At 49.8% G+C, this 72089-nt stretch overlaps 2 protein-coding genes across 5 annotated transcripts in view; both read left to right on the plus strand.

The window, feature by feature from the left end:
* Positions 1–18801: 18801 nt before the first annotated feature.
* Positions 18802–35957, plus strand: LOC119974258 (sialic acid-binding Ig-like lectin 13). Its single transcript, XM_038813028.1, has 4 exons — positions 18802–18841; positions 30060–30425; positions 33452–33745; positions 35839–35957. Exons 1-4 carry the CDS (start codon positions 18802–18804, stop codon positions 35955–35957), a joined length of 819 nt encoding a protein of 272 aa, XP_038668956.1.
* Positions 35958–50653: 14696 nt separating this feature from the next.
* Positions 50654–72089, plus strand: part of LOC119974810 (myelin-associated glycoprotein-like) — a 30602-nt gene continuing 9166 nt past the window's right edge. For 2 of the 4 annotated variants that reach the window (XM_038814075.1, XM_038814078.1), the window contains exons 1-6: positions 50654–50754; positions 51503–51584; positions 61679–62047; positions 63688–63981; positions 65120–65413; positions 67263–67359. In XM_038814075.1, coding sequence (XP_038670003.1) covers positions 51545–51584; positions 61679–62047; positions 63688–63981; positions 65120–65413; positions 67263–67359 — 1094 coding nt within the window. In that variant the 5' untranslated portion in view covers positions 50654–50754; positions 51503–51544. Of the gene's footprint in view, positions 50764–51502; positions 51585–61678; positions 62048–63687; positions 63982–65119; positions 65414–67262; positions 67360–72089 lie in introns of all 4 variants that reach the window. The other 2 variants (XM_038814079.1, XM_038814077.1) reach the window with 2 other exon arrangements.

Raw genomic sequence — 72089 nt, forward strand, 5'->3', positions numbered from 1 at the left:
GTAGCAGGTCTTGCCGTGGGTCTGTGGCCTACGGATAGGAGTCATCAGCCATGACTGCAGTGGATAACCTGTCACACAGGAGCCAAACACCCCAACCGGGGGGTACATCTTAAACATATCAGGACTGGTTGAGTGTGCCAGGATGAAGGCATCGGGCACACTTCCTGGGTATCGTGCGCAGACGTTTATGATGCGCAGCTGATGGTCACACACCAGCTGCACGTTCATCGAGTGGAACCCTTATCGGTTTATGTTGAGTGGTCTGTCATCTGCTGGTGCTTGTCGGGCGACATGCATCCCATCGATCACCCCATGGATCTGGGGCATGATAGCAATGGCGATGAACCCTGTTGCCCGGGCACCCTAGTGGGCTCGGTCCACATTGAAGTGGATGTATTGTGCCGAATGGGAAAATAGGGCCTCCGTGACGGCACGGACACACCTGTGCACCGAGATCTGTGAGATCCCGGACAGCTGCCCACTCGGCGCCTGGAAGGACCCAGTGCCGTAAATGTTCTGGGCCACTGGCACCTTGATGGCCACCGGGAGTGGGTGTCCTCCACCATACCCCCACAGTTCCAGGTGTGCCATGATCGTGCAGATATGTCGCACTGTCTCCCGGCTCAGCCAGAATCTTTAACGGCATGCCCGGTCCGGCAGGTCCTCAAATGACAGGCGCTGCCTGTACGCACGAGGTCTCATGCGGTGCCTCTGTGGCACCTGCTCCTACTCGGCCTGTTGGGCGACCAACACTACATCCTGGTTGGCTGCCTCTTGTTCCTCTGGGTCATGCTCCACTGCTGCCTGGTCCGCTGCTGCAGATTCCTCCTCCTCCCCGAGCAGCTCCATCTCGTACAGCCGCAGGACATCCCCCAGGGCTGCGGTTACCAGCAGGAAGGCCACCATTGTTGGTTGAATTCCAATATCCATTGGCTGCAGAGGGTGAAAGGCCGAAATGTTAGCATGGTCCTACCCTGTGCTCAACCAGGTCCGATGGGCTACATGGTGGTCCCGGCTGGCACCGTGGGCTCTGCTCCCGTGTTTTCCCTCCATCTTCGCACTTCCGGTCTCGTCATTGCCCGGCAACATGAGGACTCTAGCCCTGGCACCTGTCCCTGATGCCAGGGGTTGGATTGGTTTATTGTCACGTGTACACTGAAAAGTAGTATTCTGCGTACAGTCCAGATTGTTCAGACATGAAAAAAAACATAGAGCGTACATAAATACACAATGTAAATACACAGACACAGGCATCGGGTGAAGCGTACAGGAGTGCAGTACTACTCAGTAGAGAAGACGTGTGAAGAGATCAAATCAGTCCATAAGAGGATTATTTAGGAGTCTGGTAGCAGGGGAGAATAAGCTGTTTTTGAATTTGTCAGTGCGTGTTCTCAGACTTTTGTATCTCCTGCCCGATGGAGGAAATTGAAAGAGTGAATAACCTGGGTGAGAGGGGTCTTTGATTATGCTGCCCACTTTCCCAAGGCAGCGGGAGGTGTAGACAGTGTCAATGGATGGGAGACGGATTCACGTGATGGACTGGGCTGTGTTCACGACTCTGTAGTTTCTCACAGTGTTGGGCCGAGCAGTTGTCATACCAGGCTGTGATGCAGCAAGATGGGATGCTTTCTATGGTGCATCTGTAAAAGTCGGTGAGAGTCAATGTGGACATGCTGAATTTCCTTAGTTTCCTAAGAATGTATAGCTGCTGTTGTTCCTTGGTCACAGTGTCGACGTGGGTGGACCAGGACAGATTGTTGGTGATGTGCACCCCTAGGAATTTGAAGCTATTAACCATCTCCATCTCGGCACTATTGATGCAGACAGAGGTGTGTACGATACTTAGCTTCCTGAAGTCAATGACCAGCTCTTTAGTTTGGCTGACATTGAGGGAGAGATTGTTGTCGTCACACCACTCCACTAGGTTCTCTATCTCCCTCTTGTATTCTGAGTCATCGATGTTCGAGATCCAACTCACTACGGTCGTGTCATCAACAAACCTGTAGATGCAGTTGGAAACAAAATTCACCACACAATTGTGTTTGTATAGGGAGTATAGTAGTGGCTAAGTACGCAGCCTTGTGGGGCCGCAGTATTGTGGAGGAGGTGTTGTTGTTTTTCCTTAATGATTGTGGTCTATGGGTCAGAAATTCAAGGATCCAGTTGCAGAGGGAGGAGCTCGGTCCTAAGTTTTGGAGCTTTGATATGAGGTTGCCTGGGATTATGGTGTTGAAGACGAAGCTGTAGTCAATGAATAGGATTCTGAGACAGGAGTCCTTATTGTTGAGGTGCTCCAGGGATGAGTGTAGGGCCATGGAGATGGTATCTGCTGTGGACCGGTTGCGGCCGTATGCAAATTGAAGTGGATCCAGGCATTCTGGGAGTATGGAGTTGATGCATCTCAAGACCAACCCCTTGAAGCACTTCATAACGATCGATGTCAAGACCACCGGACAATAGTTAGAGTCAGCATGGATTAATGAAGGGAAAATCATGCTTGACAAATCTGTTGGAATTCTTTGAAGATGTAACCAGTACAGTTGACAAGGGGGAGCCAGTCAATGTGGTATATTTGGTCTCTCAGAAGGTGTTTGGCAAAGCCCCACTTCTCAGTGTCACCGCAGATGATTGTCACATGAGAGTTTCCAATCCTCACTCCCAAAAAAACACGCTTTCAAATCTTCCTGCAAAAAACCCTTTCCATCAGCCGTTTGCATTTAAGAATCCACTCCAGGTTTTCCAACTGGCCTTTCAAACAAAGCATCTTTTAACAAGGAGGCCAGCATCTGGCTTTCCATCTCTCCATTCAGGCTTCCTCTCTCGAGTTGCAACATGCATCCAAAATTCTACACAAACTCAGATACTCAGGGCGCGAATCTCCCAGAAAGGGAGAAATCGTAAGGCTGGCGTCAAATCCGGGCGGGTTTGACGCCAGCCTCCCCCTCCCCGACCGGGAACCGATTCTGGTCCCCGGTCGGGGCTAGTATGCCGCGGCCGTGAACTCCGGCATCGCGGGCTTAACGAATTTCGTTAAGCCCGCTTGCCAGAGTTTGCGACGGCTGACGCGTCACATGACGTCAGCCGCGCATGCGTGGATTGAAAGACTCCAACCCGCGCATGCGTGGATGACATCATCGCGCATTTGCGCGAAACCCGCGCATGCGCGGGCTGGGATGCCCCTCAGCCGCCCCGCAAAGTGATACAGCGGGGCGGCGGAAGGACAAAGAGTGCGCGGGAATCGGACCCGCTGCGATCGCGGGCCCATGGCACCCTTGGCACGGCCGTGGTACTGCCGTGCCAATCAGTGCCATGGTTGCCAAGATCGGGACTTTACGGCCGTTTTTATGAACGGCCAGACCAGGTGTGTTTGCCGTTCGTAAAAATGGCCGTAAAGGGCTTGGAATTCGGCCCATCGGCCAGCTGTGAATCGCTGCTCGCCGTAAAAAAACGGCGGCAGCGATTCGTGTCGGGAGTTGGGCGTGGGGGGGGGAGAATAGCGGGAGGGCGTCGGACTAGCGTGGCCGTAAAAATTTACGACCCCCGCTATTCTCCGCACCGTCGTGAGTGCGGAGAATTTCGCCCTCAGTCTCCAACAGAATACTATTGCTTCAAACACTGGGAATAAGGATACAACGTCTGATTTGGAGCGACCCTACCTCTGGACCAGAAACTCCGGGTTCAAGTCCAACGCCAGGACTTGTTGGCCACAGAAGGAGCGTTCATAACACGGCTCAACAGGCTGATGACCAGCTGAGAAATCCTTCCACCACTATTCCCCAAAGCAGGAAAAAAAGTGCGTGTGTGAAGATATACTTGAAGAACCACGGCCTCAGTCCTGATCCAGAAGATAATCTTTACACAAACTGATTTTGATGAGGGTCCAGTTACGCAAATGTAAAACTGAGAAAGAGTGAGACACACACAGTGTGGGGAGAACACAGAACATGAGAATCATTCAAAGTCCAATTTACCCTCCAAAAAACCACAGGAACTCATTCCCAAGAAATAGCTTGAAACCTCTTGATATAATCTGTTGAGACACCTTTGAAATGATCTTTCTGAGATGATTCTCTGTTATTTTCAATTTGTACAGCCTCTTTCAGGATTATCCCTTACTGTCGGAAACACCCTTCTCCCCATTCTGATCAGAAATGTCTTTAGATATTCTTCGATGATCCACCAGGACTGAACAGACAAATTCTATCGCTGCATATGAGTGAATTCTTATTTTGTCATTCACTTTCTTGTCAGTCAGTGTTTAGAGAAGTGTCGACTTCAGGATCAGTGGATAACTGGCCAGAGTAGATCGGTATAATTTACTCACAATTTGACCGTCAAACATATTTTCAGATATTTGAATTTTATAATTAATTCTTAAATATTAAAACTAACAGCAATTTAGGAAGCAAATAAACAGAGTTGGTTCGAGAATTGGGAGAATCTCTGCAGAGGAAAACAGGAGAAAACAGTGCCACCACTGGTAGGAAGGCATCATTACAATGTGACATATTTACGTTGACATTAGCAATGTAATTGTGAACAGAGGAAATTATAACATGTGAGGTGGTTGCAGATGTACCTTTTTCATTATGTCATGGATGAGTGAGACAGCTTTGAGTACAGAATGAGCTAAAGCTGCAATAAACAATCATTTTATCTTTCACTCTCAGGAAGTACAATGAGCAAATGGCTGAGTGGATGGGTTGAACTATGTGGTGTATTGCAGAGCACAGAGACCAACCTTCTGCTTCTGCTCTGCGTTTCAAGACCAGATTTCAACTGTACGTTTGTCTCAATGATAGTCACTAATTCACCTGCATTAATCTATAACATGTCATTCACTCTGTTAATCACAAGGTGATATAATGGAGTTTGAGTGAACTCCCCTCTAACTGTCCATTTACAGTGGAGGTCATTGAGCCCTCTCATGCCTGCTACACTGGAACAGGAGGAGGTCCATTCAGAACTTTGAGGCGGTTGCACAGGAATAAAGAGGTCCAATTCAGCTCCCACAAGCATGTTACACTGGATTGGAGGAGACCATTCAACCCACTCGAGCACTGGGGGAGCCCATTCAACCCCTCAGGTTTGCTACAGAGGAACTGGGGGAACCCATTGAGCCCCCTTGAGTTTGTTACACAGAATCACAGGATCGGTGTAATGCCATTCATTGAACACTTCCTTGTCACATTACTCTTTCCAAAGTGGATCACCTCACACTTTTCGTGGTAAAGGTCCATCAGCCATTTTTCTGCCCATTTGACCATCCCGGCCATATCTTTCTGTAACCCAAGACACTCAACTTCACTTTTAACCTCCCGACCAATCTTGGTGTCATCCGCAAACTTTCTGATCTTACATCCCGCATAGACATCTATGGCGTTTTTATGAATGACAAACAATAGGCGACCCAGAACAGATCCCAGTGGTAAGCCGCTGGGCACTGGCTCCAGCCACTAAAGCAGGCATCTGTCATCACCCTCTGTCTCCTACAGCTAAGCCAATTTTGAATCCACTCCGGCGTCGGGCCGCCCCAAAGGTGCGGAACCCTCCGCACCTTCAGGGGCTAGGACGATGCCGGAGGAGTTTACACCCCGCCGGCCAGCGTGGAAGGCCTTTGGCGCCGTGCCAGCTGGGGCCGAAGGGACTCCTCCAGCCGGCGCGGGTCCGCGCAAGCGCAGGAGCATCAGTGGCTGCTGACGTCATCCCCGCGCATGCGCAGGGGGGTTCACCTTCGTGCGCATTGCAGAGGCCTACATGGCCGGCGCGTAGGAATAGAGTGCCCCCACGGCACAGGCCAGCCCGCGGATTGGTGGGCCCCGACCCCAAGCCAGGCCACCATGAGGGCACCTCCCGGGGCCAGATTCCCCCGCGACCCCAAGAACCTCGGAGCCCGTCCGTGCCACCAAGTTCCGCCGGTAAGGGACTAACTCCAATTTACGCCGACGGGACCGGCATAGAACGGGCGGGAGTTCATCCCATCGTGAACCGGAGAATCACCGGGGGGGGGGCACTGCCAGTGGCCGCCGACTGGCGCGGCGCGATTCCCGCCCCGCCAAATCCCCGGTGCCGGAGAATTCGGCAGCCGGCGGGGGCGGGATTCACACCGGCCCTCCGGCGATTCTCTGGCCCAGCCGGGGGGGGGGTCAGAGAATCCCGCCACCTGTGTTCATAGCTGTGAACACCGAGACACTGGTCGAGGCGGATGTGGCACTCCTGAACCGGCAGCACCTCCTGAACTGGCAGCGCCTCAGGGCTCAGCTCTGCTCGCACCCCCATCTCATGGAGTAGCCCACAGGCCATTTGGCACCCCGAGGGAGGAGGAGGTGATGGGGCCCCTGCTGGTCACTGTCACAGGGGAGGTGGCGGGACACCACAGTGCCTCGGACTCCCTCCTCCTGTTCTGTCCCTGGCGCATCAGGTGGGCAGCGGGAGAACAGGGCGGCACCACTGACGTCACAGGAAAGCTGTGACCTAATTGGCTGATAGTGAACCTGTGCTAAATTTAAGAAATAAATACAGCAAAAGTAATTAATTAACTAAGTAGAGATGGTTGGGCAGGTGATGTGCTGTAGCTGCATGACGTGGGAACTGGCAATGACCACATCAGCAGCAAGTGTTTGTTGCTCAAGGAATTTCGGCTCAGAACTGATGAGCTGGAGTCTGAGCTTCAGGCACTGGCATATCTGGGAGGGGCAGAGTTACCTGGACGCTTTGTTTCAGGAGGCGGCAGATTAAGTACCTCAAATTTTGCAAGTTGCCAGGGACAGCAGGGTGTGAGGCAGGTAAAGGAATCCTGAATTTACTAATGGAGGAGCCTCAGCTCTTGACATTGTCCAACAGGTACGTGGTATGTGCTCCCTGTTTGGATGAGGAAAAGGACTGTCGGGAGGATGAGTTAGCCGACAACTGCCACAGGAGGCCATTCAAGTGGGGGGAACAAAAAGACAAGTGGTTGCTGTAGGGGATTCTATAATTAGGCGGATTGATAGCATCCTTTGCAAACAGGACCAAGAGTCCCGCGTGGTATGTTGCCTGCCTGATGCCAGGGTGAGGGACACCTCTTACTGGCTTTTAAAAAAAAATTTAGAGTACCCAATTATTTTTTCCAATTAAGGGGCAATTTAGCGTGGCCAATCCACCTATCCTGCGCATCTTTTGGGTTATGGGGGTGAAACCCACGCAGACACGGGGAGAATGTGCAACTCCTCACGGACAGTGACTCAGAGCCATGATTTAAACCCGGGTCCTCAGCGCCATAGGCAGCAATGCTAACCACTGTGCCACCGTGCTGCCCTCTCTTACTGGCTTTAAAGAATATTGGAGAGGGAGGGAGAGGATGCAGTTGTTGTGGTCCATGTTGGGACAAACAACATAGGCAAGACTAGGAAAGAGGGTCTGTTTGGGGGTTATCAGGAACTAGGAACAAGATTAAAGAACAGTTCCTCAAGCGTTATAATCTCTGGATTACTACCCGAGACATGTGCAAATTGGCAAAGGGATGAGAAAATTAGGGAAGTAAACACGTGGCTAAAGGAATGGTGAGAGAGGAAGGGGTTCCATTTCATAGAGCATTCGGATCAATATTGGAACAGGAGGGAGCTGTACCATTAGGACGGTCTCCACCTGGACTGATCTGGGACCAGTGTTCCAGCAGAAAGGATAAATAGGACTTTAAACTAGCAAGTGGGATGGAAGGGAAGGGTAAAGCTACAAGAGGTATAATGGTTAAAGGGAACCAAAACAGCAGGTTGGTATGTGAGGAGAAGGTAGAGGTTAATAGGATAAACAGGCAAGGCCAGTCCAACGACTACAGAGGGGAAACAAAACCTAAAAAATCAAAATGTAAGGAGACTGTGAGAGTGGAATTTGGGGATGAGGCTGAGTGTTGTCAGAGATTAATAAAGGAGGTCAGAATGTGTGAAAAGCAGAGTGCACAAGAAAATCCTGCAAGGGGAAGGCAAATCAGTAGGACATATTTAAAAACATTGGCCCGAAATGCACGCAGTATTCAGAATGAGGTCAATGAGCTAAGGACACAAATAGAGGCAAATGGGTATGATTTGGTGGGGATTACTGAAACACGGTTGCAGGAGGACCAGGACTGGGAGTAGATTGCCCAACGGTACTCAGCATTCCGAAAGGATAGACAGGCTGGAACAGGAGGTGGAGTTGCATTATTTGTTAAAGATAATATCAAAGCTGTGTTAAGAAATTATATCGGCACTAAGGGCCAAAATGTTGAATCGATCTGGGTGGAAATTTTTAAAAACGGGAAAACTCCTTTGCAAGACTAATTTACAGGCCCCCGAACAATACTTCAAAAAATGGGGCATAGTATAAATCAAGAAATAATGAGGGCTTGCGAGACGGGCACACCGGTAATCATGGGTGATTTTAATACTGACTGGATTAATTAAATTGGCAAGGGTAGCCTCAGGGAGATTTCATAGATGTCTGAGGGATTTCTCGGAGCAAAACATAATGGAACCAAATAGGGAGAAGGCCATTTTAGATTTAGTATTTTGTAACAAAGAAGGTTTGATAAATCATCTTGTTATTAAGTATCCTTTTGGAAGGAGTGATCACAACATGCTAGAATTTCAAATTCAGATTGAACGAGAGGGGACAGAGTGTCACACTGGAGTTTTAGCATTGGGCATAGGTAATTATACAGGCCTGAGGAAAGAGTTGGCCCAAGTAGGCTGGGCATAAATAATTGAGGGTAGGGCAGTTGAGGAACAACTGCGGATGTCCAGGGAGATATTAAATACTACTCAATCAAAGTACATTCCTGAGAGGAAGTGGAATTCTAAAAGGGGAGAAAAACGTTCCATGGATAAAGATGGAAGTCAAGGAAGACATAAAGGCAAAAACTAGGGCATATCATACTGCAAAAGCTAGTGGTAAGCTGGAGGACTGAGAGAACTTTAAGGTTCAGCAGAAGGTTATTAAAAATAAAATCAAAAGAGCCAAGATGAACACTGAAAATAAATCAGCAGAAAACATAAACACTGGTATGAAGAGTTTCTATAAGTGTATAAAGAGGAAGAGAACAGCGAAAGTAAATGTTGGCCCTTTAGAGGATGATACTGGTGAGGTAATAATGGGGAACACAGAGATGACGGAGGCAATGAACCAACATTTTGTCTGTCTTCACGGTAGAAGATAATAAAAATTTTCCAAAATCTACAGTTAATGCAGAGGAACTTGGCACAATAACCATCACTGGCATTGAAGAAACTGATGGGATGAAGTGCTGATAAGTTTCTGGGAGATGATGGCTTGCACAGTTGCCATACTAAGGGAGGTGGCAGTGGACATAGTGGATGCATTGGTTATGATATTTCAGAATTCCTGGATTCTGGAAGGGTCCCACTGGATTGGAAACCTTCTAATGTGACGCCCCTCTTCAAAAAGGGAGAGAGGTAAAAGGTAGGAAATTATAGACCAGTCAGCCTGACCTCTGTGGTGGGGAAGTTGCTGAAATTAATCACTCTGGCGACCAGGGGATTTTCACAGTAACTTCACTGCAGTTTTAATGTAAGCCTACTTGTGACACTAATAAAGATTGTTACTGTTATCATCATCATGAAGGAGGTGATGATTGAACATTTGGGAAGACAAAGCTCAATCCACCATTATTAGCATGGTTTTATGAAGGGTAAGTCATGCTTGACAAACTTGCTTAAGTTCTTTGAGGATGTAACCAGCAAGATGGATAATGGGGAACCTGTGGATGTGAAATATAGAATATATTAAGACTTCCAGAAGGCATTTGACAAGGTGCCACATAAAAGACTGAGCAAGAAGGTGAGATCGCAGGAGATTGGAGGAGAGTACTAGACGGATGAGGATTGGATGACTGACAGAAAGCAGGGGGTCAGGATAAATGGGCCCTTCTCTGGCTGATGAACTGTAACTAGCGGGGTGCCGCTGGGGTCAGTCCTCGGATCTCAACTGTTTACAATCTATATAAATGATCTGCAAGCAGGGACAGGGGGTAACATAGCAAACTGTAAGGATGATACTGTGGTAGTCGCTACTGATGTATTATACTGTATATATGGGTTTTACGGTAAGCCCCTGTACTACAGGCATGGGGGTAGATCCCTGCCTGTTGGCTCCGCCCAGTAGGTGGAGTATAAATGTGTGTGCTCTCCGAACAGCAGCCATTTCGTCAGCTGCTGTAGGAGGCCGCACATCTCCATGTAATAAAGCCTTGATAACATTCTACTCTCGTCTCGTCATAATTGACAGTGCATCAGATACTAAAATAGGTGAGAAAGCAGGCAGTGAAGAGGAGATAAAAACTTTTACAGACGGATATAGATAGGCTAGGAGATTGGGACAAACTTTGACAGATGAAGTTTAATGTGGATAAGTGTGAAGTTGTCCATTTTGGCAAAAAAAATAGAAAGGCAAGTTATTATCTCAATGGAAAGCAGATTCAAAATGCATCTGGGCAGAGGGATCTGGGTGTCTTTGTTCATGAATCACAGAAAGCCGGTATGCAGGTACAGCATGTAATTAAAAAGGCAAATGGAATGTACGCATTTATTGCAAAAGTACTGGAGTATAAAAGTAGAGAAGTGTTGTAATTGTACAGGGTGTTGGTGAGACCACATCTGGAGGATTGTGTCCAGTTTTGGTTTCCTTATTTGATAAAGGATGTGGTACCATTTTAGTCAGTTCAGAGGAGGTTCACCAGACTGGTTCCGGGATGAGGAGAGATTAAACATTTTGGGCTTATACCTGCTGGAGTTTAGGAGGATAAGAGGGGATCTGACTGAGATGTATCAAATCAGATCAACAGGCAAATTTGGGGCCTCACGGTAGCATGGTGGTTAGCATCAATGCTTCACAGCTCCAGGGTCCCAGGTTCGATTCCCGGCTGGGTCACTGTCTGTGTGGAGTCTGCACGTCCTCCCTGTGTGTGCGTGGGTTTCCTCCGGGTGCTCCGGTTTCCTCCCACAGTCCAAAGATGTGCGGGTTAGGTGGATTGGCCATGCTAAATTGCCCGTAGTGTAAGGTTAATGGGGGTTGGGTTACGGGTATACGGGTTACGTGGGTTTAAAGTAGGGTGATCATTGCTCGGCACAACATCGAGGGCCGAAGGGCCTGTTCTGTGCTGTACTGTTCTAAATGCTTAATGGGATTGATGAAGTAAACATAGACCAAATGTTCCCCCTTTGTGGGGAAATCTAGAAAGAGAGTTCACGGATATAGGCTGAGGAGCAGTAGATTTTGAACTGAGATGAGGAGAAAGTACTTCTTGCAGAGGATGGTGAAATTGTGGAACTCCCTGCCCATAGTGTGATTGAATCTGAGTCATTTAATGTTTTCAGGAAAGAGATCAGTCATGATCTGATTAAATGGCAGAGCAGGCTTGAAGGCCTGAATTGCCTACTTCTGCTCCTAATTCCTGTGCTGCTATGTGCCATGCCACCTGGGACACCCAAGCAGCTGCCGGGCCCATCCAGGCGTGGTCATCTTAGAAGATGACCGCCAAAGGGGATCCAGGTAGCAGGGCAGGAATTGCAGCAGATCACCTCCACTCCCTGATGTAACGCCTGGGGATCTACCTATGTGTAGCATTAAGGCCCATAAGGCCAGAAAGGTACACACTAGTTAAGATGGCATGGGTGCAGCACATAGGACAGTGTTCAGTGCTAGGGCACAACGCTCTGTATATAAGTTCACTTCTTCGCATTAAACACCTGCTCACAACATTGCAATCTTCCTCGGTGCTCTGTCAGAGGATGTGAGGGATGGGATGTGCTGGCGGCAGAAGGGGCGGAGGAGGGGGATGGGCTTGGCGCAGGGTCCCCAGTTGAGCCAGCGCTCACTGCTCTGGTGTTCAGCCCCAATTCCCCCCCCCCCCCCCGCGCAAAAATTAAATGGGAGCTTGCGATCAAATGGCTAGTTCGCATTCTAGGATCACCTAGGTGGACGGTGAAACATGCTACCATGAACAGGTATTAGACATTGTCGAAAGGTGCAGAGCATTGCAGACCGGGATGCCATCATCCTCCATCCCATGGACCATTACTGCCAACCCAGGGTCCACACCCAGTAGTACGGCAGGTACATATCACAGAGGGGGTTTGGAGGGGTTGGTCAGCAGGGGGTGAGGATTGGGATGGGATGCCCATGCCCCCCTGATCAGGCCCGCTAGTCAGTGAACCTGGAGGCAACTGGAGCATCCCATGCACGCAGCCCAGTTGCACACGTTGTGCTGCCTCCAGTGCTGCCTGGACCTGCCATTCCTCCTCCTATAGCATGTCACCCCTCTGATGCGATGTTGTGGAGGATGTAGCAGATCACCACAATGTGGGAGACCCTCCTAGTGCTCTATGGAGGGCCCCTCCACAGCAGTCCAGACACCTGAACCACATCTTCAGGATGCTGAAGCGCCGCTCATCCATGCATGGGCGTCGTTGTAGCGGGATCTCCATGTCTGTCTGTGGTCTCCGGATGCATGTCATCAGCCACAGCCACAGTGGATAACTCCTGTCGCCCAGGAGTCAACCTCCCCAGCTGGTGGTGCACCTTGATGAGGCCAGGAACCATTGAGTGTGCCATGGTGAAGGCGTGGTGCACACTGCCAGGGTATCGGGCACAGACGTGCATGATGCGCAGCTCATGGTCACACACCAGCTGTACATTCATCAAATGGAACCCCTTTGGGTTTGTGAACACTGGTCTGTCATGGACGGTGCTTTTAGGCCCATCAATCACTCCCTTGATCTTGGGCATCTCGGCGATGACAGCAAACAAGGGCATCGTGGTGGGCTGGGTCCACATTGAATTTCATGTATTGTGCGACTGGGCCTCCTGTGCACCGAGCTCTGTAAGATCCCTGACAGGTCCCCACTCAGCACTTGGAAAGACCCCGTGCCGTAAAGATTCAGGGCGAACGTCACCTTGATGGCCAATGTGAGAGCGTGTCCTCCCCATACCCCTGCGGTGCCAGGTGTGCCATGATCTGGCAGATATGTCGCACCATCTCCCTGCTCAGCCGAAGTCTTCAACAGCATGCCCCGTCCAGCAGGTCCACGAATGACAGCCACTGCTGGTAGACATGAGGCCTCATGCGGTGCCTCCTTCCAACCTCCTCCTCTCAGGCCTGTCAAGCGCCGGGTCTCCATCCTCACTGGCTGGCTCCTGTTCCTCTGGGGCTGGCTCCGCCGTTGCACGGTCTTCCCAGAGGAGCTTGCACAGCCTCAGTGCATCCCCCAGGGCTGTGGCGACTAGGATGAAGGGCACCGATCCTGTTGAATTCCAAATTCCATTGTCTGCAGTTGGTGTCTGCAGCTGTGGCTGATGGAGACTGACATGGAGACCCACTGCAACGACGCCCATGTACCCCAACGTACGCCAGTGCCCGGTCAAATCCACCAGGCTACACAGTGGCCCCAGTCTGCACGACAGACCCTGCCCCACATGTGTGTCCTCCACCCATCCACACCCGGCCATTCCCCGGCACACTGCCCTAGCCACATCAGTGCTCAGCACCATGGGGGCCACTAGCCCTTGCGCCAGCTTCTGTTGCCAGGAGTGCCGTTGGCTGCTCCGCTGGTAGGTAGTAGCCAGTCCGGGGGGAGGACAAAGTTGGAGGAGTAGGGGGTGCTGGCTGGAGTGCAAGGGATGGTGGGTGGGGGCACCCATACGGCCGGAGTCACTCTGCACAACCAGTCACCACGGTGGGCGGTCAGCGGGGTGCACAGCAAGATGGCTGCTTTGCCATCCCAGGCCTGTGGGGTGTCACCCTGACCCACAACCCATCCCCTGGTCACACCCTGTCACCCCCTGCTGCCCCCCAGGCCTGGCAGAGGCCCCCCCCCACAGGCTTCTTAGAGAACCACCTCCCAGCCAGCCCTGTCAGTGGCAGGACCGGCAGCCCACGGCCGCACCTCTCCATGTCCTAACTCCTCTCTCTCCCTCATCAGCCACGGCACCTCTTTCCCGATTTGTAAAACCACAAGGGAACCCCCCATTGGTAATTCCAGCAGGTGGAGCCAGCGAATCGCCGAGGCCACGGAGAATACCGGGTCAGACCCGCTCATGACATGCGAACAGCATTTACTGTACGTACGGAGTAGAACGTATCAATGCTGCTGTCGAGGTACTGGAGCATGGCACTCTGACCTGTGCCTGGCACCCGCCATGATTTTGGCGTCATGACCAATTCTCCGCCCAATCGCATTTAACGATTTTAGCAACGTCCAGCCGGAAACCCCGCCTTTGATTTCTCTCTTTGACATCAACCAACAGTGTTCACAAAGGAGAGGGGTAATGTTGTTGAGGAGGATAGTGCGATACAGGCTGGTAGGCTGGAGGAGGTAGATATTTTGAAGGAAGATGTGTTAGAAATTTTGAGAAGCCTGAGGATAGATAAGTCCCCTGGGCCTGATGGGATATATCCTCGGATTCTTTGGGAGGTGAGTGATGAGATTGCAGAGCCTTTGGCTTTGATCTTTATGTCCTCACAGTCTACAGAAATAGTGCGAAAAGACTGGAGAGAAGCGAATGTTGTCCCCTTGTTCAAGAAAGGGAATAGGTATAACCCTGGGAATTATAGGTCGGTTAGTCTCACTTCGGTCGTAGGTAAATTATTGGAAAGGGTCCTGAGGGATAGGATTTATGATCATTTGGAAAGATACAGCTTAATCCAGGATAGTCAGCATGGATTTGTGAGGGGTAAGTCTTGCCTCACAAGTATGATGGTATTCTTTGAGGAGGTAACTAAGTACATAGATGAAGGTAGAGAAGTTGATGTTGTATATATGGATTTTAGTAAGGCGTTTGATAAGGTGCCCCATGGTCGGCTCATACATAAAGTAAGGAGGCATGGCATAGAGGGAAATTTGGCTGATTGGATCAGTTACTGGCTGTCACATAGAAGACAGAGGGTGATGGTAGATGGTAAATTTTCATCCTGGAGCCCAGTCACCAGTGGTGTACCACAGGGATCAATGCTGGGTCCTCTGCTATTTGTGATTTTTATCAATGACTTGGATGATGGAGTTGAAGGTCGGGTTAGTAAATTTGCTGATGACACCAAGATTGGTGGAGTAGTGGATAATGTGGAGGGCTGTTGTAGGCTGCAAAGAGACATTGATAGGATGCAGAGCTGGACTGAAAAGTGGCAGATAGAGTTTAACCCTGATAAGTGTGAGATGATTCATTTTGGTAGGACAAATTTGAATGCGGATTACAGGGTTAACGGCAGGGTTCTGAAGAATGTGGAGGAGCAGAGAGATCTCGGAGTTCATGTCCATAGATCGCTGAAGGTTGCCACCCAAGTGGACAGAGCCATGAAGAAAGCCTATCGTGTGTTCGTGTTTATTAACAGGGAGATTGAGTTTAAGAGCCGTGAGGTTATGCTGCAACTGTACAAGACCTTGGTTAGACCACATTTGGAGTATTGTGTGCATTTCTGATCACCTCATTATAGGAAGGATGTGGAAGCATTGGAAAGGATGCAAAGGAGATTTACCAGGATGCTGCCTGAATTGGAGGGTAGGTCTTATGAGGAAAGGTTGTGGGAGCTATGGCTTTTCTCATTGGAGTGAAGGAGGATGAGAGGTGACTTACTTGAGGTGGATAAGATGATGACAGGGATAGATAGAGAGGACGTTCAGCGACTTTTTCCTTGGGTGGATATAGCTGTTACAAGGGGGCATAACTATAAGGTTCATGGTGGAAGATATAGGATGGCTGTCAGAGGTAGGTTCTTTACTCAGGGAGTGGTTGGGGCGTGGAACGCACTCCCAGCTATGGTAGTGGAGTCGGACACTTTAGGAACTTTCAAGCGGTTATTGGATAGGCACATGGAGTGCACTAGAATGATTGGGAGTACGTTGATTTGATCTTAGTTTCAGGCTAGTTCGGCACAACATTGTGGGCCGAAGGGCCTTCCTGTGCTGTATATGTTCTATATGTTAACTCTCATTTTGACTCAGACTGACACATTAGCCCTTTCAAGTTTAAATACACTTCCATTTCTGTGGCATCTTTCACCTGCCCAGGATGTACCAAAGTTGTAAATGGGATTCTCCGCCCCGCCATGCCACAGTTCTGCCTCACCCAGCCAGCGGCATTCTCCGTTACGCTGGCCGGTCAATGGGGTTTCCCATTGTAGTGCAGCCCCACGCCGTCGGGAACCCCCCGGCCTGTCTGCAAAACGGAGCATTCTGCCCTTCATCTCTATATCTCACTTGTCCCTTGAACTGGAAAGATGTTCAGTATGACCGTTTTGAGCCTCACTCCCAGATCTCAATAATAAGTAGAAATCTTTCAATGACGTATATTATTGGAATCGGTTTTCTCAAGTCACAACATCAACAAAGGACAACATTGGTCGTGGAAATTAATTTCGGTTGTTACCTTACTTACAAAGAGTAAGGACCTGTACAACTGCTCACATGAGACTGAAACCGCGGAAACACTCTGTTTAGGGTGAATTGTATCTTCCTGTATTGTTAATTCTGTGTATTTAGGTAAAAGGGTTGATATGTCACTGTGAATCAAAATGAGGAAGTTGGGTCAAGTGAAAAACAATACTTTGCTCTGCCCCATTAGCATACTCTGTGGCAATGTAAGAATATAACAATATGAAAAAAATGTCTGCGAGTCTGTAGGTTGGTTTAAGGCCTTCACTGTAAAGAAGGATTTATGACCCCTGAAGCAAACACAGGGTTAGCAACAAGGGACCCTGACAGAAAAGTGGAAGCTGTTAATGCTGTTGAAAGGATCTTTCCCAGAAACTGCTAGAATACGCAGGACAATAAAGAGGGACACAAAACAGGTCACTGAAACTAAAAGTTCCAGAAACCAGGCAATAGGACACAAGAGAGTTCCAGGAAGACTGAAGTCAAAGCAAGAAATTACAGGAGTTGGAACAACGTCCTCCTCACTGAAGTTGAAGCAAGACCAGCGCGAGGCTACCCGTTAAAGACAGACTGGTGACATTGTTCAATGAGAAGCCAGACATCCAAAGTGATGAAAGAGTTGGTGACACCTCAATAAAACCTGTGAAACAGTTGTATTCTTTTGGCATCACTGGGTATCTGAGAGATTGTGTGGAAGCTGGAATGTACGTGGTGCCTCAGTGCAGTGCAATACCAAAAGGAGAAGTTGAAACCCTGGATCCGGCTCCTTGGTGGAGGTATCCAGGAGAGATTATTGTTTGGGAGAAGATTCCAAGGAACATTCTCCCAGGGTGGAGAGTGGAAACCCTCGTGTGGAGGTCAGAGTTCCAGTGAAATCAGTTGGCTCATAGTGTAACAAGCATCTAGGGGGAATCCACAAAAGTTGCATTGGGTTGCATCTGTCACTTGGTTTCAGTGTGTGAGAGGTTTGACCACAATTCATTGATTAGTTTACAGCCAACTGTGCATTTATTGCGAACATTAGAGTATCAGATCAATTTTGTAACGTCTATTATCCTTATAAGTCTGTATATATTTGTAAAATTCTAGCCGCGGTGAAGAGTAGTGTGATATAGATCATCAGATCATACAATTTACAGTGCAGAAGGAGGCCATTCAGCCCATCGAGTCTACACCAGCCCCTGAAAGAGCATCCTACCCAAACCCCCGCCTTCATCCTATCCCTGTAACCCAGAAACCCCAGCAATGCCTTTTGGACTCGAAGGGGCAATTTAGCATGGCCAATCCACCTAACAGTTAATCACTTCTTGTTTAAGAAACGTTTATTTTTCTGTTACAAGTTCATCAGTAATCCTGTGACTCTATTCATCCAGGTATCTAAATACCCTAGGAATTGACTTGTCCAGATGTAACATCATCTGGGATTGTAACAAAAGTGGGGTTTCAAATTCTTTCTCCTGACTTCAGATACTTTCCCGCAAGAAGCACATTGCATATTGTTCTGCTGGCATATTCCAAGTTTGCCTTTGGGATTTGGACAGCCTGGCACTGACCACCTACCATAACAGAACATACCCCATTTCATAAGCTCGAATATCATCATAGAGTCAGGCCAAAAGGTTACAAAATTTCTTAGAATGCAGAACATTGTTTACCACTGTTTTGCAATTTCCTCATTTTGAGGCACAGTGACACCTCAACACTTTATCATTTAATACATAAAGGGAGAAGCATAGGAAGAGATTGTTCAGCCCGTTTGGAACGTGTCAGCAGTTACCACCCTGGGGAGCAGTTGGGACAGTTTGTGGGTAAGTAACGTCAATGATTGGAATTCACTTTCATGAGCACCATCATCTTTTGTCAATATTGTGAATTTATAACGACACCTACCAATGATTGATGCCTTTGAAAGAATACTACTTGGCGTTGAGGTATAGGTGTGAGGCACAAGTCTGTTTTACAGAACGTTTTTCTAGGTCAAGGCATGTGGGGAGTGCAGAGACATGGGCCGGGATTCTCCACCCGCCGCCCCGGTTTTCAGGTGCAGTGCGTCCCCGCCGGCGGCAGGATTCTCCGTCCCGCCAGCTGGCCCATGGGGTTTCCCATTGTAGGCAACCCCATGCCGTGGGGAAATCCCCAGGCATGGGCGCGTTGCCGACGCAATGGAGAAACCCGCCAGCAAAGAATCCAGCCCCATGGGCTTTCAGATGTCCCAAGGTGGTGTAAGACTTTCTTTCTTAAAGCCATTAATTCTCTGCAAAGCACCTATCATCTTACCTGCTCAAATTATTCTGTGAAGACATTGATCACTCGAGAGCTGTCGGACAAGAGGCGAGGTCTCATTAACTCCTTTCTCTTTCAGAGCCTGAGAGTGAGAAGCTGCTGAAATATCAGAGATTGGACAATGATCGGGAAATCTTACTTCCTCCTGTCACTTCTCCAAGGTAATATTGTCAGCTCAGACAGATTTGTGGTTAATTGTCTTTGTAAAATATCATTCATAATGAGCTCTGATTGGGAACCAATTCAGCAGTGACCCAGTAAATAAACTCACACCAAGTCCCATTGGCTCATTGGCAATGCCGAATATTTAACATTCAGGTCATGGTGTCGAAATCTCTCCCTGACCTCACATTTATTTGTTGGCGCAATTTAACCAAAACGTTTCTAAGTGTGCTAGAGAGCAGGAACTGCAGCAAGCTTCCCGATGCTCGGACTGGCGAGGCCGTCATTGCTATAAAACATTATTGATCCACTTAAAGAGGCCCCATGGGCTTCACGCCGCAAATGATGGTCCCGCCGGTTGATTTGCCGGGACCGCGCTCTCCAGCCCCCTGCTAACAAGGGACAGCAGCAGTTAAACCGCCCCTGCACAGCCAACCTCACTCAGCTCACAGCCATACCATCGAGGAGACCAACTCTATGATTCAGGGATGCCGATGTGGGCAGATTGTTGGACGTGGTAAAGGCCAGACTGAATTCCCGGTTCCCCTGAGGGTCTCAGAGGGTCAGCCACTGGGCAGCCAGTGCTGCCTGGGAAGTGGTAGCAGCTGTCAGCTCGAGGAGTGTGACCAGGAGGACCAGGGCCCAGTGCCATAAGAAGATCAACGACCTGCACTGGGCCACACGGGTGGGTTGGCATCGGACCTCAAAACCACTCCCTCCTGAGAATCTGCCTGGCACTGTCCATGCCCAAAGTTCCATGCCCCAGCCCACCCATCTACAGCAGTGCCCTCCACGCCGCCCACCCCCATACACCCAATCCCCATACTGTCCACTCCCCTTCTCCCCCTTCCCCATATAACCCTATCCATCCCACTCCCCATCTCCCCCCCACCCAAAACCCCCACCCACATCTGCGCTGAACAACACGTGCAGTCTGTGTCCCCGCAAGAGAAGTTGGAATATAACAGATGGGAGAGGGCCCAGATGTGCGGCGGGGTGCCAGACATCAGTGTCCTCACCCCCGACGAGGAACAGGCCCTGGAGGTCACCGGGTGGCCAAGGACAGATCTGTCACTGACGTAGAGGTTGACGTGTGGTGCAGAAGTGAGGCTTCACCAGCCCCTACCGAGATGACCTGTTACACATGAGTTGTTAATGCCACACAGAATTACTCACCCCTCCCCACTGATCACATGTCCATTCTCCCACAGGATCACCATCCGATGGTGCCGATCCATCCGGGCTGGTCCCTTCCACCTCCTACCTCAGAGGGGAGCTCTGAGGACACCACCTTATTCGCGGCACAGCTGTCACCCCCACCCTCCCCCAGCGCGGAAACACACAACTCGGTGGGTGACAGCAGTGGACAGACTCCTGGGGCACATTCTGGTGAGCACCACACAGTTGCTGGTGCACATCAGGAACACCTGGGTGAGAAAGCAGTCGGAGGTCTGCTGGATCCCAGGATCCAGCTGGATCCCAGTCAGCTGCTGAGCCTCTGGACCAAGGTTACCCCACGCTGATGCAGACATTAGGGTGTGGCAGCCGGGACATTCAGAAGGGGATGTCAGCGACACTCCAGCAGGTCCATAGCTGATTGGAGGAGCCCCACAGACCTAACAATTTGAATTTCCAAAGATCTTTAACCCTTGACTACTCCATTAAGTTACAGATATCAGATTTATAAGTAAAACATTAATAAACTGCTCATTACTAAAAAAGTGACAAGATGAACATATAAGAAAACAACAGGGGTGGGATTCTGTGATCCTGAGGCTAAGTGTTGATGCCGTCGGAAACACCGTCACCTTTCTCGACGGCGTCAACACGGCCTCAGGATCAGCAATTCTGGTCCCTACAGGGGGTCAGCGCGGCACTGGAGTGGTTCACGCCGCTCCAACTGTTGATCCTGTCGGGAACTGGCCGCCGCGGGATCCGCGCATGTGCAGTGGGGCCAGCGCCAACACGCGCATGCGTAGTGGCTTCCTTCAACCCGCCGGCCCCAACGCAACATGGCGCAGGGCTGCAGGGGCTGGCGCGGAGGAAAGGAAGCCGCCAGCCAGAGGGGCCTGACCGCCGATCGTTGGGCCCCGATCGAGGGCCAGGTCACATCGGAGGCCCCCCCAGCGGTCGGACCCCTCCTCCCCTCTCCCCCCACTCCCCTCCCACCCCACAGGCTGCCCCCGGACCCTTCAATGCCGCGGTTTTTACAACGGCAGCTCGCCCCATCAGGGGCCGAGAATCGGCAGGCTGGCCACGTAGAGTGGCCCCAGACTGGCGCCACACCAACCACACCACTCTGCGGAGAATCGCGTGCCAGTGTCGGGGTAGCGTGGCGCGATTCACGCCGGTCGCCGGGATTCTCCAGCCCTGCCCCGGGCTGACAGAATCCCGCCCCCTGGTTCTCTAATTCATTGATCTATGATGACCATCTACTAGACTACCTAATCCCAGGACCCCATCCCACCCTCTGCCCAGACACACACAAGACAAGCACAAGGTAAGGGTTGCTGAGCATTAAAAAACAGGGATTAAAGGGGTAGGTTTGAAATAATTCTTCACTACTGTGGTTGCAGCCTCTGGGAAATAGATTTACACGAGAAGTTCAGCTTGGCGCAATTCCATCCTTCGGTCACCAGATGGTGGTTCATTTAAGAATTCTAGGTTGGTGCGACAGCCCCAACACATACAGTTCGAAGATTACTGACCTTTGGGGGGCGTGGGGGATGTGCAGGGGTAGGGTGGGTGTGGGGGTTTGGAGGGGTGGGGGAGGGGTGGGTGGGGGACGTGGGGGTGGGTGGCATGGGGGTGTGGGAGGGTTGGGGGGGTGTGCTGGGTGTGGGGTGGTGGGGTGGTGAGGTGTGGTTGGGGTTGCGTGGGTGGGAGGGGTGTGGGGGTGGGGGGGTCTGGATGTGGGAGGTGTGGGTGGGGGAGTGGGTGTGAGGGGGTCTGGGTGTGGGGGTTTGGGGGGTCTAGGTGTGAGGGGAGTGGGGTGTGTGGTGATGTACCACTGTATATATGTGTGTGCTTGCATTAGGGGATGTACGACAGTACCTGTATTACAGGTTTTCCGGTAAGCCCCTGCCGGCTAGCTCTGCCCACAGGAAGCAGTATAAATATTCATCAGTTTCCCTGAGATGCCATTCTACAGCTGCAGCCGAAGGAATAGCATCTCACTGTAATAAAGCCTCTCTTGTATCGATTCGAGTCTTTGTGTGCAATTGTTAGCGCCACAATTTATTACAGTGAGATTTTCCAACATCATGGACATCAGAATTAAGCCTGATCGCCTGCAGCTGGATCCACAGTCGCCGCAAACAAGGAAAGACTTTAACCACTGGCTGGCTGTTTTCGAGGCCTACATCACCTCAGCGGACCCTACACCATCGGAGGCTCAGAAGGGACAACTCCTATACTCAAGGTTGAGCTCCAGCGTGTTCCCGCTAATTCAGGACGCGCCTAACTACGCCCGGGCCATGGAACTTCTCAAAGAGAATTACGCCCAGTCGAAAAACACTCTGTTGGCGAGACATGTACTCGCCACTCGCGTTCAGCAACCGGGTAAGTCGATTGAGGACTTCTGACGGGCCCTTATCCCTCTAGTACGGGACTGCGACTGCCAGGCCGTCTCGGCCACGGAACATTCGAATCTCCTCATGCGGGATGCATTTGTAATGGGTATTGCATCGGACCCCATCCGGCAACAACTGCTGGAAGGGGTCGCTCTCGATCTTGCGGCAACAAAGACTTTAGCGCTCTCAATGACGGCTGCTTCCTGTAATATGCAATCCTACCCTGCCCACAACGCAGCCCACCCATCCTACCCCTCGTGGACCCCGTAACCGATCCCTCCGACTGGGGCCACTCCCGCGCAGTATGCCTGCGCTGCTCGCTGCACCGCGCACCCTAGGGGTCCCCGCTGCTACTTCTGTGGTCAGCACAAGCACCCCCACCAGCGCTGCCCAGCCCGCATCACGACCTGCAAATCCTGTGGCAAGAAAGGCCATTTTGCAGCGGTGTGTCAGGCCCACGCAGTTGCCGCTATCGCGCCCGAACTCTCCCCCTCGCCTCAGTCGATCGCGCAATGGGCCCTGCCGTCCGCTACTCCCGGGGCCACGTGGAACCAGTGGACACCGCCATCTTCCTTCCCCGACTCCACGTGCGATCAGTGGGCGCTGCCATCTTTCGCCGCCCCCGCCATGTGCACACCATGGGCGCCGCCATCTTCATCCTCCGACTCCATGTGCGTTCCATGGTCGCCGCCATCTTGCCCCGCCCCCACAACGTGCACTCCATGGTCTCCGCCATCTTGCCCCGCCCCCACAACGTGCATTCCATGGTCGCCGCCATCTTGCCCCGCCCCCGCAACGTGCGCTGCATGGGCGCCGCCATCTTCTTCCCCGCAGGTACTCCAGACGCCGCCATTTTGTCCTCCCCTCGGAACTGGACCACTGGACCCGGGTCGATCGCCCGCTACTCGCCTCCATGACGCTCGACCAATCCCGTCCTCGCAACCTGGCCACCGCTTCTACGATGGTGCTTATCAACGGCCAGTCGACCTCCTGCCTCATCGACTCTGGGAGCACGGACAGTTTCATCCATCCGGATACAGTAAGGCGCTGCTCCCTTGCGGTCCATCCCGCCAACCAGCGAATCTCCCTGGCCTCCAGATCCCACTCTGTCCTGATCCGGGGCTTCTGTCTGGTCAAACTCACCGTACAGGGCGTTGAATTCAACCGTTTTCCGCCTGTACGTTCTCCCCAACCTCTGTCCCACACTATTACTGGGCCTGGACTTCCAATGTAACCTCCAGAGCCTCACCCTCAAATTCGGTGGGCCCCTACCCCCACTCACCGTTTGCGGCCTCACAACCCTCAAGGTTGACCCTCCCTCCCTCTTTGCCAATCTGACTGCAGATTGCAAGCCCGTCGCCACCAGGAGAAGACGGTACAGCACCCAGGACAAGTCCTTCATCAGGTCCGAAGTCCAGCTGTTGCTACGGGAGGGTATTATCGAGGCCAGCAACAGTCCCTGGAGAGCCCAGGTGGTGGTGGTTAAAACTGGGGAGAAACACAGGATGGTCGTGGACTACAGCCAGACCATCAACTGGTACACGCAGCTCGACGCGTACCCCCTCCCTCGCATATCTGATATGGTCAATCAGATTGCACAGTACCGGGTCTTGTCAACAATTGACCTGAAATCCGCCTACCACCAGCTCCCCATCCGTAAATTGGACCGTCCCTACACTGCCTTCGAGGCAGATGGTCGACTGTATCAATTTCTTAGGGTTCCCTTCGGTGTCACTAACGGGGTCTCGGTATTTCAGCGAGAAATGGACCGAATGGTTGACCGGTACGGACTGCGGGCCACGTTTCCGTACTTAGACAATGTCACCATCTGCGGCCACGACCAGCAGGACCATGACACCAACCTTGCAAAATTTCTCCACACCGCATCTCTCCTCAACCTCACATATAACAAGGAGAAATGCGTGTTCCGCACAGACCGCTTAGCCATCCTCGGCTATGTAGTCCAAAACAGACTACTGGGGCCCGACCCCGACCGCATGCGCCCCCTCGTGGAGCTCCCCCTCCCCCACTGCCCCAAGGCCCTCAAACACTGCCTGGGGTTCTTCTCCTACTACGCCCAGTGGGTCCCACAATACGCGGACAAGGTCACCCCACTGATCCAGTCCACACAATTTCCCCTCACGGCCGTATTCGCTCAGACATAGCCAAGGCCGGGATGCACGCAGTAGACGAGACACTGCCCTTCCAAGTAGAGAGCGACGCTTCAGTTGCCGCCACTCTAAACCAGGCAGGCAGACCCGTGGCATTCTTTTCCCGCACCCTCCATGCCTCCGAAATCCGACATTCCTCTGTTGAAAAGGAGGCCCAGGCAATCATTGAAGCGGTGCGGCACTGGAGGCATTACCTGGCCGGCAGGAGATTCACTCTCCTCACTGACCAACGGTCGGTAGCCTTCATGTTTAACAACACGCAGCGGGGCAAGATCAAAAATGACAAAATCTTGCGGTGGAGAATCGAGCTCTCCACCTATAACTACGAGATCTTGTATCGCCCCGGCAAGCTCAACAAGCCCCCAGACGCCCTCCCCCGAGGTACATGTGCCAGCACACAAGCAGACCAGATCCGTGCCTTGCACGAGAGCCTTTGCCATCCGGGGGTCACTCGGTTGTACCATCTGGTCAAAGCCTACAATCTGCCCTACTCCGTCGAGGAAATACGGACAGTCACCAGAGACTGCCAGGTCTGTGTGGAGTGCAAGCCGCACTTCTACCGGCCAGACCGCGCGCGCCTGGTGAAAGCGTCCCGCCCCTTTGAACGCCTCAGCGTGGATTTCAAAGGGCCCTTCCCCTCCACCGACCGCAACACCTACATCCTTAGTGTGGTCGATGAATTCTCTAGGTTCCCCTTCGCCATCCCATGCCCGGATATGATGTCTTCCACCGTCATCAAGGCCCTTGATTCCATATTCGCTCTGTTCGGTTTCCTCGACTATATCCACAGTGACAGGGGATCCTCGTTCATGAGTGATGAGCTGCGTCAGTTCCTGCTCAGCAGGGGTATCGCCTCCAGCAGGATGACCAGCTACAACCCCCGGGTAAAGGGCAGGTAGAGAGAGAGAACGGGACAGTATGGAGGGCCGTCCAGCTGGCCCTACTGTCCAGGAACCTCCCAGCCGCTCGCTGGCAGCAGGTCCTCCCTGACGTGCTCCATTCCATTCGGTCACTGCTGTGCACCGCAACTAACAACAGACGCCATAAACGTGTTTTTGCCTTCCCTAGGAAGTCTACATCTGGGGTGTCGCTCCTGACCTGGCTCTCGATCCAGGGCCGGTCCTTCTTCGTAGGCATGTCAGACTCCACAAGACAGACCCTCTGGTGGACAAGGTACGCCTGCTCCACGCGAACCCCCAATATGCCTACGTGGAGTTCCCCGACGGCCGCCAGGATACAGTCTCGTTCAGGGACCTGGCTCCCTCGGGTGCTGATCCCATGCCCACACTCCTCCCTACCCACGCGCCACCCTCCTTTTCCCCAGCGCCCCCGACTTCAGCCCCACCAGGTCCATCCCTCGTTCCCCTGCCCACACTAGAGGACATGGAAGATTTCAGCTCGCTCCCGGAGTCATCCAGCCACTGGCCAGCACCAACACCGCCAGCACCAACACCGGCAGCACCAACACCGCCAGCACCAACACCGCCAGCACCAACACCGCCAGCACCAACACCGCCAGCACTAACACCGCCAGCACCAACACCGCCAGCACTAACACCGCCAGCACCAACACCGCCAGCACCAACACCGCCAGCACCAACACCGCCAGCACCAACACCGCCAGCACCAACACCGCCAGCACCAACACCGCCAGCACCAACACCGCCAGCACCAACACCGCCAGCACTAACACCGCCAGCACCAACACCGCCAGCACCAACACCGCCAGCACCAACACCGCCAGCACCAACACCGGCAGCACCAACACCGCCAGCACTAACACCGCCAGCACCAACACCGCCAGCACCAACACCGCCAGCACCAACACCGCCAGCACCAACACCGGCAGCACCAACACCGCCAGCACCAACACCGCCAGCACCAACACCGCCAGCACCAACACCGCCAGCACCAACACCGCCAGCACCAACACCGTCAGCACCTACGCCGTCGATGCCGACACCGCCTGTGCAGACGTCGCCACCACTGCTGCGTCGCTCACAACGGAGCGTCCGACCGCCGGTCCGACTCAACCTGTGACGGGCACCGGGTTGCCCGATGGACACTTGGTTCTTTTTCCCCCCCCCTCTTTAAGTAGATCACGTTTATGTATTATAGTTTCACGTCACCCCCGCCGGACTCATTATTTACAGGGGGTGAATGTGGTGATCTACCACTGTATATATGTGTGTGCTTGCATTAGGGGATGTACGACAGTAGCTGTATTACAGGTTTTCCAGTAAGCCCCTGCCGGCTAGCTCCGCCCACAGGGAGCAGTATAAATATTCATCAGTTTCCCTGAGATGCCATTCTACAGCTGCAGCCGAAGGAATAGCTTCTCACTGTAATAAAGCCTCTCTTGTACCGATTCAAGTCTTTGTGTGCAATTGTTAGCGCCACAGGGGGGTGGGGAGGGGGTGGAGGGTGACTTGGGGGAGGGGGTGGTGGGCAGGTTGGGGGGGGGGGGATAATCAGTGTCCAAAGACTACAATTTAACCAGAAATCCCAAAGGCTGCAGTAACTTTGTAGAAGCTGCCCCCAAATCATGTACACAGGAACTGGAAGCAGGACGGGCATTAGAAGGGAACACAGATGGACATAGCCAGGTGCTGCGGAGCTGGTCCTAGTCACAGGTGGGCATTGCTGGAGCGCTCCAGAACATATCCCAGTCACTGTGCTGCAGACAATGGGGAGCCGCCAGGGCTGGCAGCGCCAGATGACGCCGGGCAGCCAGGGCTCAGTCCAGCTGCCCCGAGTTGAACCCCAGAGCCCTATGGGCACTGACTGGGAGAAGCAGGCACTGGGTGCCAACCCCGAGCCACCCAGAGTGCTGATGGCGCCCAAAAGCGTCTCTGCGACCTACCCTCCCCTGACAATGGTGAGACTCAGAGTCAGCACCCGGAACTGGGCCGCACAGCAAGGCCAGCGCTGCCGGCAAGTGTCCCGGAGACCTCCGGTCCTAGGGCCACCAGAGGATGCCTGCCAGGGGCATCGACGGCCACAGGACATAGGAGGCAACACCTCTGATGTGCCTCCACCTCTGATGTGCATTCTGGGGACACACCCAGATGTAACAGTAGAGCATGGAAGGGTAAGCTGGTTAAGGATCACGGAGTGGGCACTGTGGGGAAGGAGGTAGGAGGTAACGGGGCAAGAGTGCTTTGGGGAGGGGAAGAGGTTGGGGTGGGTGTTTGGCAGAATGGGGCTGCACCATCAAGGGATTGGGGTATTTGGGAACACGTTTGTATCGAATTTTTAAAAGGTGACCTCGGTCAATATGACGCCTCTGGCACTTATTTCTGCAATGCGGGCCGTGCATTAATCCCATGCCCCAACTCCCAGGTCATGGATGCCTCTTCCCCCAACTTGTCCCCCCAGAGCCCCCCCTCATACCCACCCCCTCAACCCCACCCCTGGCACACAATGTGCTGATGACGGGTGTGAGCGAGCACTCAGCAGACAGGCAGGGGTCAGACTGTGGCATAGATTGAGCAGCACCAGCGCCCAACTCGCTGCGGGTTATCATCACCGCCACCCCACTTACCCTCGACAGTGACCCGCTGACAGTGCTGACACACTCCCATCACCCTGGAGTGCAGTTACACAGACCCTGTGAGGGTGGGACGGAAGAGGGAGAGAAGGGGGAAGGCTGAAGGATGTGGCGGAGGGGGGTGGGAAGACGGGCTGGTGGGGAGGGGGGTGAATGATGGACGAGACCGCATCCTATGTGAAGCAGGTAAGGGTGAAGTCCTCCCTGTCCCTCCGGATTTGTCGGACTCTCGCTGCTGTCGCCTGTTCTTCATCTACCGACTGGTCCTGCGGTCACTGGTCTCCGTACTGGCATCATTCGCTAGGTCCTCAGCAGATAACCCTTATCCCCAAAAGCCAAACAGCTGCCCTGGTGTGGTCCTCAAAGAGGCTGAGGATGTCCAACTGTCCTTGGATTAAGTTGTCAGGTACTGGAACCCATTCCTGTTGACATCGGGCATGCCCAGATGGCTCAGTGACGCAAGGCTACATGCGTGCCATCTATTAGCCCCTGGACCAAGGGCATCCTGTCTATGGCAGAGAATCCTACTGCCCAAGCATCTTGTTGGGCCTGGTCCATATCAAAGTTTATATAGTTTGCCGCCCGGGCAAACAGGGCATCTGTGACTTCACGGACTTCACTTATGGGCTGCAGCATGTGAGATGCTGTACAATTCCCTGCTCGAGCCCAGGAATGATCCTGAGGTGTAGCAGTTCAGGGCCGCGGTGACCTTGATGGCCACCAGGACCGGGTATCCTCCTCCTCCACATGGTGCCAAGTCCATGAGGTCATGGCACAGGTGCCACACAGTTCCTTGTTGAGGTGGAGACTCCTGTGGCACATGCTGTCCGTCATCTGATCAAAAGACCAGCGACGCCTGTAAATCTTGGCCCCTGTGGTAATGGTGATTTCTCAATAAAATGAGATTCTCTGAGCTCCTCCAGATCTGAGGTTCAGGGAGGGAATTCCAGAGCTTAGGGTCCAGGCAGCTGAAGGCACAGCTGCCAGTGGTGGAGCGATGGAATTGAGGAAGGTGATCGAAAGGCTGGAGCGTAGAGATCAGGGATGTTCAAAGGGACTGGACAAGGACACAGAGAAAGAGAAATGGCTGGTGGAGTTCAGAAAAAGAGTTCTAGGAACTGCAGGAGGTTACAGATTTTAGGGATGGTTCGGGGTGGCAGCATTCCGGGCTGGAGCAGGTTACAGGGATAAGGGGCAGGATTTAATGGGCATGTGGCGCTTAAGCGAGAGCATGGCGAGGCCTTTAGATCGCAGGGAAGGCCAAAATCGAGAACCACGCCAACTGATCGATTTGCGATCTAACCGGCCTACCCCTGTTGGTGAAATCAGGATCCTGCCGTAGCGTGGCAAGAAACGAATAATCATCACTTAAGGCCAATCTGGACAGAAATAACAGGAGAGAAACTCGAGGTGGTGGCCCATGTGCAGCACCCCGCTCCATTTCCTGAGGTCCAGGCCGTCCATCAGACCAGGGAGGAACCCAGAGAGGGAGGCTGATGGTGCAACAACAGTTAGAATAGACAGAGAGAGTGCAGTCCCCACACTTCCTGCCCAGTTTCGCCATCAGAGTGACCACAATAGGCAAGTTAAACAACTGAAAGTTAAACAGATAGCTCAGCGAGCAGTGTAGAAAGGTGAGACATTTACTCAGTTATCCTGTGTGCCTTGTAGACTCTGTGTTTGGTGGATGACTGGCTTCACTCCCCAGGGTCCTGAGGACATTGAGCCAATGTGGAATAAACTTGTCCACTCCTGTGTCCAGAATTCTCTTCCATCTACTGTGAAACCTTGGGGAGCTCCTTTTGTGGCCTGTCGATGGTCCACCCGCTCTGCCACTGGGTACCAGAGACAGAGGGGGTGGATATTGAGTCTAGTGGATCTACAAACCATCCAGTGTTAAATATTGATATTTTTCTCTCCTCAGTTGGACTGTCACAAGAGTGGAAAGGCCACCCTCCACGAGAGGTGACAGCGCAGGAAGGTTTGTGTGTACAGATTCCATGTCATTACAGCTATCCATCACATCTGGCAAACCAATCTCAAGTTGGAGTCTGGTTCAATAATGAAAGAGGGGCGACGTCAACTACTGTCTTTCACTCCAAGGATGACAATCACGTGGTGCCACGTTTCCGCCATCGGACCCGGCTGTCTGGAAACCTGAAAGATGGCGACTGTTCGCTGATTATAACTAACGTCACACAGGAAGATTCAGGACCTTATTATTTCAGAATAGGACCTGATGACAGGATTGCTTACAGAAACTATCCTGTAACCCGGCTTAATGTTTCTGGTAAATGTTTCTATACTATTTAATTCAACCCTCTCTGGGTTGATGTCCCCTAATGGCATATTTTATTTCCTCCAGTTTGAGAAATTCTGCCAGATAGGATAGCCAGTCTGCAGCCCTGGGTAGCGCAGCCGATTGCCAGCTGAACTGGCGGGCGTTCAGGGAGGCATAGGCTAGGGCATCATCCCCTCTCCCCATGAAGAGCTCTGGCTGTTCTGAAACCCCCGAAGATTGCCACTAGAGGGCACAGCTCCACTTTCACCCCACAACCCTGAACATGGTCTCAAAGAAGGTCGTCCGGTACCCGACAAGACCAGAACACGTGGGTGTGGTTTGCCAGGCATCCCTGCCACAGTTTGTCATGTTCTGTATACTGACCGATATGAATGATGCACTAGAGAACATGTAGTTCTGGACTACCTAAAATAATTTATTATAAAACAGCTGCGTGGTGAAGATAACTGAAATAAATATATAGCAAACTACTAACCCTAACTAACTATTCTAGAGCTACTGCAAAATACGTCTAACCACCAGCACGACATACTCCCAACTCCCCAAGGCACAGAGTCACATGGCAGGTATACACTGCCACCTGGTGGTCAGAGGTCATGTACATTACTATACACAAGATTGCTGATGCATATCATCGAATGTTCACACTTGTGCTCCACCTCCAGAAGCCCACTGATTAGGTGTGCCCTGTATGCCATCTTTGGTTGTGTTAGGCTCAGCCATGCACATGGGGAGGAGAAGTTTGCCCTTTTGCTTCTTTGTTCCACAGTTCTCCCCATAACTCCCTGCCTAGCTCTTCCGCCCATTCGTCCTTGTCTCTTCCGAGGCTGGGTGGGGAAGGGAGTATCTCTTCCATTAGTTGGCCGTACATGTCAGCACAGATCCCGTCTCCTAGTTCGCCCGTGGTCAGAAGTCGCCTTTCCTGAGACTGCTCAGCACATCCCCACCACCGGAAGTCAATTAGTCACTTACCTGTTCATTCTGTACGTTTATTAACATCTTCCTTTAGTTTATTGCAGTTTTCTTCTGTATTGACTCGCTCCCAATTCAGTCTCATCTGTAACTTTTGAGTCTTATGTATCTACAAACCATCCAGTGTTAAATGTTGATATCTCTCTCCCCAGTTGGACTGTCACAGGAGTGGAAAAGCCGCACTCCACAACAGGTGACAGCGCAGGAAGGTTCGTGTGTACAGATTCCGTGTCATTACAGCTATCCATCATGTCTGGCAAAGCAACCGCGAGTCGGAATCTGGACGAGTTACATGCAAGTGGGAGTATGGGAAATGTATTTTCACTCCAAGAATCAAAATCACCTGATGGATGGCAACTGTTTCCTGATTATAAACAATATCAGACGGGGAGATGAAGGGAGTTATCATTTCAGAGTAGAATTTGACAATGGTCCAAGCCATAAATATTACCCTTCCACCTGGCTTCGGGTTTCCAGTAAGTGCCGTGTTATAATTATTCAAAAATTCACGTAAAGCACTCAGCAGAAAATAACACACACTGTGACATTACACATTAACACAAAACACAGCTTATAACAGTGTCTGATTATCAATAACCTGGTGATAGATTCCAGTTCATCCTAAATCAACCTCTCTAATACTCTCTTTAATAGTAATGATGAAATGTATTACTGTGTGCATCACTGTTATCAGGTTATCCACGCCCATCAATCTCCCTAATCCTGTTTAAAAGTTGGTCCTGAGTCAATAATGAGCCAGTGCACTCCAAGATCTGATCTGCTCCTCCACTCTCACGCAGTATTGTCAATTCAAGGGTCTCGGAGTGAAAGTGTATCAAACTGAGAGTCAGAAATGCCAATGCCTGAAAGTAGTGTAAGGATTCCCATGTTTAAATCTTGCTTCCCTTGTGTAATTTCTTTATGTTCTGTTCTGCTGGCTTCTGTAATACTGCAGCCTTTGCTTTTAAACAGGGACACCTCAGTATAATGTGCTATTTCAACTCGTCCAAAAACACCTCCCGGACAATGTGTTATCAGGCATGGTCCACTGATGACTCGATTTGATGGACTTGGCTGGCAGCCAATCAACTGCTCATATTCTCGGGACTTCTCTAATTCTCTGTGCTGATTGATGTTGGTCACAGAAGGTTGTGGAAAATACAGCAGGCTCCATCTTGGGAGGTTTTAAGTTTCCCTTCTGATTTGAGAGGCTGGAGAGCCATAGTTCTCTCTCTCTCTCACATTCCTGATGACCTCTCTAAGGACCTGAAGAAAGGTTTATCTCTGCACCACAGCCAGTTAAACCCAAATTGCTACATGTGAAAGTGACTCCCCAAAATAATTCCTACGGCCCGTGAGGTTTGATTGAAGGGGCACACCAGAAGGTCCAAACCAACTGGTGCTTTTTAACACATAACGTCACTAGATAGCTGACTACAAAGACTACATCCTCAGTAGTGAAGATATCTATCTCACATCCCTCTCAATCCCCATTAGTTTGATCCTTTCTCCACTGTGTGTCTGTCTTCTGTGTGTGCGGGTGGAGAGTGAGACAGCATTAAGGGGAATAATTAGATTATCAGACCGTAGTTCTATTATCACCATTACTTGTTTATTTCTTCTCTTCTGGTAGGACGGCACAGTGGTCAGCACGGCTGCCTCACAGCACTCACGGCCCGGGTTCAATTTTGGCCGTGGGTGACTGTGTGGAGTTTGAACGTTCTCCTCGTGTTTGAGTGGGTTTCCTCCTGGTGCTCCAGTTCCCTCCGACAAAGATGTGCAGGTTAGGTGGGGTTATGTACTTACAGGGATAGAGAGGGGGACTGGGCCGAGGTAAGGTACTCTTTCAGAGGATCAGTGCAGACTCGTAGGGCCGAATAGCCTCCTTCTGCACGGTAGAAATTTTTTGATTCTATAACATTCTCAGATCATTGTTCTGATACCATCCTTGTAAAAGGGCTTTCTCTGGTGGGACTGTGATTTCTATTTGAACTGATGCTTCACGTTATATTTATCTGAAAGTATCATTCTCTGTGTGTCAGATTTCACAGATAAACCCAGGATATTCCCGGCTGAAATTATTGCAGGAAAGCGTGTGGACATAAGCTGCACCTTCAACACAACATGCAACGGAACAGCACCTGTCTTAACCTGGGACACTCCCACTGACGTACCTGGATCAGTCTCAAACACAGTAACTCAGCATGGCGTCACTCTGACCTATACTTCTGTTCTGACCCTGATCCCATCACTCAAACACCACGGACAAAACCTTACGTGTAGAGTGAGATATCCATCTGTTTCATCGGAGCGAACCCTCAGACTGATTGTGCAAGGTAAGTATGGTCATGATACTTTCTACAATAGTTGGAATGGTCTAGATTGTGCACAGCAAGATCCCATGAACATCAATGTGATGCAGATGAGATCATCTGCATATGGGATATTTGACTTCCTTCTCTTCCGCCTTGTGTGGCTTGGTGTCAAAGTTTTAGTTGTGTCTTCAACTGAGAGATGGAGAGATTTAGGGAGGGGATTTCTGTTTGTTCAAAGCTTACACAGGCATCACTGGAACCTCAAAACACCAGGGACCAGGGTTCAATTCTTGCCTTGGCTAACTGTGTGGAGTTTGCATCTTCTCTCCGTGTCTGCATGGATTTCCGCCGAGTGCTCTGTTTTCCTCCCACAATCCAAAGATGTGCAAGTTGGGTGGATTGTCCATGATCAATTGCTCCTGCCCCTTAGTTTTCAAAAGGTTAGGTGGAACTGCTGGGTTACGGGTATAGAGTGGGGACCTGACTCTGAGTAGGGTGCTCTTTCAGAGGCAGACTCGAAGGGCCAAATGGCCTCCTTCTGCACTGCAGGGGTTCTATGATTACATTGTGCTCTCACTGCTCCAATGTCCACTTTTTCTATTATATCCAATGGCCCAGTTGGACCTGGCACAGAAAGGGTTAATACTGGACTGATGATGGCACCGCCCACACAGTGATGTGAGCGAGCACGAGACCAACAGCCAGGGTGAACTTCTTGTTGAATGGAGACGTGTGTACCAGTAAGCATGGAGATAATTCCTGGCTGTCACCATTTACTGTACATTTGTAAATAGTTCTAAGACTCAGTAAAGATTTACAGTTAATCTATGGATAACTACAAAGACTTCTTCAGACCTATCAAACTGTAACCAACATGTACAGCACCTTTTCCTACTGAGAAACTCACTTATCCATCGTACCATTCGAGTAAATCTCCCCTGGGTCGCATCATAAAGATGTGTAGTGGATTAACAGACAATACACGGACTGTATGATTTCCTGCAGTGGTTTATGATTGCCTGGGGATGTTGGACAGAAGATTTCTACATTATTCCCTTTCTTATTGGCCATGGTGTTGCATCCATGAATTAAACAGTATTTTCAGAACCAAAACAGGCCACTTGGCCCAACTTCTCCATGCCGGCAATTCTGTTCCACAGAAGCCTCTTCCCACCCCCGCTCTTCATTTTCCCCCATCACCATTTCCTTCCATTTATCTCTACCTCGTGTTTATCCAGCTTCCCCCTTAAATGCATTAACACTATTCACCTCAGCCACTCCCTGTGGGAGCAAGTCGCACATTCTCGCACTCCCTGTGAGAGCGAGTTCAACATTTACCCCACTCCCCATGGGAGTGATCCCACATTCTCCCCAACTCCCATGGGAGCAAGTCCCACATTAGCTCCACCGCCTGTGGGAACGAGTCCCACATTCTTCCCACTCCCTGTGGGAGCGAATCCCACACTCTCCCCCCTCTTTTGGGAGTGAGTCCCACATTCTCCCCACTCCCTGTGGGAGCGAGTCTCAGATTCTCCCCAATCACTGTGGGAGCGAGTCCCACATTCTCCCCACTCCCTGTGGGAGTGAGTTCCACATTATCCTCACTCCCTGTGGAAGCGAGTCTCACATTCTCCCCACTCCCTATGGAGTGAATTCTATATTCTCCCCACTCCCTGTGGGACTGAATTCCACATTATCCCCACTCCCTGTGGGAGAGAGTCCCATATTCTCTCCAATCCCTGTGGGAGTGAATTCCACAGAGGTCCGTCACGATCCTGATGATTTGCACATGCATTGGAGGTGGATATCCAGCCTGCGTTAAACAATTCCGGATTTTTCTACAACACGATCCTGCTCACAGCAATGGAGAGAAACATTGGATTGGGAGTCAAACAGGAAAATGATCAATTCTCACTAATGTTTCACACTCAGGTGAAAGTTCAGATTGTCCACTCTTAGAGTGTTCACACTGAAAACATTCAGGATCCATTTAATCCCAGTGGATGGATCAATATTACAGCAAATGTCGCAGTGATATTCAGTTGGATTGTTCAGCCAGAGTGAGAGATTGAAAGCAGAGAGTAAATGATGATTTCTTTCTGTGTATTTTTCAGACAGTGGAGGAGAGAATCTGGACGTGATCCTGATCCTGGGAATACGAGCTGTGATATTCATTGTAGTTGTCGTTATCACTGTCGCTGGGATTTGTGTCTGGGAGAGACGGACAGTTTAAGGAAGTCCTCAGTCTGTTTAAAGCTTTGTGCAGTAACAATCTTGTCTGTCAGTGCAGCCAAATACCGTGTGGTGTTGGGTTAAGTTGCAATGAAACCAGTCACTTGTCCTGGTTAGAATCACTTTAGTGTCATCGAGTCATTCCAGCACCGGAAGAAGCCATTCAGCACATCCAGTCCAGGCTATCTCTCTGTGTGGACCAATCCAGTCAGTTCCATGACCCCTGCTCTATCCCGGTATCTCTACAAGTTAATTTCCCTCAAACGTTTGCCCAATTTTCCTTTTAAAATCATTCACCATCTCCACTTTCACCCACTCTCCATCGTGGGCAGCGAGTTCCAGGTCATTACCACTCGCTGTGTAAACAGCTCATCCTCACATTCCCTCTCCGCCCAAAACCTTAAAGCTGTGCCCCCGCCTCCCTTCCTTGTGCAATCAGCTTTTCATAGAACCATAGATTCCCTACAATGCAGAAGGAGGCCATTCGGACCATCGAGTCTACACCTTTGAAAGAGCACCCTACCTGGACCTACTCCCCACCCGATCACGTAACGCCACCTAGCCAAGAGGCAATTAATCATGGCCAATCCACCTAACCTGCAAATCTTTGGACTGTAGAAGGAACCAGAGCTTAGCACAGGGCTAAAGAACTGACTCTTAAAACATACCACGCTGGCCAGCAGCACGGTTCAATTCCCATACCAGCCTCCCCGAACAGGCACTGGAATGTGGCGGCTAGGGGCTTTTCACAGTAACTTCATTTGAAGCCTACTTGTGACAATAAGTCATTTTCACTTTCATTTTCATTTCAGACATAGAGAGAATGTGAAAACTCCGCACAGTCACCCGAAGCCAGAATTCCTAATGGCAACAGCTATTCTTTATCTATCTTATCAAAACCTGTTTTTTCTATATGTACAGGTGAACTCCTAAAGTTGTTCATTCATATTTGGTGCAAGAGTAGACAGGAAACTGTGGCCAAACCAAGGCTCACAGAAGAATTAGAGATAGTATCAGATTCAAAAAAGAGGCATACAAATTAGCAAGAAAAAGCAATCGACCTGAGGATTGGGAACTGTTTAAAATTCAACAAAGTCCGACCAAGGGATTGATTAAGAATAAGAAAATACAACATGAAAGTTCGCTAGAGGAGAATATAAAAACTGATCGTAAAAGTTTCCATATCTATCTAAAGAAAAAAGGTTGCTAAAGACTCCAGTCAGAAACGGGGGAATTTATAACAGAGAACAAAGAAATGGCTGAGGAACTAAATTTGTACTTTGCTTCTGTCTTCACTAGGGAAGACATGAATAATGTACCGGACGTTCTGAGAAATACAAGTTTTAGTGAGGAGCTGAAGTAAATCAGTATTAGTAAAGAAATAGTTTTGGGGAAATTAATGGGATTGAAGGAGGACAAATCTCCAGGCCTGATAGTCCTCATCCCAGAATGCTTAAGGATGTAGCCCAAGAAATAGTAGATTCATTGGTGTTCATTTCATAAAATTCTTTGGACTCTGGAATGGTTCCTGCAGATTGGAGTGTAGCTAATATAATCCCACTATTCAAAATGGGAGGTAGAAAGAAAACAGGTAACTATAGACCAGTGGGCTTAAAGTCGGTAGTAGCGATGTTGCCAGAGTCCTTTATCAAGGATTTCATCACACAGTATTTGAAAAGTAGTGGTATAACCAAAGTCAGCATGGATATACGAAAGGGAAATTATGCTTGAGAGATTTTCGAGAACATATTGAAGATTATAGAATTTACAGTGCAGAAGGAGGCCATTCGGCCCATCGAGTCAGCACCGGCTCTTGGAAAGAGCACCCTACCCAAGGTCAACACCTCCACCCTATCCCCATAACCTAGTAACCCCACCCAACACAAAGGGCAATTTTGGACACTAAGGGCAATTTATCATGGCCAATCCACCTAACCTGCACATCTTTGGACTGTGGGAGGAAACCGCAGCACCCGGAGGAAACCCACGCACACACGGGGAGGATGTGCAGACTCCGCACAGACAGTGACCCAAGCCGGAATCGAACCTGGGACCCTGAAGCTGTGAAGCCATTGTGCTGTCCACAATGGTACCGTGCTGCACCGTGCTAGATGTAGCTAGTTGAGTTGACATGGGAGAACCAGTGGATGTGGTTTATTTAGTTATTCAGAAAACTTTCGATGAGGTCTCACATAGCAGAGAAAGTTAAAGCACATGGGATTGTGGATAGTGTCTTGAGATGAATGGAAAGCTGGTTAGCTTCCTGAAAACAGGAAGCAAATAGTTGGAATCAATGGGTCTTTTTCTGATTGGCAGGCAATGATTAGTGGGATACCGCAAGGATTTGTGCTGGGTCCCCAACTGTTCACATTATATATTACTGATTTGGACGATGGCACCAAATGTATTATCTCCAGATTTGCAGATGATATAAAGTTGGTTGAGAGGGTGAGCTTTGTGTAGGATGCAGAAATGCTTCAGTGGGATTTGGACAGGCTGAGTGAGTGGGCACATGCATGGCAGATGAGGTATAATGTGGATAAATATAAGGTTATCCGCTTCGGTAGCAAAAATAGGAAGGCAGATTATTATTTGAGTGTAAGCTGAGAGAGCGCATACTCAACCAGACTTTGGTGTTCTCGTTCATCAGTCGCTGAAAGTAAGCGCGCAGGTACAACAGGCAGTATAGAAGGCAAATGGTATGTTGGTCGTCATAGAGAGAGGATTTGAGTATAGGAATAGGGATGTTTTCGGCAATTGTATAGGGCATTGATGATGTCACACCTGGCGTATTGTGTGCAGCTTTGATGTCTTTATCTGAAGAAGGGTGTTCTTGCTATGGAGGGAGGTCAGTGAAGGTTTAACAGGCTGAATCCTGGGATGGTGGGACTGTCATACGAGGAAAGACTAAGTCAGTTAGGATTATATTCATTGGAGTTTAGAAGTGTGAGAGGAGATCTTGGAAAAACTTATTAAATTCTAACAGGATTAGACAGCGTAGATTCAGAAAGAATGTTCTCTATGGTGGGGGAGTCCAGAACTAGGGCTCATAGATTGAGGATAAGGGGTAAATCTTTTAGGACTGAGGTGAGGAGAAATTTCTTCACCCAGAGAGTGGTGAATTTGTGGAATTCGTTCTCAGAGAAAGTAGCTGAGGCCAAAACATTGTGTAATTGCAAGAAGGGATTAGATATAGCTCTTGGGGTGAAACGGATCAAGGAATATGGGGGGGGGGGAAAGCGGGATCAGGGTACTGAACTTGATGATCAGCCATGATCATAATGAATGGCGGAGCAGCCTCGAAGGGCTGAATGGCCTCTTCCTGCTGCTGTTTTCTATGTGTGTTTTTCTGTATGTTTCTATCATCTTGTCTACCTCTGTCAAATCTCCCCTCAATCTTCTTTGCTCCAAGGAGATCAAATCCAGCTTCTCCAACCCCAACCTCGGAGCTAAAATCCTCTTCCCTGGAACCACTCTGGTAAATCTCCCTCTGCCCCCTCTCGAGGACCCTCACATCCTTCCTAATGTGTGGCGACCAGGACTGGACACAATACTCTAGCTGTGACCTAACCAAGCTTTATAAATGTTCAGCATAACCTCCCTGTTTTAATACCGTCCCTTTGTTTCAAAGAGCTTATTGTTTCTATCAGCATAAACAGCAATTTACAAGCAGAGTATCATCAGCAGACAGAGGGCAATGAAACATCGGCATGCTGCTTCTTAATGTACAGAGTGGAACCTGGAACCAGAGATTCTCCTTCTCCTCCTCAGCAGGCTGAAACTCTTCCTGGTCCATGGTGCTTCCATGTCCTGCTGTGTGGACACATCATAACCAAGGCATTGCCTCACTGTGTGCAGCCAACATGGTCGAATAGCAATGAACAGAAATGTGACGTCACCGAACTTTGTTATCAGAGCAGAATGTGCTTTCTGAATGCTGCACCTTTTTCATGCTGTATTAGATTGTAAGAAGCATTTGGGTAATGAACAATATTACATTATTAATACGAATGATTAAAATGTTCAGGCTGTTCTCTGAATGTTTACATATTAAACTTCTTATTTTGTTGCAGATTTCTTGGTTCAAATTTCTTCCTTCCTGTTGTCATATTTTCCGCATCATGTCACTTCCTGCGCCAACTGTTACAAGGGAATGTCGCATGGAAACATTTTACGTTGTCATTTCACCCTCCTGACAGTGGTGGTGCTGCATTACCATAACTTTCCCACTCAGATACGAGAGGCGATATTCTACTTTTGGGGACGATGTCTCAAAGTACTGGAGAATTCGCTCAGTACCGACCCTCTGACAGTGCAGCACTCCCTCAGTACCGACCCTCTGACAGTGCAGCACTCCCTCAGTACTGACCCTCTGACAGTGCAGCACTCCCTCAGTGCTGACCCTCTGACAGTGCAGCGCTCCCTCAGTACTGACCCTCTGACAGTGCAGCACTCTCTCAGTACTGACCCTCTGACAGTGCAGCATTCCCTCAGTACTGACCCTCTGACAGTGCGGCACTCCCTCAGTACTGACCTTTTGACAGTGCAGCAATCCCTCAGTACTGACCCTCTGACAGTGCAGCACTCCCTCAGTACTGACCCTCTGACAGTGCAGCACTCCCTCAGTACTGACCCTCTGAAAGTGCAGCACTCCCTCAGTACTGACCCTCTGACAGTGCAGCAGTCCCTCAGTACTGACCCTCTGACAGTGCAGCACTCCCTCAGTACTGACCCTCTGACAGTGCAGCACTCCCTCAGTGCTGACCTTCTGACAGTGCAGCAATCCCTCAGTACTGACCTTCTGACAGTGCAGCAATCCCTCAGTACTGACCCTCTGACAGTGCAGCACTCCCTTAGTACTGACCCTCTGGCACTCCAGCACTCCCTCAGTACTGACAGTGCAGCAATTAGCAATGGATAATAAATGCTGGCCTAACCAGTGATGTCCACATCCCATGAACGAACAGGAAAAAAACAAATCCCTCAATTGGACGAACAGTCGCCTGCACAGAGAATTATAGGTTTACCCCTCAGCACTCATACATTTCACTGACTGTCAAGCTCTGGGGCATATCCTGAGGTTGTGGAAGAAAGATAATGGGCCGGATTCTCTGTCGGCCGACTCCGGAACCGGGAAACCTGATTGAGCAGAGAATCGGTTTTGACTCCAAAATTGTGAAGGGTGCAGGTTTCGCAATTCTCCGGTGCCTCGACAGCGTTGTCAACGCATTCCATTCCGCACGTATGCTGTTGGCATATCCCGGTAATGTCAGCGACCTCCGCACTGCTCCGCCTCCACTGGGGAGAATTCCCGATGGCGAGGTTCACTTGTCCTTTTAAAAACTGTAAAACAGGCACCGTGCCTGCTGAGGGGGGAGAGAGAGACGACGCGGAAAGTGTCCAACATCGCCAACATTTGCTAACAGTTGTGCCGCTGGATTCATCAAGATATCTCTGAAATGCGGCTATCTTATCTGATCCCACAACCTCCCCTGGCAGCAAGTTCCAAGCACTGATCCTGTGGAACACCACTAGGCAAGCCTTATATTCAGAAAAGCACCCATCCACCGCTACCCTCTGTCATCTATGACTGAGCCAGTTCTGTATCCAGCTCACCTCTGACCCCGTGTGACTTCACCTTTTGTGCCAGTCTGCCATCAGGGACCTTGTCAAAGGGTTTACTGAAGTCCATGTAGACAATATCGAATGCCCTTCCTTCATCAATCATCTTCGTCACTTCCTCAAAAAACGTGACAAAGTTATGAGTCAGGATCTCCCCTTCACTAAACAATGCTGCCTATTGTTAATAATGATGTGGAGATGCCAGCGTTGGACTGGGGTGAGCACAGTAAGAAGTCTTACAACACCAGGTTAAAGTCCAACAGGTTTGTTTCAAATCAATAGCTTTCGGAGCACTGCTCCTTCCTCAGGTGAATAGACCTTTGTATTGAGCCTTTCATAGTGCAGCCCTTCTTAATCTTTGAAATCCTGTGGGTGCGATTTAAAGATTATTACGAATGAACTAAATGGCAACAATGTCCCGAAAGACGTGCTGTTAGGTGAATTGGACATTCTGAATTCTCCCTCTGTGCACCCGAACACGCGCCAGAGGGTGGTGACTGGGGGCATCACAGTAACTTAATTGAAGTGTTAATGTAACCCTGCTTGTGACAATAATAATGATTATTATTATCCTTAGACAGGGCATGTGCGGCAGGCAAGCAGTAAATATATTGTATGACAACCAATAACCATGTCCTTTGAACCCGGTGCACCCCAGTCCTGCTGTATGAACACATCATAACCATGACCACATCATAATCATAATCATGACTGTCTCACTGTGTGCAGCCAACATAGTCGAATAGTAATGAGCAGGAATATGATGTTGCTGAGCTTTGTTATCAGATCTAAATGAGTTTTCTGAATGTTGTATCTTGCTCATTTTCTGATGGATTGCAAGAAATGTTTGCATTTTGTATAATATTACGTTTATTAATGAAGGGAATTAAAATGCTTCACTTAATCTGGACAGATATATTTGTGTTAAACATCTTATTCTGGGGCAAACTTCCTGCTCCAAACCATTAATTCATGTGATTGTATTTCCGCACCAAATTCTGCAAATCACCAAGTCCACATTTATCAAGAAAATTTTCCATGTAAACATGTCACACTGTAGTTACACTTTCCTGCCAGTGGTGCTGCTGTAACCTCACCATTGTTGTTCTCAGGCTGCAGGATGTCTCTCAGTTGTGTTCACTTTATTATTAAGATACAAGGAATGGGGTCAATCTTCACACTGCGGTTATGATGTTGTTGAGAAGAGAACTGTTGAAAGCTCCCCACCTCCCCAGAGTTGAGGGAAGAGACAGTGCAGCCCCCAAACTCACCCCCACCCCCTGTTCATTTTTTTCATCCCTGCTCTAACGTATTAAGCATGAAGATCGAGGCCCAGAGGACAACTGAGAAAGGGCTTGTCCATTGCAGCTGGAACAAATAACCCGGCAACTCTCACAGGATAGAATTGCGGAGTGAGGGAAGGAGGAACTGGGGTAAATATCCACCACCTCCCAACACCCCCATCACTGTCACTACTAAAAGAGAACGTCAGTCTCGAGACAGAGGCCAGAGTGTGACCATCTGAGACAAGCTGATGCTGAAACCAGCATCAAACAGTGTCCCAGCAAACAAGGTCAGAGTCGGGAAAAATGGGAAAAAGATAGAATTAAAGGTTCTTTATCTGAAAATAAACAAGAGAGAGTCTAACCATCTCTCTTTGACATTCATTGGCATGACCAACGCTGAATCCCCAATTATCAACATCCTGGAAGTTACCTTGGAGCAGAAACTGGACTGGACTAGTCGTAGAAATACTGTGACTACAACAACTGGTCAGAGGCTGGGAACCTTGCAGTGAAATGAAATGAAAATCGCTTATTGTCACGAGTAGGCTTCAATGAAGTTACTGTGAAAAGCCCCTAGTCGCCACATTCCGGCACCTGTCCGGGAAGGCTGGTATGGGAATCGAACCGTGCTGCTGGCTTGCTTTAAAAGCCAGCGATTTAGCCGAGTGAGCAAAACCAGCCCCTATGTGAGTAACTCACCTCCTGACTCCACAGAGCCTGTCCGACATCAGCAAGGCACAAGTCAGGAGTGTGATGGAAAACCCCTCTCTTTCCTGGATAAGTGCAGCTCCAACAACACATAAGGAGTTCGACACCATCCAGGACATAGCAGCTCGCTGATTAGAACCCAAAACTCCATCATAAACATGCACTCCCTCCAGCAATCACGTAAATAAAGAAAGAAATAATCTCTTTATTGTCACAAGTAGGCTTACATTAACACTGCAATGAAGTTACTGTGAAACTAGTCAAGGGCAGCAGTGTGTAGCATCTATAAGATGTGGCACTGCAGCAACTCGACAAGGGCTCCTTTGACAGCCCCTATCAAACCCATGATTCCAACCATGAAAATCGCTTATTGTCACAAGTAGCCTTCAAATGAAGTTACTGTGAAAAGCCCCTAGTCGCACATTCCGGCACCTGTTTGGGGACGTTGGTACGGGAATTGAACCGTGCTGCAGGCCTGCCCTGGTCTGCTTTAAAAGCCAGCTCTTTAGCCCTGTGCTAAACCAGCCCCTCCAGAAGGACCATCTAGAAGGACAAGGGAAAGCAGATTCCGGGAAACATCACCACCTTCAAGTTCCCCGACAATCACACACCACCCTGAGTTGGAAAAGTATTAGCCACTCTTCACTGTCACTGGATCAAAATCTTGCATTCCCTTCCTAACAGCACAGTGGGTGTACCTACACCTTTGGGACTACAGTGGCTCAAGAAGACAGCTCACCACCACCTTCTGAAAAGTCAATTAGGGAAGGGCAATAAATGCTGGCCTAGCTAGCGACACCCACATCCCACGAAAGAATTAATCTAAGCAAAAGAATTCTTGTAATAAAATGAATGGATTGATAGCACATTGAGACATAAATGGCTATGATAAGATCAATACTGCAGGGAGTTGTTTGCAAGGTAGCCAAGGTTGGAAACTGAATAGTAAAGAATATTTTACATTTTGAAATGAGAGTAAAGAATGGACTTGAGATGGGGTAGCTTTGTTAAGAAAATATATCTGTAGAGTAGAGAGAAATGATCTTGGCTCAGAGGTAAAAATACACAATAGTTTGGGCGGAGATGAGAAATAACAACTGGGGGTAGTGTTTAGGCTCCCTGAGAGTAGTTACACTAGAAGACAGAGTATAAATCAAGATATGATGAAGGTTGTGAGAAAGAGGTTACTAATCATGGGAGATTTTAATCATCATATACATTGACAAAATCATGTTCGCAAAGGTAGCCTTTGCCGAGTGCCGAGTGAGCTAAACCAGCCCCTGATTGGCTGTTGCAGGGAGCGAATTGCCTCAGGTGCAGTCACTGCGACTAGAAGGAGCTCTCAGTGAGGATAGACTGCAGGGAAATGTTGAGGCAAGTATCCTGCAGAGGGCGGCAGAGCGGCAACGCTGATTGGCTGTTGCGGGGAGTGAATTGTGGAAAGCTGCTGTCGGGTGAGTTTCTAGAATTAATATATTTCAGGCAGTGGCTAAACCCGAGACACTACAAATGTAGTGTCGCCCACCCACCCTCCTCCTCTAACCAAAAAAAAAGACTATGTGGTGAGTTGGTGAGATAAGCTTTTCTTTCCTTTTCCTCTCTCCATCCTTCCACCACCTCTAACCTGCGGGGAGTGTGAAAATCAGGTCAGCTTTTTTTTTCTCTCTGTAATTGTCAAGTGGATAAATGGAAGGGGTGGCAGAGAGGGCAGTGCAATGTTCCTCCTGTAGGATGTTCGAGGTGAGGGACACTGTCAGTGGCCTTGCTGAGTTCACCTGCGGGAAGTGCACCCATCGCCAGCTCCTCAAAGACCGTGTTAGGGAACTGGAGCTGGAGCTGGATGAACTGAGGATCATTCGGGAGGCAGACTCGGCTATAGATAGAAGCTACAGGGATGTAGTTGCTCCTAAGAATGGGGGTAGCTGGGTGATGTTTAAAAGAAGGGGGAAGAAGCAGTCAGTGCAGGGATCCCCTGCGGTTGTTCCCCTCAATAACAGGTATATCGTTTTGGATGTTGTTCGGAAGGGGGGGGACCATCCAGAGGTAAGCACAGTGACCAGGTCTCTGGCACTGAGTCTGTCCCTGTGACTCAGAGGGGAAGGGGGGAGAGCAGGGGAGCATTAGTTATTGGAGACTCGATAGTTAGAGGTACAGATAGGCGGTTCTGTGGGAACGATAGAGGCTCATGGTTGGTGTGTTGCCTCCCGAGTGCCAAGGTCCGTGACGTCTCTGATCGTGTTTTCAGGATCCTTAAGGGGGAGGGGGAGCAGCCTCAAGTTGTGGTACACATCGGTACCAACGACATAGGTAGGAAAAGGGACGGAGATGTAAAACAGGAATTCAGGGAGCAAGGGCAGAAGCTGAGAGCCAGGACAGACCGTGTTGTCATCTCTGGTTTGCTGCCAGTGCCACGTGTTAGCGAGGTGAAGAACAGAGAGAGAGTGCAGTTAAACACGTGGCTACAGGGATGGTGTAGGAGGGAGGGTTTCAGTTATTTGGATAATTGGAGCACTGGGGAAGGTGCGACCTGTACAAGCAGGACGGGTTACACCTGAACCAGAGGGGCACCAATATCCTGGGAGGGAAATTTGCTCCAGATCTTAGGGAGGGGGGGCGGGGGGGGGGGGTTTAAACTAATTTGACAGGGGGATGGGAAACTGATTTGTAGTCCAGGAGATAACGTTGCTGGAGTTCAGGAAGTTGAAGGTAGTGCAGTATTGAGGAAGGTACCAAGGTCACAAGAGTGGACCTGCAGGCATGACGGTGGTTTGAAGTGTGCCTACTTCAATGCGAGGAGCATCAGGAATAAGGTTGGTGAGCTTGAAGCATGGATTGGTACCTGGGACTACGATGTTGTGGCCATTACGGAGACGTGGATAGAACAGGGGAAGGAATGGTTGTTGGAGGATCCGGGGTTTAGATGTTTCAGTAAGATTGGGGATGGTGGTAAAAAAGGTGGAGGAGTAGCATTGTTAATCAAGGATAGTATAATGGCTGCAGAAAGGCAGTTTTGGAGGATCTGTCTACTGAGGTAGTGTGGGCTGAAGTTAGAAATAGGAAAGGAGCAGTCACTTTGTTAGGAATTTTATATAGGACCCCAAACAGTAACAGAGATGTGGAGGAAAAGATTGCAATGCAGATTCTGGATAGGTGTGGTAGACACAGGGTAGTTGGTATGGGTGACTTTAACTTTCCAAATATTGATTGGAACCACTACAATTTGAATAGTTTGGATGGGGCTGTTTTTATCCAGTGTGTTCAGGAGGGTTTCCTCACACAATATGTGGATAGACCGACAAGAGGCGGGGCCACATTGGATTTGGTACTGGGTAACGAACCGGGCCAAGTGTTAGATTTGGTTGTGGGAGAGCACTTTGGAGATAGTGACCACAATTCGATGACTTTCACTATAACAATGAAGAGGCATAGGAACGTATGGCAGGGCAAGGGTTATAACTGTGGGAAGAGTAATTACGTTGCAATTAGGCAGGAATTGGGGAACATAAAAATGAAGCAGGAACTGTCAGGCATAGGCACAATTGAGATGTTCAAGGAGCAAATACTGCGAGTCCTTGATATGTATGCCCATGTCAGGCAGGGAGAAAATGGTCGAGTGAGGGAACCATGGTTTACAAAAGAGGTTGCATGTCTTGTCAAGAGGAAGTGTAGCCACCGAAGTTGGCCACTTCCCGACATAAAATGGAGAATTGAAATGCATGCAGGGAAAATTGGACAATTTCAGAAAGACAAGCAGGCTGCAGAATCTCTCAGTGTATTCTGCCTGCAAAGAAACCAGACAGCATTGAAACTAACAAGTTTGCATACTAATTGAGCGATTCCTGGTGATTCCCGGGCACAATGGACACAATCGAGAATAACAAAGGTCAAGCTAGGCTCTTAGGCGCCAGCAGGAGTCCCGGACAATAAGTTACAAACAGCCCCAAGAACCGCCCAGCGATCGGGAAACAGCCCCAGTATTGGGGAATTCAAACCAATCGATTGGTATGAGGTCCAATCAATTGCAAGCAGGTATCGGGTCCGCCCAGATGGGCGCGAAGCCCCTGTGACCTATAACGGACAGATCCCAAGTTCGCTCTCTCTCTTAGCCGGCCCACCCAGCAGAACACCTTTGCAGCAGCTCTCTAAGAACTTGAACGTGAGAAGCAGAGGCCTGGCCAACAGCTACATCGACAAGTAAGTGTCAACCAACGCTCGCTACGAGAATAGACACTCCTGACCCCTTAGCCCGCACCAACTGGGAAGCCTGCAGTCTCAGGACAGAACAAGAGGCCATTGTTCCCTGATCCAGTGTGTTCCCTTATCGAAGATAAGTATTGGCTTATAGTGGTAGGAATAGTTTAGTCCATTAGTATTAGTTGCATGAGTATCGATTTACTGTGTAATAATAAATGTGTTTGATTGAACCTTACTAACTGGTGTATTGAGTCATTGATCTGAACTTGAACTTGAACCTCGTGGCGGTATCATAAAGATACCTGGCGACTCTAGAGATAAAGAATAAAACAGAGCCAAGTGAGTGTTAAGCACACTCACCAGAACGAGCAACAGAAGAAGGGGGCTTATGTAAGGATGAGAAAACAAGGTTCAGTTAGGGCACTTGAGGGATACAAGATAGCTAGGAAGGAGCTCAAGAAAGGGCTTAGGAGAGCTAGGAAGGGGCATGAGAAGTCCTTGGGAGGTAGGATCAAGGAAAACCCCAAGGCTTTTTACATTTATGTGAGGAATAAAAGAATGACCAAAGTGAAGTTAGGGCCGGTCAAGGACAGTAGTGGGAATGTGTGCATGGAGTCAGAAGATATAGGAGAGGTGTTGAATGAATACTTTTCTTCAGTGTTCACCATAGAGAGGGGCCATGTTGTTGAGGGGGATAGTGCAACACAGGCTGGTAGGCTGGAGGAGGTAGATATTCGGAAGGAAGATGTGTTAGAAGTTTTGAGAAGCCCGAGGATAGATAAGTCCCCTGGGCCTGATGGGATATACCCTAGGATTCTTTGGGAAGTGAGGGATGAGATTGCAGAACCTTTGGCTTTGATCTTTATGTCCTCACTGTCTACAGGAATAGTGCCAGAAGACTGGAGAGAGGTGAATGTTGTCCCCTTGTTCAAGAAAGGGTACAGGTATAACCCTGGGAATTATAGGCCGGTTAATCTCACTTCGGTCATAGGTAAATTATTGGAAAAGGTCCTGAGGGTTAGGATTTATGATCATTTGGAAAGATACAGCTTAATCCAGGATAGTCAGCACGAATTTGTGAGGGGTAAGTTTTGCCTCCCAAGTTTGATTGTATTCTTTGAGGAGGTAACTAAGTACATAGATGAAGGTAGAGAAGTTGACGTCATATACATGGATTTTAGTAAGGCATTTGATAAGGTGCCCCATGGTCGGCTCATGCAGAAAGTAAGGAGGCATGGCATAGAGGGGAATTTGGCCGATTGGATCAGTTACTGGCTATCGCACAGCAGACAGAGGGTGGTGGTGGATGGAAAATTTTCATCCTGGAGCCCAGTCACCAGCGGTGTACCACAGGGATCAATGCTGGGTCCTCTGCTATTGGTGATTTTTATCAATGTCTTGGATGATGGAGTTGAAGGTTAGATTAGTAAATTTGCTGATGACACCAAGATTGGTGGAGTAGTGGATAATGTGGAGGGCTGTTGTAGGCTGCAAAGAGACATTGATAGGATGCAGAGCTGGGATGAAATTGGCGGATGGAGTTTAACTCTGATAAGTGTGAGATGATTCATTTTGGTAGGACAAATTTGAATGCGGATTACAGGGTTAATGGTAGGGTTCTGAAGAATGTGGAGGAGCAGAGAGATCATGTCCAAAGATCTCTGAAAGTTGCCACCCAAGTGGATCGAGCTGTGAAGAAAGCTGCAACTGTACAAGACCTTGATTAGACCACATTTGGAGTATTGTGTGCAGTTCTGGTCACCTCATTATAGGAAGGATGTGGAAGCATTGGAAAGGGTGCAAAGGAGATTTACCAGGATGCTGCCTGAATTGGAGGGTAGGTCTTATGAGGAAAGGTTGAGGGAGCTATGGCTTTTCTCATTGGAGTGAAGGAGGATGAGAGGTGACTTAATTGAGGTGTATAAGATGATGAGAGGGATAGATAGATTGGACGTTCAGCGACTTTTTATTCGGGTGGATGTAGCTGTTCCAAGGGGGCACAACCTTAAGGTTCATGGTGGAAGATATAGGAGGGATGTCAGAGGTAGGTTCTTTACTCAGAGAGTGGTTGGGGCATGGAACGTACTCCCAGCTATGGTAATGGAGTTGGACACTTTAGGAACTTTCAAGCGGTTATTGGATAGGCATATGGAGTGCACTAGAATGATTGGGAGTAGGTTGATTTGATCTTAGATCCAGGCTAATTCGGCACAACAAAGTGGGCTGAAGGACCTGTACTGTGCTGTACAGTTCTATGTTCTAAAAATTCTGAAGTGTCTTGGCAGGGTGGCTGCTGAGAGGATGTTTCCTCCGTGGGGGAATCTAGAACTAGGGGCTTCACAGTTTCAGACTGAGGCTTCTCCCATTTAGGAGAGCGATGAGGAGGATTTCTTTTTATCCCAGAGGGTTGTTAGTCTGTGGAATTATCTCTCACATAGAGCAGCAGAGGCTGTGGTTCACTGAGTATATTCAAGGCTGAGGTGGACCTTTGAGCGAGGCATGGGGGGGGGGCGGGGGGGGGGGCACAAAAGTGGACTAAAGGCCATAAGACCATAAGGCATAGGAGCAGAATTAGGCCACTCGGCCCATTGAGTCTGCTCCGCCATTCAATCATGGCTGATATTTTCTCAACCCCATTCTCTTGCCTTCTCCCCATAACCCCTGATCCCCTTATTAATCAAGAGATCCCTTACTAATCAAGAAAGCTAGATTAGCCAGGATCTTCTCGAATAGCAGACTCAAGGGGCTGAATGGCCATCCCCTGACTCCATTATGTTGTTATATTATTACTGAGCCACAGAGTCTGCTGATAGGGCAAAGCAAAGAGCTGTTTTCTCACTTTGACCCAACTTCCTCATTTTGACTCACAGTCACACATCAACTCTTTCTGATTAAACACCCAGAGGGAGCAGCACAGGAAGAGCTCATTCAGCCCTTGAACAGCGAGTTGGCAGTTACTCCCCAGGCGAGCAGTCGGAGAGATCCTCGGTAAGTAAGGTAAAGTTTGGAATTGACTTCCACAGGCAGTATTGTTCTTTGTCGATGTTGTGAATTTATAAGACAAAATTCAAGAATTGATGCCTGTGAAAGATTCCTACTTACTATTCAACTCTGAATGTGAAGCTTAACTCTGTCGTACAGAACATCTAGAACATAGAACAGTACAGCACAGAACAGGCCCTTCGGCCCTCAATGTTGTGCCGAGCCATGATCACCCTACTCAAACCCACGTATCCACCCTATACCCGTAACCCAACAACCCCCCCCCCCCCCCTTAACCTTACTTTTAATAGGACACTACGGGCAATTTAGCATGGCCAATCCACCTAACCCGCACATCTTTGGACTGTGGGAGGAAACCGGAGCACCCGGAGGAAACCCACGCACACAGGGGGAGGACGTGCAGACTCCACACAGACAGTGACCCAGCCGGGAATCGAACCTGGGACCCTGGAGCTGTGAAGCATTTATGCTAACCACCATGCTACCCTGCTGCCCCTCTCTCGTTCAAGGGACGAGTGAAGTGAAGGTTCATGAACCTCGGGATGTCCTGAGGTGGAGAAAGGCGCTTTAGAAATGCTTGATTAATTTATTTCTTAAAGCATTGTAACTCTCTACAAAGTACCTTCCCACACAGAATCAGATTAGTCTGTGAAGACATTGTCTAAAAGCAGTTCTGATCTCTCGAGAGCTGTCGGACATGACGTGAGGCCTCATTAACTGCTTTCTCTTTCAGAGCTTGAGAGTGAGAAGCTGATGAAATATCTGGGAGTGGACAATGCTTAAGAAATCTTACTTCCTCCTGTCACTTCTCCAAGGTAATACCATCGTCAGCTCGGACAGTTTATGGTTAATGTTTTTTTTTTGTAAAGCAACATTCTGACGGAGTTCTGATTAAAAGCCAGTGCTATCTGATATACACTGGCTCCCAGCTCGTCAGGGAATGAGTGCAGACATCTCAAAGGGTTGTACATAATGTAGGATGTCACAGGGATAGAGGGCTGGATCCTCCGGAGCCACCCCAAGCCACCTGGAAACCCATGCCCGGAGATGCTCTGCCGGTTGGAATAGAGAATCCCAACGGCTGGAGAATTCAGGCCAGAGAAGTTTTTTGGGGCTGGAGGAGAAGCTTAAAATGATGGTGTGACTGGAATTAGATCAGTCAGTGACAGGAGTTGATGAATTGAGTAGAGTAGCAGGGATAGAATGATCCCTGGAATGGAGAGCTTGTCATATGAGGAGCAGTTGAGGACTCTGGGTCTGACTCATTGGAGTGGACGTGGAGAGGCTGTTTCCACGAGTAGGAGAAACTAGAACCTGAGGGCACAGCCTCAGACTGAAGGGACGATCCTTTAAAACTGAGATGAGGAGGAATTTCTTCAGCCAGAGGGTAGAGAATCTATGGAACTCTTTGCCGCAGAAGGCTGTGGAGGCCAAATCACTGAGTGTGCGTAAGACAAAGATAGATAGGTTATTGATTAATCAGGGGATCAGGGGTTATGGAGAGAAGGCAGGAGAATGGGGATGAGAAGCTCATCAACCATGATTGAATGTCCGAGCAGACTCGATGGGCCAAATGGTCTAATCCTGTTCCTATGTCTTATGGTCTTATGGATAGAAACTGGGGGGTGAAGTCGATCCCAATGCTAGGATTCCAGTAGAAATGTCCTGAATTGTGTGTCTTTTTCTGATTCTAGTCAAAAGCTCGCAAAAGAAAAACACAGCAGCTCCGAGAATAGACGGACTGTTCAGCGTCACATTTCCTGTCCATTCTCACCATGCTCGGAACTTTAAGAAGGGTGAAAGATAATTGAAAAGGAGAAGGAAGGCAGAGCAGTCAGTATGAAAAGATTGTGAAATGTTTCCAGTTGGCGTGACTGACTCTGATCTGTTGCGAAGTTCAAATGTCACAGAATCTCTGAAGGTGAAAAATAGCAGGACTGTGGGGGAAAGAGAAGTGGGTGGGGGGGATTAATTGGATGGATCTTTCAAAGAGCTAGTACAGACATGATGGCTCGAATGGCCTTCATCGGTGCTGTTTAGTTCTACAACCTGATGATTAGTCTTCCTTGCTCAGCAATACTTAGGTGTCCTCCTGAAGTCCTTGGATGTTTGAGAAGAACAGGGAACACGATGTTTCCGGTGTCAGCATTTTGTGTCGAGCCTAGTTCAGTTTAAACAATACACAGAGATACCATCTGAGAAGGTCATGAACCCAACACAGTGACAGCTCTGAAACATGTACAGCTCAGGCGTGAGGCATTTTGTTTATGTGTTTCACAGTGGGATTCATCTATGATCTTAGCCTGTCCCCGTTCTGAGACTCATCTTTTAGATCCTTTTTGCTATTGCCTCTCCTTGTCTCCTATCTGGGACTCGTCTTTTCAGACATCACCATGTCCAGGTTAGTGTGGAGCTGAGAACAAGGTCAGGTAGAGGAATCAAGATATCCTTGATACAAACATAGCAATGACTAATTCATGCGGCACAGGTTAGGAAAGCTGTATAAAAACGGGACGGCACGGTGGCACAGTGGTTAGCACTGCTGCCTACGGCGCTGAGGACGCGGGTTCGATCCCGGCCCCCGGTCACTGTCTATGTGGAGTTTGCACATTCTCCCCGTGTCTGAGTGGGTTTCACCCCCAGAACCCAAAGATGTGCAGGTTAAGTGGATTGGCCACACTAAATTGCCCCTTAATTGGAAAAAAAATACTTGGGTCCTCTAAATTTATTTTAAAGAAAAAAAAAGCTGTAATAAAAAAATGTAACACTGGAATTTATTTCTAGAGGGCGAGAATTGAAAAGGAGGAAGATTATGCGAAAACTGTTGCAAACCTTGTTTAGACCAAACTTAGAGAACAGTGCATAGTTCTGGTCACCATATTATAAGAAGGATACAGAGACACTGGAGAGGGCGCTAATCCCAGAAATGTGGAGGCGAACATTACCAGAGCAGAAGGAGGTCATTCGGCCAATCGAGTCTGCATCGACACTCCGAAAGAGAGCCCTAACTACACCCACTCCCCCCACCCTATCCCTGAAACCCCACCTAAACTGCACATCTTTTGTACACAAAGGGGCAATTTTATCATGGCCAATCCACCTAACCTGCGTATTTTTGGACTGGGAGGAAACCGGAGCACCCGGAAGAAACCCACAGAGACACGGGGAGAATGCACAAACTCCACACAGACAGCCACCCGAGACCCGGAATTGTACCTGGGGCCCCGGCACTTTGAGGCAACAGTTACGGAACCAAGGCAGGTAGATGGAGTTAAGATGTAGATCATATGAAAATGTGATCACAGAGCAGGAGTAGGCCATTCAGCCCCTCAAACCGCTCCGCCATTATGGCTATTCTGAATGTACTTTAAAATCTCCCTCCTGCCCAATGCCACCCCTTGCCCCCGCCCCCGATAACCTATTGCCCCTGCCTAGCTTATCAAGAACCTATCCACCTTGTAAAAACATTCAGAGACTATGGATGGAATGTTATGCGCCACTCGCTACTTGAGTGGCAGTAGAATCAGCCGGCCATTGGACGGTGGTAGGAGCAACGTTGGGGTTTCCCATTCCCATCGGCGACACCGGATCGTCCCACCAGCCAGCCCGGACAGAAGATTCCGGCCTCCTTTTCCACCACCTTTTCTGGAAGGTAGTTCCAGAGGCCAACGACCCCCTGGGAGAAACAATTTTCTGACGGGTAGAGCAGGAAGGAGGGGATGGAAAGAATCCGACTGTTGCTGTTTTTCCCTGTCCTGTGTGTCCTTTATCAGGAAAGGATTGGCCGGCTGGGTCTTTGTTCTTGTGAAAAGAAGGCTGAGGGGTACGTGACCTATCAGAGGCCTTCAAAATTCTCAAAGGTTTTGATCGAGTGGGCACAGAGAGAAAGTTTCCTCTTGAGGGTGTGATGATCCCGTCAATAGGAAGAGTCCAGAATGGAACCCCAACTCAAAAGATCATGGGTGGGATTCTCCGTTGGTCGACGCTAGAATCGGGAAACGTGATTGGGCGGAGAATCGGTTCCCACGACGAAATCGCAATTTTCCATTGTCTTGACAGAGGTGTCAAGGCGGTCCAGAATGCACTGACAGTAAACACCGTTGGCCTTACATTGGCGGGCCTGACTCGATACTCTCTGGGGACTCCGCGATTCTCCCCCTCAATGAGTCAAATTCCCGAAGGCGAGGTTCACCTGTGCGTTTAAAAATCCTGGAACCGGCATTGCGGCTGATGAGGGAGTGAGAGGAGGTAGGACACGGAGAGCCGTGACTGTGGGCTGCCGGTCCTGACACTGGCTGGGCTGGCTTGGGGTGGCGGGGTGACCCCCTCAGGACTGGGGTGGTGTCCAGACATGGACCACCGTTGCCGCGGCCTGCAAGGAAGCCATCTTGCTGCGCACCCCACTGACTACTCACCTTGGCCTTGGTTCTGCAGAGTGAGACCAGCTGTATGGATGTCCCCAACCCGGCACCACACACTCTGCCATACCCCCTTCCCCCCCCCCCCCCCCCCCCCCCCCCCCCCCCAGCCACCCAAGGATAATGCCCATTGCAGCCCCTATGGGGGCGGCGGGAGGGTGCTACAGAACTAACTACTGGCAAGGACAACGATGGAGCATGGAGTGTGGAGATGGGGTGGGGGGCTGGAGGAGTGGGACATGCAGGGGCAGCTCGGACCACCATGTAGTCCGGTGTACCTGGTTGGGCACAGGGGTACTCACCATTCTGACATGTCGGCATTTCACCCTTTGCAGGCAATGGATTTTGGAATACAGCCTTCCCCCTGGTCGCCGCAGCCCTGGGGGATGCCTGTGGATATACGAGCTGGAGCTGCTCGAGGAGGAAGCTGCAGCAGCGGAACGTGCAGCAGCGGAACAGGAAGCTGATGCGTAGGTTGACGAGCCGGCCGCCCAACAGACCGAGGAGGTGGAGGTGCAAAGAAGGTGCCACATGAGGCCTCTAGGATCACAGACCTCAATGGGTGCATCCGCCCCATCACGGAGACCCTATATGCCCAGACGGATCAATACATCCATTTCAATATGCAGCGAGCCCACCAGGACGCCCGGGCAGCGGGGTTCGCTGCCATCACTGCGATGCCCTGGGTCCAGGTGGTGATCGAAGGAATGCATGTTACCTTCCGAGCACCTGCTGATGACAGGCCACTCGACACAAACTGAAAAGGGCTCCACTCAATGAACCTGTGACCATCAGCAACGCATCATGCATGACTGTGCCCAATACCAGGGCAGTGTGCATGGTGCCTTCCTCCTAGCACACTTGATGATTCCCGGCCTCTTTAAGAGGCTCCCCCGGCTGGCAGGGTTTGGCCCCTGGGCTATCCACTGTGGTTGTGGCTGATGATGCCTATCCCAAGGCCAGAGTCCAATGCCAAGGACCGCTACAACGACACCCCTGCAGCGACCAGGGGAGTGATCGGTGCTTCGACATCTTGAAGATGCGATTCAGGTGCCTGGATCACACTGGAGGGGATGTCCAGTATGACGCTGAGAGGGTCGCCGTATCATGGTGACCTGCTGTGTCCTCCACATCACGCAGCAGAGGGGCATCGGGCTGGAGGAGGACGATGAATGCCAGTCCTCGTCTGACGATGAGGTTACGTGGGGAGGGCGAGGATGGTCAGGACATGGGGCACAGGCAGGCACGGGAGGCCGACGATGGGACGCTCTTATCACCTCCAGGTTCACCAACTAGGGGAGGGAGGGGATGCACCAGGGGCTTGAACATCATATCCCACCACCACACCGTACGCCCCCCCCCACCCCACCCCACCCCACCGACAGCCACACCCCCAGCCACACCCCTGCCTGCAACACGCTCTGTGATACATACCTGCCACACTGCAGGGGTGTGAGGCCTGGGTTGGCAGTAACAGCGATCTGGTCAATGGGATGGAGAATGTTGACAAACCGCTCTGCGATGAGCCCTGGTACTCCGCAACGTTTGACAATGTCTGACTCCTGCCAACAGTTGCACTTTCCAACGATTGATCCCTGCATGTGAGCTGGCCATTCCATCGCACGGTCCCATCGAATCTCTGGGGTGATAGTGGTGGGGACGGACATGAGGGAGGGTGGGAGCCCACCCACAATGTCCACCCATTCCCCCCACCTTTCCACCCCCCCCCCTCCCACGCCTGACCTCTGGCCTGTCCAGACCAGCCCACACCTCACACCCATCTGACAGAGCAGGTTGTAACAGTGTGTGTAGGTATTTAATGTGAACAAATACATACAAAAACATGCCCTAGCCCCGATCAATACACTGTGCCCTGCACCTGTGCCAACATAATTGGTGTCTAAGGTCTGGCCTTACGGTCCCAAACACTACGTCCAGGTGGATCCCCAGGCAGTACATCAGGAGTGGAGGCAGCCTGCTTTGATTACCGCTCTGGGACCTGGGTCCCCAGTGGCTGCCGCCTTCTGGAATGACCAGGCCTGGATGGGTCCGGCTGCTGCTCATGTGTCGCGGGTTGCACGGTGCCCACAAGATGCACCAGGGATGCGGGGGGGGGGCGGTAAGTGTCCGAGGTGCGGTGGTCTTTCAGCATCTCCCCTGTAGGAGTCACCAGCAAGAGCTCCATTACCTCCTACTCCCTCGGGGTCCAATGGCACCTGGGCTACTCCATGGAATGGGATTGAGGGTGGAGCTATCCCCTGAGACACCCCTGCCACCTTGCGCTGCCAGTTCTGATGGCTCGCTCTGGCCTCGACCAGAGTCTGTACGAACAGCCATGGGGCAAAGGGAGTGAACAATATCTGTTTGGGACAGTGCCACATCATATTGCGACTGCACTACCACTTATGGGTCTGTGATACATCAGCCAGTGACTGCGTCATCTCCATCTGGAACCGAGCCACCTCCCTCTGTGTCTGCGCCACGTCAGCCAGCGCCTGCACAATGCTGCCGACGTTCCCAGCCATGGCCGGCTATGACTGGGCCACGCTCAGCAGCGCCGCTGTGATTTCCAGGTGGCTCTGGCACATGGCTGCCTGTGAAACACAGCCCTGGCCTATGCCTTGGTCAGCGGCAGCACAGAATGCCCCAGGCCTTGGACACGCTGATCCATAGCTGGCCCCCCCCCAATGCCTTCACTGAGGACGCCAACCATGCGGTGTTGGCCTGGGTGGCTCCCATGGTGGGCACCACCTCCTGCTCCTGCACGTGGTTGGACTCATCCAACTGCACCTGCAGGTGCTGGATACTGGCGCCAACCCCTCATGTAGTCCTTAGATCTGTGACTGCTTCTCCACAATCGTTGGGTCTCTACATCCCAGAGGCCCGACCCCTCATGACGGCAGCTAGTCCCTCACGTTGGCCTGCCTCTGACCATCTACCCCTCGGGTGTTCCTACCTCCACCTGCTGTACCGGATTAGCTGTGTGGTGTGTATCAGAGGGTATTCCAGGAGTCTCATCACTGAAGTGCCCAACCGAGGTGAGTGTCTCTAGGATGGTGGAGGATGTTGGAGACAGCTGTGACGGGAAATCAGTGTCATCCCCGGACTCGAGCTCCGGGGTGTCTTGGGTTTCGGGCCGAGGGCTCTCATCCATGTCGGTGTTGTCTTTGTCGCTGGTCGGCACACGGTGGGGGGCTCAGGCTGTGGCACTGGCTGGGGGCAGGAGGCACCAGATGGACCCGCCCCCATCACCAGCAGGTCCTGCAACAACACACAAGACAAGACGCATGATTAGACCGTGGGCGGAGGGGAGGTGGGGGTGGTGATGATGGTGTGGGGGTATTGTTGGTGGGGTGGGGGTGGGGGGAGAGACAGATGTGTCACGGGGAGCCACAACTCAGCGGGGGTCGCACTTCATTGTCCGCGGGCGACCTCCACCCAAGCGACGTCCCGTCCTTCTGGACCGCCGATCATGTCCAGGACCCGCTGCTCAGCCTAGGTGAAGAGCCGCAGGTCCAGCGGTCCCCCCCCCCCACCAGTTTTCTCGAGCTCCCGGCAGTTACGGGAGGCCTTTTCCTGGGGATGTTGGGAAGAAACAGAAAAAGTCATTGTTAGACAGTCTGACGCATGCAGCGCAGGGAGTGTGGAGCTGGTTACCGCAGTGGTCATTCTCCTGGTGGGGAGGTGGGTCACGGGTGTGTGTGTGGGATGAGGGCTGGTTCCAGGGGCACAGTGCTGCCTACTCACCCTGGCCACCCTGAGGAGGTCGTGCAGTTTTTTCCTGAACTGCAGGCAGGTCCAAACGGTGTTGCTGGTGACGCTGACCACCTCTGCCATCTGCGCCCAGGCAAGGCGAGCCGTGGTGGCTGGCAGCTTCCTTCCCATCCGGGGGGCAGGGCAGCCTGCGTCTCCTCTACCAGCTCCAGCAAGGTCTTGTGTTCTGCATCGGTAAATCTCGGGCTTCTCTCCTCGCTTCCATCCTGTTGCCTGGGATGATGTGTGCAGGGAGTGAAGGCAGTGTGTATATGCGGCTGCAGCTTGTCAGCCTCCTGAGTGTCAGTCACAAAACTGGCGAATCGGCACCGATTCTCATTGGAATCGATTGTGTACCACGAGACGCCGGTGCCAGCTCCTTACCAGTCGTTGAATCGGTTCAGGGGCGGAGCCTGTTTTGCTGTCAGGGAACTCTAAGAATCCTGATCTGGCATCAACACTTCGGGCGGAATTCAACGACCCCACGCAGGGTCGGGGAATCACCCAGGGCCGGCGTGAATCTCGCCCCCGCCGTGGCCGGAATTCTCCACCACCCGGGAATCGGCGGGAGCAGGAATCACGCCCCGCCGATCGGCGTGCCCCCCGTGCCGGTTGGCGGATCCCCCGCGGCGATTCTCCGGCCCGCGATGGGCCGAGGTCCCGCCGCTGACAGGCCTCTCCCACCGGCGGGAATTAGAACATAGAACATAGAAAAGTACAGCACTGAACAGGCCCTTCGGCCCTCAATGTTGTGCCGAGCCATGATCACCCATCTCAAACCCACGTATCCACCCTATACCCGTAACCCAACAACCCCCCCCCTTAACCTTACTTTTATTAGGACACTACGGGCAATTTATCATGGCCAATCCACCTAACCCGCACATCTTTGGACTGTGGGAGGAAACCGGAGCACACGGAGGAAACCCACGCACACAGGGGGAGGACGTGCAGACTCCACACAGACAGTGACCCAGCGGGGAATCGAACCTGGGACCCTGGCGCTGTGAAGCATTTATGCTAACCACCATGCTACCCTGCTGCCCCTAATTGGAGCACCTCTGGTGCCAGCGGGATTGGCGGTGCGAGTGGGCTCCCGGGGTCCTGGGGGAGGGGGGGCGCGGGGCGATCGGAGCCCAGGGGTGCCCCCACGGTGGCCTGGCCTGGGATTGGGGCCCACCGATCGGCGGGCGGGCCTGTGCCGTGGGGGCACTCTTTTTCTTCGGTCGCCGCCACGGCCTCCCCCATGGCGGAGGCGAAAGAGAATCCCCATTTCGCCAGTTCGCGCATGCGCCGGTGCGTCAGCAGCCGCTGATGTCACCACCGGCGCATGCGCGAACTGGCGAAGGCTTTTCGGCCCGCCGCGACGCCAGGCGGCAGGCATCAAGGCCGTTGGCGCCTTCTGAAACAAATTGACAATGAATTCAGTTAAAACTCCATTCAAGTATCCTTCCAACCTTAGTGTGTCTCTGGTTACGAAGCAACAAAATTGTGCTTTCCCCCAGCGCGTTTACGTTTCATGACTTAACCCTCTTTAATAATAACAATAATAATCTTTATTATTGTCACAAGTAGGCCTACTTTAACATTGCAAGAAGTTACTGTGAAAAGCCCCTAATTGCCACACTCTGGCGCATGTTCGGGATACAGAGGGAGAATTCAGACTATCCAGTTCACCAAACAGCACATCTTTCGGGACTTCTGGGAGGAAACCGGAGCATTCGGAGGAAAGCCGCGCAGACATGGGGGGAATGTACAGACTCCACACAGACGGTGACCCAAGCGGGAATTGAACCTGGACCCTGGCGCAGTGCTAACTGCTGTGCTCCGTGCTGCATATTGCATGATAGAAGCACAGCTTGAATTAAAACCAAAAACCTCTAGATGCAAATACCTTTGTCGAACATGAATATAACTATTTGTTTACTCCTCCTTACAGAGAAACACTAAATTAAACCCACTTAAAACTATACCATATTTCTAATATTTAACAATATTATATAGATCCCTTGAAACTACCTCGGTTGTCCTCACATGGTAAGAAGTCTTACAACACCAGGTTAAAGTCCAACAGGTTTGATTCAAACACGAGCTTTCGGAGCGCAGCTCCTTCTCAGGTGACTGGGGAGGTATCATACCTCTCCATTCACCTGAAGAAGGAGCTGCGCTCCGAAAGCTCGTGTTTGAAACAAACCTGTTGGACTTTAACCTGGTGTTGTAAGACTTCTTACTGTGCTCACCCCAGTCCAACGCCGGCATCTTCACATCGTCCTCACATGGAGAAGAGCAAAACTAGAGGCGTCGTGATTGGTGATTCCTTCGACAATGAAGAGAAAACAATCACCGATTAGAGTGATTCAGATGGGCCAATCAACTTTGTTGAATAGCAAACAGGAAGATGAGGCAAATAAGTGACTCATGATGGTGATAATGGTGGGAGTATCAATGGCTCTAAATCCATTGCCCTGTCTTATAAATCAGCACCAATTGGTTTGACTTATAGACACTGTGTTGGGTGGAAGACAGAGTACTGAGAGCCATGAGCCAATGTCGAATGTACTTGTCCACTCCTGTGTCCAGGATTCCCTTCCACCCACTGTGAAACCTTGGGGAGTTCCTTGTGTGTTCTGTAGATGGTCCACACTGTAGCCACCGGGCATCAGAGATAGAGGGGGTGGATATTGACTCTCATGGATCTACAAACAATCAAGATTAAATTTTGATATTTACCTCCTCAGTTGGACTGTCACAAGAGTGGAAAGGCAACACTTCACGAAACGTGACAGCGCAGGAAGGTTCATGTGTGAAGATTCCATGTCATTACAGCTATCCGTCACATTTAGCAAATCGACCTCGAGGTGCAGTCTGGTTTAATACTGAGGAAGTGATTCCCTGGGCTCGCCTAGCCTTCCACTCCAAGGATCACAATCACGAGGCACCAAAATTCCGCAATCGGACCCGGCTGTCTGGAGACCTGAAAGACGGAGACTGTTCCCTGATTATAAACAACATCACACGGAATGATTCAGGACCTTATTTTTTCAGGATAGAATTTGGCCATGGTTTCGACCATAACTATTACCCTGCAACACGGCTTCATGTTTCTGGTAAGTGCTGTATTATAATTACTCAACAATTCACATCTAATACTCAATGGGAAATAACACAAACTGTGACATTTACACATTAACACAAACACAGCTTATTATATAACACAGGCCAGGATTTTCCCGGAATTGGCGACGCGGCCCGTACCAGCGCCAAGATCGGCCTGAGCCACTCCGGTGTCGGACCGTCCAGAAATTGCAGAATCCTCCGCAATTCAGGGGGCTAGGCCGGCGCTGGAGGGGTTGGCGCCACACTAACCGGCCCTGAAGGGACTCTGCCGTCCGGTGTGAGTTGGTGCATGCGCAGGATCGCCAACGTGTTCTGACGCATGCGCAGAACTACCAGCGTGTTTCCTGCGCATGCGCAGGGGGTTTATTTTCCGCGCCGGCCATGGCAGAGCCTTAGAGAGGCCGGCGTGGAGGGAAAGAGTGCCCCCATGTCACAAGCCTGCCCGCAGATCAGTGGGCACTGATCGCAGAATTGGCGGGGTGGGGGGGGGGGGGGGGGGTCGCTGCCAATTCTCACGCAATGCGTGATCCTCGTCCCCGGCGCCGGAGAATTCAGCAACCGGCGGGGGGTCGGAGACGCCCGTCCACAGTGTCTGATTATCAATAACCTGGTGATAGCTTCCAGTTCAGTCCTGAAGCGACCTCTAATATCTACTTCACTATCAATGATTAAATGTATTGACTGTGTCCATCACTGTTATCAGGTCTGCCTGATAGGCTTTCCCATCAATCTCTCTAATCTTGTATAAAATTCTGACATATTGACGAAATAACGATTCACATTTCTATAGCACAATGAAATAATTCTTGAAACAAAGTCCCTGCTGTGATGTTGGAGACACAGTGGTTAATGTGTGCAGAGTAAGATCCCAGAAACAGCCATGTGATCAATAATTTGCTCATCTGTTTTAGGTGCTGGTTCAGACATTGTTTCAAATAGTCCCTGTCCTGCTCTACTCAAGATTTAATTTCAACAGTTTGTCAGATTTCTGTAAAAGTAACGAGCCAGTTCAACTTGAACTGTAAACGGCTCCTCCCCTCTCACCCGGGAATCTCATTTCAATGGTCTCAGTGTCAAAATGCATTATTATTTTATTTATTCGTTCATGGGATAGGTGGGCGTCGCTGGCTCTGCCAGCATTTATTGCCCATCCCGTATTGTCCTTGAGGGGGCAGTTAAGAGTCAACCACATTGCTGTGGATCTGGAGTCACATGTAGGCCAGATTGGGTAAAGAAGGCAGATTTCCTTCTCTGGAGGACATTCGTGAACCAGATAGGTTTTTACGACAATCGACAATGGTTTCATGGTCATCATTAGATTTTTAATTCCAGATTCTTATTGAATTCAAATTTCACCATTTGCAGTGGTGGGATTGGAACCGGTGACCCCAGAACATTACCCTGGGTTTCTGGTTTACTGGTCTAGTGACAGTACCACTGCACCACCACCTCCCTCAAATGACAGATACTCTACTATGACATAAAATAGGAAATACTTTATTGATCATTGGAATCTCTCCGCTTTGATATCACCTTAGTAAAAGGGCTTTCTTTCATGGGAGTGTGATTTCTATTTGAACTGATGCTTCACATTGTATTTATCTAAAATGATCCCTTATATGTGTGTCAGATTTCACAGATAAACCCACGATATTTCCTGCTGAAATTATTGCAGGAAAGCGTGTGGACATAAGCTGCACCTTCAACACAACGTGCAACGGAACAACGCCTGTCTTAACCTGGGACACTCCCACTGACGTACCTGGATCAGTGTCAAACACAGTAACTCAGCATGGCATCACTCTGACCTATACTTCTGTTCTGACCTTGACTCCATCACTCAAACACCACGGACAAAATCTCACCTGTAGACTGAGATATCCATCTGTTTCATCGGAGCGGACACTCGTACTAACTGTGCAATGTAAGCATAAACAAGATTAATTCCATATTAGATGTATTAATCTATATTGTGCACAGCAAGATCCCACAAACAGCATTGTGCTGCTGAATACAAAAATTGCCCTTTTTCAGTGAGAAATACTCCCAGGGTGAATTTTTCCTTGTACAGTTTATCTCCATCTGACAGGATGTGGAGACGTTGGCGTTGGACTGGGGTGAGCACAGTAAGACGTCTTACAACACCAGGATAAAGCCCAACAGGGTGGTTTTGAATCACTAGCTTTCGGAGCGCAGCTCCTTCCTCAGTTGAATGAAGAGGTGGTTTCTACAAACATATGCATAGACAAAGTCAATGATGCAAGACGATACTTTGAATGCGAGTCTTTGTAAGTAATTAAGTCTTTACAAGTGCAGACGGAGCATCTAGAGAGAGGGATAATCACAGTTTAAAGAGGTATGAATCGTCTCAAGCCAGGACAGTTGGTAGGATTTTGCAAGTCCATACCAGATGGTGGGGGGTGAATGTAATGCGACATGAATCCAGGGTCCCGGTTGAGGCCGTACTCATGTGTGCGGAGCTTGGCTATAAGTTTCTGTTTGGCGATTCTGCATTGTCGCACGTCCTGAAGGCCGCCTTGGAGAACGAATGCAAAATCCTACCAACTGTCCTGGCTTGAGACAATTCACACCTCTTTAACCTGTGGTTATCCCTCTCTCCAGTTGCTCCATCTGGACCTGTAAAGACTTAATTACCTGCAAAGACTCGCATTCAAAGCATCGTCTTGCATCACTGACTTTGTCTATATATATGTTTCTGGAACCCACCTCTTCATTCATCTGAGGAAGGAGCTGTGCTCTGAAAGCAAGTGATTCGATACAAACCTGTTGGACTTTAACCTGGTGTTGTAAGGCTTCTTACTGTCCTTCTGACAGGGCAGAAAGGACCAAGCTCTTTAACACGCCATGTGTATATTTATATGTATATATAGGTGTCAGAGACTTCAGGGGAGATGTAACAGAAAGGGTGAAAAGTAAATATATAAGTAGATGGCATCAAACATCAAATTTAACAAAGGCACAGATGTGTGTTTCAGTGTTAAGATTCTATCTTACACTCTAACTCTGCTATGACATTGCCTGTATTGTCCTGCCCTCCACAGATAAGCCGGAGATTTCCCAGGAGTCAGAGTGCACCCGGAGGTCAGAGGGAGTTACCTGCACCTGTATGGCCAACTCCAATCCGCCCGGAGACCTCACCTGGCACCTGCCCCATGCCAACATCAGTGGTAACCAGACACAGGGGCGTTTGGTGTCATGGCAGGTCAGAGATGGGCATCTGATGATTGGCTCCCTGATCCTGACGGTTCCCCAGGATGAGGAGGAAGTAACAGCATCTTGCTCAGTTCGAAACCCGCATGGAGAAGCCATGTTCAAGGTGTATCTGTGGGTCAAAGGTGAGAGAATGATTCTGGATTCTGACTCGGCTGGCTTGACCTCTAAACTCTAGAATTCCCTCCCTCACTCTCTTCACCTCTTTCCCCAGCTCCTTTAAGATTCTCTTTACAACTAATCTCTCTGACCATTGAGAACAGATCAGGGTCGATTGAGAGATCGCGATTCTCCCAGACAGGGAGAAATCGTAAGGCTGGCGTCAAAACCGGGCGGGTTTGACGCCAGCCTCCCCCTCCCCGACCGGGAACCGATTCTGGTCCCCGGTCGGGGCTAGTATGCCGCGGCCGTGAACTCCGGCATCGCGGGCTTAACGAATTTCGTTAAGCCCACTTGCCAGAGTTTGCGCCGGCTGACGCGTCACATGACGTCAGCCGCGCATGCGCGGATTGGAAGACTCCAACCCACGCATGCGCGGATGACATCATCGCGCATTTGCGCGAAACCCGCGCATGCGCGGGCTGGGATGCCCCTCAGCCGCCCCGCGAAGTGATACAGCGGGGCGGCGGAAGGACAAAGAGTGCGCGGGAATCGGACCCGCTGCCCGCGATCGGTGCCCACCAATCGCGGGCCCATGGCACCCTTGGCACGGCCGTGGTACTGCCGTGCCAATCGGTGCCATGGTTTTCAAAATCGGGACTTTACGGCCGTTTTTACGAACGGCCAGACCAGGTGTGTTTGCCGTTCGTAAAAACAGCCGTAAAGGGCTTGGACTTCGGCCCATCGGCCAGCTGAGAATCGCTGCTGGCCGTAAAAAAACGGCGGCAGCGATTCGTGTCGGAAGTGGGGGGGGGGGGGGGGGGGAGAATAGCGGGAGGGCGTCAGACTAGCGTGGCCGTAAAAATTTACGAACCCCGCTATTCTCCGCACCGTCATGAGTGCGGAGAATTGCGCCCACTATTTCTGTGGGTTGGGGGAGTTCGGATTTGAGGGCAGATTGGAAAAATGAGAGGCGGACCATTCAGGTGTGAAATTAGGAAACACACCATCACAAAAAATGTGGGAGAAATCTGGAACTTTCTTCAATAAATTGAAATTGATGTTCATCAAATTGTTCATTTTAAATCTAAGATTGAATAGACTTTATTTGTAATTAAAGATAATAGGGGATGTCGGGCAAAGGTGATTAAATGCAGAGAGGTCACAGTTCAGTCGTGATCTCAATGAATGGTCAACACAGCTAGAGGGGCTGAATGACCACCTGTACCACTGTGATCCTTCCTGTGGTCAATGTGGCTCAGGTCAATTTATTGACAGCGTGGGCAGTGGGAAACTGGAGGTTAACTCGCAAATACCTTGATAAATATTATATAAGTAAATATTATATGTATTACATTAAGATGGAAGAGTTCCATTCATGAATTGGTCGGACAGTCCAGAAACATTCATCAACCAATGAAGTTGTTTCAAAGTGCGATCACAAAGTGAAACACGGCTGCTGACTATCGCACAGCAAGATCCCACACACAGCCGTGTGATAATGATCTGATCATTTTTTCAGTGATGTTGGTTGATATGCTTACAGAGATTATATACGAAAGATGGGTCACTAATATCCCTTCTTCACAAGAAACATGCCATCTTTACCCAGTCTGGGTGTATACGTGACTCCAGTCTCAAATTCCAACGTGTTAATTCTTAACCGCCCTCTGAACTGGTCTCCCAGTTTGTGTCAAACCAGTTTCTCAGGCGGAAGACCCCCCTCTGTCCCTTCCCAAGGGAAAACTAGGGATGGACGATAAATGTCAACATTGAGAATAAATATTTAAAAATTGAGCGAGCATATTGCTTCTCGAGATACATAAGAGAATAATTGTAAAAGTGTGGCACAGTGATTAATGGCTGTTGTTACAGGTAGAGACTCCAGAGAATGGACAGTCGGATTGCTCATGGCTGGAATCATACTTTGTGGTTTTGTGGCTGGAATCTTAATCTCCATGTATGTGAAGAAGTAAGTCTGAACTCGATGTTTTATTTGACGTTTCTCCAAATATTTATTTAAATCTTTCTTCCTCAGTCAGTGATTCTTTTCTATGGGTTAAACACCATTGGCCTCTCCTGTATGTGGTCTCTTTATCCCTGATGACCTGGAGTGTGTCTTTCATTGTCCTGTGTTAAGATGAAGACTAAAATTGGTGGGCAGCAAGGGAGTACAGTAGTTAGTACGGTTGCTTCACAGCACCAGGGTCCTATGTTCATTTCCCGGCTTGGGTCACTGTCTGTGCGGTGTCTGCATGTTCTCACCGTGTCTGCGTGGGTTTCCTCCAGGTGCTCCAGTCTCCTCTCACAAATCACGAAAGACGTGCTTGTTAGGTGAATTGGACATTCTGAATTCTCCCTCAGTGAACCCGAACAGGCGCCGGAGAGTGGTGACGAGGGGCTTTTCACAGTAACTACATTGCAGTGTTAATGTAAGCCTACTTGTGACACTAATAATGATTATTATTATTAATAAGTTGTGATCTGGAAGGTGCTGCCTGAAAGGGCGGTGGAAGCAGATTCAACAGGAACTTTCAAAAGGGTGTTGCTCGTTCTGGGTGAGTGTGCTTTACACTCAATTTGGCTCTGTTTCGTTCCTTAGCTCTAGAGTCGCCAGGTATCGTTAAGATACCGCCACAAGTTTCAAGTTCAAGTTCAGACCAATAACTCCATACACCAGTTAGTAAGTTCAAACAAGACATATTTATTATAATACAGATATCTACTAATTATGCATATAAAACTACAAGACTAGGCTAATCCTACCACTAACAGGCCAATACTTATCTGGATAAGGGAACTGCCGGATCAGGGAACAACGGCCTCTAGCTTCGTCCTGGATCCGCAGGCTTCCAGTTGGTGTGGGCTAAAGGGGTCAGGAGTGTCTATCCTCGTAGCGTGCATTGTGTGACACTTACTTGATGGCGGCTACTGGCCAGGCCTCTCCTCTCCGTGGTCAAGTTCGAGAGCTGCTACAAAGGTGTTCTTGTTGGGAAGGCCGGCTGAGAGAGAGAGCTGGGGTCGGGGTCTCTGTCTTATACCTCTCCCAGGGTCTCGCGCCCACCTGGGCGGACCCTCTATCGATTGGGCCTCTTCCCAATCGATTGATTTGAATTTCCCCAATAACGGGGCAGTCCCTCGATCACTGGACGGTTCTTGGGGCTTATTGTTTTGGACTTCTCTTGACGCCGAGAAGTCTGGCCTTCTATTCACTGTAACGATTTGAGTTAACTTGTTTCCATTGTACCTGGGAATCACCGGGTATCGCCTCATTAGTATGCTAACTTGTTTTTTTTCACAGTGCTGTCTGGTTTCTGCAGCAGTCAGAATACACAGGCGCTTTTGCAAGCTGCTTGCTTTTGCAACATGTCTATTTTCCCTGCATTCTTTGTAATCTTCCATTTTGTGTTGGGCAGTGGCCACCCCAGGTGGCTACAAGGAGAATTGGATAAATACTCAAAGGGGAAATATGTGTAGATATTTAGAGGAAAGTGTGGTGGGGGGTGGGGAATAAAGGTCATGGCATTATAGTGATATAATACCTTAGACGTACTTACTGTACAAAACACAAGGCACCAATCACTTCTGGGGATGAGGTAACCACGTTTTAATTTATTCAGACTAGTCACTTGAGAACATACATAGGAACAAAGCTTGAAGATATCAGAGCTGTGTGTGTGCTCTGCTCAAAGCAAAAGTGAAACTAAGACTGGATCACTTGACAAATTTTGACAAATGTTCACGCTGTTGTGCTGATATCGCTTAATGGCAAATTACAAAACCCCCTTTCTTTTCAAGGATACTTCCCCCCCCCCCCCCCCCCACCCAGCGCCCCACTCCCCACTTCAGAACTATAACCATTTACAATACAACATAGGCAAGATTAGGAAAGAGGACCTATTGGGGGGTTATTAGGCGTTCGGAACAAAATTTAAAAAACAGGTCCTCAAGGGTCATAATCTCTAGGTTACTACCTGAGCCACATGCAAATTGGCATAGGGATGGGAAATTAGGGATGTAAACACGTGGCTAAAGGAGCGGTGTGGGAAAGATGGGTTCCATTCCATGGGGCATTGGCATCAGCATTGGGACAGGAAGGATCTGTACCATTGGGACGGTCTCAACCTGAACCGATCTGGGACCAGTGTTCTAGTGGAAGGGATAAATAGGGTAGTCTCAAGGACTTTAAACTAGCAAGTGTTGTGGAAGGGAAGGGTAACACTACAGGATGTAAAATGGTTCATGGGAAGCAAAGCAGCAGGTTAGCACGTGGAAAGATGGGTTCAACTGCACGCAAAGTAATGAAAAAAGATGAAGGGAAGAAGAACTCAGGAGATGTTATTGATGGAGGTGTTAGGGTTCAGAAATAAGGTATAAAAACAAGCATAAAAGCACTTTATCTATAGGCCACCAAATAACAACATCATGGTGGGGCGGGCAGTAAACAAAGAAATAACTGATGCATGTAAAAATGGTACGGCAATTATCATGGGTGATTTTAATCTACATGTCGATTGGTCAAACCCGGTCGGTCAGGGTAACCTTGAGGAAAAGTTCATAGAATGTTTCTTCAAACAGTATGTAATGGACCCCGGGGGGGGGGGGGGGGGGGGGGGAGGAGCTATTTTAGATCTGGTCCTGCGTAATGACACAGGAATAATTCATGATCTTATAGTTAGGGATCCTCTTGGAAGGAGCAATCACAGTATGGTTGAATTTAAAATACAGATGGAGCATGAGAAGGTAAAATCCAATACTGGTGTCTTGTGCTTAAACATAGGAGACTACAAAGAGATGAGGGAGGAGTTGGCTAGGGTAGATTGGGAGCAAAGACTTTGTGGTGGAACAATTGAGGAACAGTGGAGGACTTTCTAAGCGATTTTTCACAGTGCTCAGAAAAAGTATATACCAATGAAAAGGAAGGACTGTAGGAAAAGGGATAATCAGCCATGGGTACCTCAGGAAATAAAGGAGGGTATCAAATTGAAAGAAAATGCATACAAGTGGCAAAGATTAGTGAGAAAGTGGATGATTGGGACATCTTTAAAGTTCAAAAGAAAGTTATGAAGGTAAGTAAGGTAGGATATGAGAGTAATCTAGCTCAATATAAAAACATACAGCAAAAATTTCTACAAATATATAAAACAAAAAATAGTAGCTAAGGTAAATATTAGTCCTTCAGAGGATGAGAAGGGGGATTTAATAATGGGAAATGAGGAACTGGCCAAGGTATTAAATAGGCATTTTGTGTCGATCTTCACAGTGGAAGACGTAACTAACATGCCAATAATTGTTGTCGAGGAGGCTATGGAATGAGGATCCAGAAACAATCATTATCAATAAGGAGGTATTGATGGACAAGCCAATGGAGCTAAACGGAGCCAAGTCTCCTGGTCTTGATGGAATGCATCCCAGGGTACTGACAGAGGTGACAGGGGAAATAGAAAATGCGCTCATGGTAATTCACCAAAATTCTCTGGATTCTGGGGCAGTTCCAGCAGATTGGAAAACAGCAAATGTGGCGCCACTGTTTAAAAGAGGAGGTAGACACAATGTAGGTAACTATAGGCCAGTTAGTTTAACTTATATAGTGGGGAAAAAGCTTGAATCTTTCGTTAAGGAAAAAATAGTGAAATAACAACATCATGGTGGGACGGGCAATAAACAAAAAAATAACTGATGCATGTAAAAATGGTACAGCAATTATCATGGGGAATATTAATCGACATGTTGATTGGTCAAACCCGGTCAGTCAGGTCAGCCTTGAGGAGTTCAAAGGCAGGTCATGTTTGACTAATTTAGTGGAATTCTTTGAGGACATTGTGAGCGCGGTGAACAACTGGGAACCAGTGGATGTGGTGTATCTGGATTTCCAGAAGGCATTACACAAGGTGCCACACAAAAAGCTGCTGCCTATGGTAAAGGTGTACGGTGTTACGGGTAATGTATTAGCATGGATAGAAGATTGGTTAACAGACATAAAGCAAAGAATGAGGATAAATGGGTGTTTTGCTGGTTGGCGATCGGTGGCTAGTGGTGTGTCCCAGGGCACATAATTGTTGTGTCTGCAATTGTTTACAATATACACAGATGATCTGGAGTTGGGACCAAGTGTAATGTGTCAAAGTTCGCAGATGACACTAAGGTGAGTGGTAGAGCCAAGTATGCGGAGGACACTGGAAGTCTGCAGAGGGATATAGATAGCTTAATTGAGTGGGCAAGGGTCAGACAGATGGAGTTTAATGTTGATAAATGTGAGGTCATCCATTTTGGTAGGAATAACAGCAAAATAGACTATTATTTAAATGGTAAAAAATTACAGCATGCTACTGGGCAGAGGGACCTGGGTGTCCTTGTGCATGAATGGCAAGACGTTTGTTTTCAGGTGCAGCAGGTAATTAAAAAGGCAAATGGATTTTTGTCCTTCATTGCGAGAGGGGTGGAGTTTAAAAGCAGGAAGGTTATGTTGCTGCTGTATAGAGTGCTGGTGAGGCCACACCTGGGGCTGGATTCTCTGACAGCGGGATGCTTCATTTTGCCAGCAGCCCGGGATTTCCCGACGGCATGGGGCTGCCCCACAATGGGAAACCCCATTGACCGGCCGGCGTAATGGAGCATCCGGTCGGCGGGGTGAAACAGAAATGTGTGGCGCGGCGGGATGGAGAATCCAGCCCCTGGAGTACTGTGGTCTCCTTACTCGAG

This window comes from Scyliorhinus canicula, chromosome 12 (genome assembly GCF_902713615.1).
Source record: "Scyliorhinus canicula chromosome 12, sScyCan1.1, whole genome shotgun sequence".
Taxonomy (NCBI): domain Eukaryota; kingdom Metazoa; phylum Chordata; class Chondrichthyes; order Carcharhiniformes; family Scyliorhinidae; genus Scyliorhinus; species Scyliorhinus canicula.

Coding starts and splice junctions, on each gene's coding strand:
- LOC119974258 (XM_038813028.1), top strand. CDS start 18,802: ATGATCGGGAAATCTTACTTCCTCCTGTCACTTCTCCAAG. Junction 18,842..30,059: donor CCTCCTGTCACTTCTCCAAG/GTAATATTGTCA, acceptor TTCTCTCCTCAG/TTGGACTGTCACAAGAGTGG. Junction 33,746..35,838: donor CCTCAGACTGATTGTGCAAG/GTAAGTATGGTC, acceptor TGTATTTTTCAG/ACAGTGGAGGAGAGAATCTG.